Source organism: Mytilus edulis, chromosome 3 (assembly GCF_963676685.1).
Source record: "Mytilus edulis chromosome 3, xbMytEdul2.2, whole genome shotgun sequence".
In the NCBI taxonomy this organism is placed as follows: domain Eukaryota; kingdom Metazoa; phylum Mollusca; class Bivalvia; order Mytilida; family Mytilidae; genus Mytilus; species Mytilus edulis.
In genome coordinates this window covers 104,155,940-104,213,487 of record NC_092346.1, presented here as the reverse complement: position 1 = coordinate 104,213,487, position 57,548 = coordinate 104,155,940, and the positions used below count along the sequence as shown (strand labels likewise).

At 32.8% G+C, this 57,548-nt stretch overlaps 1 protein-coding gene across 1 annotated transcript; it reads right to left on the bottom strand.

The window, feature by feature from the left end:
* Window positions 1-16,625: 16,625 nt before the first annotated feature.
* On the bottom strand, window positions 16,626-57,033 carry LOC139518077 (solute carrier organic anion transporter family member 4A1-like). Its single transcript, XM_071309738.1, has 13 exons — window positions 56,910-57,033; window positions 55,372-55,451; window positions 54,071-54,396; window positions 53,171-53,389; window positions 52,335-52,437; window positions 51,224-51,345; window positions 48,163-48,284; window positions 28,818-28,956; window positions 28,110-28,302; window positions 27,746-27,896; window positions 24,327-24,493; window positions 19,816-19,880; window positions 16,626-17,099 (listed from the first exon to the last, which is right to left on the bottom strand). The coding sequence occupies exons 2-13, from the start codon at window positions 55,425-55,427 to the stop codon at window positions 16,810-16,812; spliced, it is 1,953 nt and encodes a 650-aa protein (XP_071165839.1). The 5' UTR covers window positions 55,428-55,451; window positions 56,910-57,033; the 3' UTR covers window positions 16,626-16,809.
* Between the last annotated feature and the right edge of the window lie 515 nt (window positions 57,034-57,548).

The window sequence follows — 57,548 nt, the reverse complement described above, 5'->3', positions numbered from 1 at the left end:
ATTTGTTTATTCGGGTCAACCTGAAACATATGTAATGTAAAATATGTTTTTTTTTCATTGACATTTCACTATTTAGATGTTTCAGAATTTTGATCCTGGCATCTATGATGAGTTTATTTAGATCAAACTATTTTATATTTCTTATTTCATATTTTTAATCCAAAGTCGTCGTTTTTAATAGATGAAATGGTCTACCAAATTACTAACCAATAGTTGAAAATTTAAAAAAGAAGATTTTATATAATTGCCATTGACTATAGGTCGCAGTACGGCCTTCTTTATTGAGTACAATCCATGGTGTAACATTAATACATAAGAACAAACTATCGAAATCAGTTGAAAAGGGTTTAAACTATCCGATCGATACAAAGCAGAAAAACTGCATACAAAATTCCATAGTGGACGTAGCAGAGTAATTATACATCCCCACTACAAACAAAAACACTGAGTACAGATATGAGAGCACTCCAAATTACTTTTTTTTAAATTAATTTTGAAAAAAGGCATAGTACAATCTTCACTTTGGCAAAGTATAAGAGAATTCTATCCAAAGAAATATATACATACCTATGTTCTACCTTAACTACTTGAAATAGTTATCAAAGGTACCAGGATTATAATTTAGTACGCCAGACGCGCGTTTCGTCTACATAAGACTCATCAGTGACGCTCATATCAAAACATTTATAAAGCCAAACAAGTACAAAGTTGAAGAGCATTGAGGATCTAAAATTCCAGAAAGTTGTGCCAAATACGGCTAAGGTAATCTATGCCTGGGATAAGAAAATCCTTAGTTTTTCGAAAAATTCAAAATTTGGTAAACATGAAATTTATAAAAATGACCACATTGTTGATATTCATGTCAACACCGGAGTGCTGACTACTGAGCTGGTGATACCCTCGGGGACGAAACGTCCACCAGCAGTGGCATCGACCCAGTGGTGTAAAGATAGATTCAACAGAAGATCTCAACATTGTTCCAGAATATAACATATTCAGCTTAATGAAATTGTATTCGTAAAGAAAAAGAACAAACTGTATTGTTTTGTTTATAAGGTTTTAGAAAAATACCAATTTACTGATATATACGTTAGCTTTATCGATGATCTCAGTCATTTTGTCAATAACTGACTGTATAGGCGACATTTACCTGCCGGAGAAAAGTCATGCCAATGTCATTTTAAATTATATTGGTTATGCACGAGACAAATCCTAATTCAATTATCTTTGGCATGACATTCTCCTTTTTACAAATAAACTCATCGATTTTCAGTAAATTGACGAAAAGTCTACCTACCCTGTGTTTATTTTGGATATTTTGAACCAGAAAAGCTCAAAAGGAAGTGCCAGAATACTTTTTTCCGTCTCAACCATTTGGTTGAGATTAGATGGTTAACCAGGCGTGTAGAGCAACGATTCTCGGAAATTTTAGTTTAACGCAATGAGAGTGTTGGCCGTATTAAGACAATTAGATTTAATAACTTGTGAGAATAGGATATCGCTTGAAATAAACTCTCGTTATTTAATTCAAATAGTAATAATAAACTCGCCAAAGGCACGTTTATTATTATGTTGAAATTGGATAACTCGAGTTGATAAAAAGCTATATCTATTCCCACTCGTTTTGACACCTATAAATAATTTCTCAATATCAAAAACTTAACTTAATCAAAAATCTTCTCTTCTGAAACTACTTGACCAAGTTCATTATACATAGAGATAACTATAAACACAAATAATGTTCAGTAAAATAAGATCTACAAACAAGTCATCATCACCAAAACAGATCATTTTTCCATGAATTCTATTCTTGTCTTTAATGTTGAAGAGTGTCCTTTTTTTGACATGCACTGCAGCAAATAGACTAAGGTGAGTAGCACAGGCTCTTTAGGCAGTATATAATGTATAATAAAATCCATAACTCGGAAACGTAAAATTCGAAAGTGATGATACCTCAATAGACAGTTCACCGAAGTTTCATGTAAATTGGTTACAGCGTTTTTGAGTTATTGTCAGACATGCTGACGATGGACGAATGGACAACGGGGTACCATTATACGTCCCGTATAAAAACTCCATGGTTCATCACGAAATTTTCATTTACTTTGACAACAAAAGTACCAAAGTGGAAAGGGATTAATATAAGTTGCAATCACTTGTTTCCAAATCAACTATTAATACATATGTTTAACCTAAAAAAAAGTACCATGCAATGAAGTTAAAAAGATTATGATTCTCCTGCACTTTGTTCTAAATACCTTTTGTAAAGGATCTAATAATTTCTAATGTAATACTGGAATGTTGTGGTAGAACGATTTCCTAACAGAAAACGTGCATTAAATTCAAAAAGGTTAGTTTTGATCAATGTAGTATTTCGTTATTATGATTTATTTAGAATAAGTAATATTTTCATTCATTAAATTACAGGTATAAACTGAAAAGTCATTTTTAGCTCACCTGGCCTAAAAGGCCATGTGAGCTTTTCTCATCACTTGGCGTCCGTCGTCGTCGTCGTCGACGTCGTCGTCGTCTGTCGTCGTTAACAATTTTTCAAACATCTTCTCCTCTGAAACTACTGAATAGATTTGAATGAAACTTAAAATGATTGTTCCTTAGATTATCCTGCACAAAGTGTGTGCTTCGATTTTTGATCCGTCAAAAAACATGGCCGCCGTTACTTAAAATAGAACATAGGGGTCAAATGCAGTTTTTGGCTTATATCTCAAAAACGGAAGCATTTAGAGCAAATCTGACTGGATAAAAATGTTCATTAGGTCAAGATCTATCAGCCCAGAAATTTTCAGATGAATCAAACAAACCATTGTTGGGTTGCTGCCACTTAATTGGTAATTTTAAGGAAATTTTGCAGTTTTTGGTCATTATCTTGAATATTATTATAGATGAAGATAAACTGTAAACAGCAAAAATGATCAGCAAAGTAAGATCTACAAATAGATTAATATGACCAAAATTGTCAATTGACCCCTTAAGGGGTAAATGTCCTTTAATCACAATTTTTCACAATTTGTTCATCATATTTGCTAACTTTAAAAAATCTTCTCCTCTGAAACAACTGAATGGATTTGGATGAAACTTAGCATGATAGTTCCTTAGATTATCCTGCACAAAGTGTGTGCTTCGATTTTTGATCCGTCAAAAAACATGGCCGCCCTTTCTTTAAATAGAACATAGTGGTCAAATGCAGTTTTTGGCTTATATCTCAAAAACGAAAGCATTTAGAGCAAATCTGACATGGGGTAAAAATGTTCATTAGGTCAAAATCTATCAGCCCTGAAATTTTCAGACGAATCAAACAAACCATTGTTGGGTTGCTGCCACTTAATTGGTAATTTTAAGGAAATTTTGCAGTTTTTGGTCATTATCTTGAATATCATTATAGATAAAGATAAACTGTAAACAGCAAAAATGATCAGCAAAGTAAGCTCTACAAATAATTTAAATATGACCAAAATTGTCAATTGACCCCTTAAGGGGTTATTGTCCTTTCATGACATTTTTTTCACAATTTGTTCATCATATTTGCTAACTTTAAAAAATCTTCTCCTCTAAAACTACTCAACCAAATTCAACCAAACTTCAACTGAATGATCAGTAGGGTGTATAAAATAAAGTTTGTGTTTTATTTTCTATTTTGGGTTATTTTTTTAATACTTTATGCATTAGGTCAACTATATTTGGTGTATGAAAATATTTTATGATCTATATGTCGGTTACGCAGGTTTTATTTGAACTTGACCTCATTTTCACAGTCCATTGCTAAGTTTTAAGTGTTTGTGTTTTGGTCTCATTTTCTTTATTTATAAACAGTAAGTCATATATATTTGTAATATTGAAGAATTGTTAGCTGTACATGTTTGCCTGGCATGGTTCAATATGTTCAATAAGGCATTGTTTACCAGGTGAGCGATTCAGGCTCTTGAGAGCCTCTTGTTTAAAGTCTAGAATACCTTTTTTCTTATTCAAATTTTCTGTAACAAAACCCGGACCATTTGTCTAAAAACCCGGACGATTTCACAGTTGCTCTCGAAAAAAAACCGGACAATAATAAACACTGAATTTTTGGTTTAAATACAAGGAAATTGTGTTCTTTGTTCTTCTTTAAAAAAATATTATTATTACGAAATAGCAGTTAATTGAACTTATCGCATGTGTTATCACTCGAAAAAGCCCGAACGACACTAAAAAAAATGGACCGAATCACTCGGAAAACCTCGATCCTAGCAGGACACTATACCTACCGTGAACTTATTCGTTAAATTCTTCATATTCTGGGATTTTCAATATTCTTATATTAGTAGATATAGGAAGATGTGGTGTGAGTGCCAATGAGACAACTCTCCATACAAATAACAATTTAAAAAGTAAACCATTATAGGTTAAAGTACGGTCTTCAACACAGAGCCTTGGCTCACACCGAACAACAAGCTATAAAGGGCCCCAAAATTACTAGTGTAAAACCATTCAAACGGGAAAACCAACGGTCTAATCTATATAAACAAAACGAGAAACGAGAAACACGTATATATTACATAAACAAACGACAACAGGTCATTTTATTCTTTCACTTCAAATTAACAAAAAAATAATAGTATAAAGAAAGGCATCAGTACTGTAGTATACCGCTGTTCGAAATTCATAAATCGATAGAGAAAAAAACAAATCCGGGTTACAAACTAATTAGTTATCAAAAGTACCAGGATTATAATTTTATACGCCAGACGCGCGTTTCGTCTACATAAGACTCATCAGTGACGCTCAGATCAAAACATTTATAAAGCCAAACAAGTACAAAGTTGAAGAGCATTGAGGATCTAAATTCCAGAAAGTTGTGCCAAATACGGCTAAGGTAATCTACTCCTGGGGTAAGAAAATCCTTAGTTTTTCGAAAAATTCAAAAGTTTTGTAAACAGAAAATTAAACTGAGGGAAACGTATTAAATAAAAGAGAACTACGACACAACAGAAACACCATATCAAAATGTAACACACACAGAAACGAACTATAATGTAACAATGGCCATTTTCCTGACTTGGTACAGGGCATTTTCTGAAACATTGGTGGGTTGAACCTGGTTTTGTGGCATGTCAAAACTCCCGCTTTAATGGTATGTCATTTTGATACTTTGTGAAAGGATTCAATTGTACTGAAAGGAGGTATAACTAAATTATGAAAGAGTAAAAGATAAGTTAATAAAACCACAATACTGTAGCGAAAACGATTTTTAATGTTACGAAAACGCTTAAAGAACGATACAGTAGAGTTTATTTCATCATACTCTTTATAACCTGCACTTATATCAGTTGTTATTAAAAATAATTTCACGTTTACATGTTTTTTAGCATTTTGAAGCGAGTTTGAACTGGATTTTTTAACATACATTGGTTATCGTTCAGTAAGTACCTACATACAGTTCAAGTTAAAGTTATGATTTTTTAATTAGAATAAACATTAAGTTGTAGTTTGGTGTCCAATAAAACAACTCTCCACAGGAGACCAAACTTACAAAGAAATTAACAATTATAGGTCACCATACGGCCTTCGACAATGAGTAAAGCCCATAACACATACTACAAGTCAGCTATAAAATGCCAAAAATGACAAATATAGAACTGTGTAACATAAATCACAGAAATGACTTTAAAATCACAATAAATAAATCTGACAAAGACCCAGGCAATTTAAAGCGTTTGAAACTGATGGTACATAAAGTATAGTAAAACATTAAGCATACTACTTTCTCATAAGGAAACAATTGTATTGCCCAGTTCATAAATTGAGAATCTAGAAATGCTATGAACTAAAATTAAAATTCTTTGTTGGCCTTACAGACAAAGTTGACCTTCGGTAAATTGAACTGTTCTGTTGTCTATTTTATAAAGAGGGCGTTTTTTTTTTATTTAAGCGGGAGGTTTTGTTAGCCATTTGAACAGGCTCAATCCACCATTTATTTTTAACATGTCCTGTACCAAAAACATTAAGCATACTGCTTTCTCATTAGGAAACAATTTTATTGCCCAGTTCATAAATTGAGAATCTAGAAATGCTATGAACTAAAATTAAAATTCTTTGTTGGCCTTGCAGACAAAATTGACCTTCGGTAAATTGAACTGTTCTGTTGTCTATTTTATAATGAGGTCGGGTTTTTTTTATTTAAGCGGAAGATTTTGCTAGCCATTTGAACAGGCTCAATCCACCATTTATTTTTAACACGTCCTGTACCAAAAAGTAAAATAACAAAAAATACTGAACTACGAGGAAAATTCAAAACGAAAAGTCCGTATTCAAATTACAATTTAAAAAGCTCAAACAAATCAAACGAATGTATAACGACTGTTATATTCCTGATTTGGTAAATGCATTTCCTATGTAGAATGCTGTACCAAGTAAGGAATATGGAAATTGCTATCAAATCGTTCGTTTTTATGTATGTCGGCGTTGATTTGTATTGCATGTCAATGTTCCCGTTGTACTGTTGTTTTCCTTTTATAGTTGACGTGATTATATAAATTAATTGCAAAAGTATGAATTATTCGAAATACTTTGTAACTAATTTGATCTGAACGTCAGTCAAAAGTCGTATGTAAACGAAACGCGCGTCTGATGTATGAAATTATAAGCCTGGTACCTTTGAAAAATATTTCACTCGGTTTTAGTTTGTAACCCGGATTTGTTTTCAATTAATCGATTTATGACTTTTTAACAGTTGTTTGCTATTGTTGCCTTTATGCATTTATATAGCTCTTGATTTTACAAAGTCATTTTACGTTATGAGATGTATACTTGGGGAAAAAAATAGAATACTTACCAAGGAAACTGACATAGGTTGCCGCAAAAATTATTAAGCAGAACACGTCCTTTAAATAGTGTGTGTCCATTATTTCTGTTTGAATATCACAAACTGTTCATACAAAAAGATGTATAATTATCTCAATGTTTTAATAACCATGTGTATGAATTGAATTGTTTAAAACCTATGAAAGCAATTTGCAAGTAAAATTTAACTTATCAAATATTAACAACAATTTGATGAACTTTTGTTTCAAATCAAATCAATATTTTGCAGTTTGATCATAACATAAAATAACAATTAAAAGTATTCCCTTACACCGGGTAATAACTCATGTACGCACATTATATATCCACAGCTAAACATAACAAATACTGAACACAGAAACATTAGAAAAAGAAACCAGTAATTGAACAATTACTGTTGAATGATAAACATGTTATTCTGAAGAACCAAATACGTAAGGTTCTTTTGAGTATTTCGACTATTCTAAGTCTGAATTGATTTAAATGGATCAACCGACCTTCATTTGTAACACAAAATATATTTTTTGTCAGCATACTTTGTTAAGCACTCAAGCACGTGCAAATCGATCACCAATAGTTATCAAAGGTACCAAGCTTAAAATTTGATACGCCAGACGCGCGATTCGTCGACACAAGACACATCAGTTACGCTCAGAGCAAAAATTAAGAAAGTCAAACAAATACAAAGTTTAGGAGCGTTGAGGATCCAAAATTCCAAAACGTTGTGCCAAAATACGTCTAAGGAAATTTATGCCTGGGATACAAAAAATACTTAGTATTTCGATTAATGGATACTTTTGCAAAATGCATACAATCAATATGCCATATGTTTACTGGAGTGTAATGAGATGATTAAATCTAACGATTAATTTTGAAGACTTCTTCATTTAAGGTATAGAACCACTAATTCAGGCCCGGTCAGAAAAAAACCTACAAGAAAGTATTACATATTTTAAACAAAATAGTTCCTACGCATAGCTGTATCTTTGTCAATAGCGGGTACATTTGTGTAGTTTTGATATCAAATGAAAGCTTGGGGACTTGGAAACACTGTAGATCTCTTGTTGAAAGATTTATTTGAATAATAAAGAAGTATATGAATTGTTTTGATAGGAGGGCCCATTTGGCCTGTTGTTCAGATCAGAAGTTCCTGTTTTTGTACTATTAAACTTCCGGGAACCAATACGCTCTAATATGCAATAGGTATGTTGATTTTTTTCAGCAAAAGTCAGGATAAGGTACAGCTTTGACATGAAACAACTGCCACTTTACTTGAACTTAAGAAAAAAAAGACATTTATGCTTGAAATTGCAGAATTTAACATAGAAAGCAATGGAGCTATACATTAGTGGTTTTAAACCTTAAGGGTTTTATTGACAGGATGTATGTATTTCTATAGAAACCAGATGTACCCCTTGAACAGCAGATTTGTTCCTGTATTATTATGAAGTAAACTTGAAATACCCGTCTTAATTTTATTTACTGTGACTTAACTGTAAGACTTCCTCGCCATATTTTACAGTTCATCGAAATTCTAACCAAAAAGTTATATAATTTCGGATATTACTATCATGATGCAAAAAATTATCAAAGGGTAAGATGAATTTGATTTACAAGATCCAAGTTATTTTTTTTTTATTATCAAACTTCACTTTCAAAAAGGAAACTTTTTCAAGATTTACGACGAATAAGGCAACAGTAGTACCTCGCTGTTCTGGTCAAACGAGACATTTCCTCCATTCCAATTTTTCTTCTCGTGCAGATGGTTATGTTTCTTCATATCTTAGACTACCAAGCTGGTTGCTATTGCAATATCTGACTTGACGTATTGAAATTCAACGATTGCTATCTATGTATCACCATAAGACAGGTATTGTGGTACAGAAATGTTTCCTAATTTTAAACGATACAATATTTTGTTTGCAAACTTTTCTGTAATTATTGAAATCCTACCACCTACATTTTTTTTTAAAGCGGTGACGTTGTTCCTCGTCTAAATGAAATATTTTATCCATACTTTCTGTCAATACTTATACTGTAATTCCATAAGTTAATGACTATCTAAGACTACTTATGACATATTTATGCTATATCAGCTAGATATTGTACTGAGTCGGTACATAGTAATTGTACAAGTTGAACGGATTATCTTCAGAAATGGCTACTCGTTTATCGGTACATAATTGATAACGTTTGGACACAACATGGGATTCTATTTTTGACATATGAGAAAGAAATTGTGATTAACTGTTAACAGAATATTTATATTGGATATTTCAATAAAGAGCAATACCTAATATACATTTTTTTTTATCCGGACGTGGATTTTTTATTCATAGCATAACGATTATTCGCTTCAGTAATTATTTCATAACATCCAGTAATAAAAAGTAATAGTCTAAATTATTGACATATGTATTTATAAAAATGATTGAGATTTTTAACAGATTTATTAGCATAACAAGCTTTGAATGGACCCGAATCGTGACTAGGCCATAAATAATGCAAATATAAATATGTTTTACGTTTGTAATAAGATTTGGAAAACATTTAATGATGTTATTGATTTTGCAATGGATACTGGAATACAAGGTCATTTTATAAAGGCAGCAGTATTATACCGCTGTTCAAAAGTCACAAATCGATTGAGAGACTACAAATCAGTAAAACAAACTAAAACAAAGAGACAAGTATTAACTATAAGATGAAAACATTGGAACAACGAAAGATATCAGAGGGATAGTCAAACTTATAAATCGAAAATAAACTGACAACGCCATGGCTAAAAATGAAAAAAGAACAAACAGACAAACAATATTACACATGACACAACATCGAAAACTAAAGAATAAACAACACGAACCCCACTAAAACCTAGGGGTGATCTCAGGTGCTCCGGAAGGGTTAACAGATCCTGCTCCACATGTGGCACTCGTCGTGTTGCTTATGTGATAACAAATCCTGTAAATATTCTAATTCAGTAGGTCACATTCATGAAAGGCAAGGGGATTGTAGTTACGACGTAAGGAACATATCCGATATCATATGTAAATATCGTATCATACTCGATGCAGTGAAAGAATCTATATATATCTGAACACTGTCAAATAATTAATTTGCTGAATTTGAAACACACTTTTGACTTTCTCCATTTCCAAGTAAACGTTTTTCACTTCCACTTTCACATTTCTCATCTCCAACTTGTTATTGATCAGTTCCAAGTTGACATTTCTCTTCTACAACTTGACATTTATCACTTACAAGGTGAAACTGAAAAAGTTTCAATTTTAGTTACAATTCAGGTAAATTTATCGATCTTTAAATGAACTGGTAATAGGTCTCATTGCAAATGTATCAATCAAAATTAACAAATTAAACATCGTATAAATTTTACACTTGATAATCTCCTATCTATATGTAAACCTCATGTCCAGACTTAAATCTATGTCCAGACTTAAATGAATGTGCTTTCCGAAAATGTATGTCCTTTTTAATATTGCGTCATAGACGTTCCAAATGGATGTCCTTTATTGTCTCAAAACTATGTCCTGTATCGTCTCAAATCAATGTTCTTTATAAACTCAAAATTATGACCATTTTTGTCTCAAATCTATGTCCTCTATTGAAATGTGGTGACGTAAGACATAGCAAGACGCCATCAAGTAAATGAAAGGAATGATTGCGGAGCAGGACACAATTCCAAAAGATGGATATATTTTATCAAGTAAGAAAAGAGGTGTATTTTAAAGGATCCAAATCCAGAAGCGTTTTGGGAGGATACGCCTCACATTATACAGATAGCTAAAGCCAAGGAAGAACATCAAAACATAAATGTTCAGGCATTTTATAAAAATATGTGTACTTTCATTCTTGAAGGCACATTAATACAGTAACATGTATGCTCGTTATGCCAATAATTTGTACACTGAATAATGTTGTGGCTGTTGAATGTTTATTTTATGGTACACAATGGATTTTACAAAACACATACGATTCGAAACTAAAATAGTTTCACAAGGGAAACAAACGGTTTTAATAAGACAGTGGCACAACATTTTCTTGTTAAACACAATAAATTTAACCCTATACTCAGATCTGAGGCCGTATCTTTTTTAACGGCCATAGATTTGAAAATGAAATCACGATTGAAAACATATTTGAAAATCGGACACAGATTTAAGGACGTATCTCTTTTAACGGACATAGATTTTTGCATGAGGTCACGATTGAAAACAAATTTAAAAATAAGACACATATTTGAGGACGTATCTTTTTCAACGGATAAAGATTAACGATTGACTTCACGACCGGGCACATATTTGAGGCTGTACACAGATCTGAGGCTTACATATATTTAAAAACAATGGCAGGCATCCATCATTATGTAAACTGGATCAAATATCAATCAGTAAATTAAATGACATAAAGCATGCACTTAATATAATTGAAACCTTTGGATCGCTCTCTGGACTCAAACTTAATAGAAATAAAACAGAAGGTATTTGGCTAGGTAAACTTAAACACTGCAAGGACAAATTCGAAAACATTAATTGGAAACATAACGTAAAAAGTCTTGGCATTTATTTTGGCTCTGACAAGAAAGAATGTCAAAAACTTAATACAGAAAAACAGTTGGAAAAATCAGAAAAAATAATTAATGATTGGAAAAAAAGGAAAATTAGCATGATTGGTAAAATCACTATCATCAAAACACTTGTCATACCTAATATAACATATATTGCATCACTAATAAATCTGTGCAAAGAAACTATATCTAAGTTTAAGAAGATGATATATAACTTTTTATGGGACGGTGGTAGTGAGAAAGTTAAACGCTCAGTGCTAAGAAAAAATTATTTAGAAGGGGGGTTAAAAATGACAGATCTAGATTCTTACATTGAAGCAATGAAAATAAACTGGGTTAAAAGGCTTACAGATGAAACTTGGGCAAACTGGAAAATTATTCCAACCTACTATTTCAGTGAGTTTGGGGGTAAGAACCTCATATTTAAAATGAATCTGGGTTCTCATAAATCATTAAAGAACATAAAAAACCTGCCTAATTTTTACTTAGAAATCTTAAAATGCTGGATTAAAAATGGTGGCGGGAAGACAAAAAACCCTGAGAACTTTTTAGATATAAGGAAACAAGTTATATGGGGAAATCAATATATTAAAAATCAAGGCAAAAGTTTGTATTTTAAACATTGGATAGAAGAAGATATAATTTTTATTAACGACATAATCGACGATAAAGGAGAAATTTCTCAAAATTTTTTAGACAAACTTAAAAGGAAACAAAATTGGATAGCAGAAACATGTATTTTACGTAAAGCTATACCCAAATCTTGGAAAGAAAAATTAAAGAGTAAAACATCTACAAATACTAAAATTCATTTTCAACAAGACATAAAAATGAATAGCCATGGATTGTATTACAATCTGGACAAAATTTCATTCAAAGAAATATATAATATTTTAATTAAATCTAATAATGAGCTCCCAGTAGGATTTTGTGTATGGAAAAATCATTTCACTTTTGATAATGTTACTTATTTTATAAAGAAGAACCTTACTTTTACATTCCATTTTTTAAAAGATAGTAGAATGAAAATGTTTAGATGGAAATTACTGCATAATATTATAGCAATTAATCATAATTTGTATCGTTGGAAAATATCTGATAATCCAAATTGTGTGATTTGTTCCAAATGTGATAACTATAATCATTTTTTCTTTGAATGTAAATGGGTAAAAAATTATTGGTCAATAATTTATGACATATTTATGTATTTTAATATAGATCAACATGTCTTCTGTCTTAAAAATCTTGTACTTGGATATAAAATTGAAGATATTGAATATAATCCAATTAATCATGTCATAACAATGATTTGTTTTGTGATTTATAAATGTTTTTATTTATCAGATATGAGAACTAATTTGTGAACATGTTGTCAGTTCTAAAAAATGAAATTGAAACACAAATGTTATATCATCCAGATAGTCTATTTTTGAGAAAATTACAGAGGAAAATATCAAAACTTTGATCATATTTTTTTTTAATGAGAATTAGACCTTATATAAATACTACAGTATTTAAATAACAAAGAATCAATCAATTAATAATTTACAAATCAATCAAGATCAGGGGTCAATAGCTCCTTCTTTGATCTCTTCAATATATTTCATTCTTACTTACCTGAAATATTCGATTATTATAAGTTTAAAAATTTACACATTTGATAAGTGACTTGATCACGGTAATAAATTACTCACCATTTCATGAAATTATTTGTCAAGCCATGAGGTCAACCATGCTTGATCATTCTTGATCATTCTACTTTCGGTTAAACTAGTTTTATATAATCAAAACAAATGACGGGCAAAAATCCGGTTATTTTGTGTTCTTTTTTTCTTATTACTTTCCTGAGTGTTTATATATACACATGTGTATATGTCTCTGTTTATATATAGGATCACTGAATAATATATATATGTATTGTGTGCTCGTATGAATACTTTGTAAAATGCAACTAACACAAGATATGTAACTATAAGATATTTTGCTAATCAAATCCCCTGGTTTCATTAGCAATTAACAACACAGGGAGGAACCTTAGCGTCATTGTTGTAGCGCTAAGGGACATTGTTCACAACCAGTAGTAAAATAAAATATTTAAAGTTGAAAAAAAAAAAAAAAAAAAAAAAATTAAATGACATTTTCAAGGAGTGTGACACAATATCCTTTTTCAGACCACTCTATGAATATTTGCGTATAATCACAGCTGTTTGGCACCAAAAGCTGTTCCTGCGTATCGATACACCTAAAGATCATGAACGGTACTTTCTGAAAATTAAATATATTAACAAAGGTACTGATTTTATAAATTCGTTGAGTTTATTTAATGACTCTACCATTCAAAACTGTAAACCTGTATTGTTATATCACATGTCCATCCATTATTTCGTACGCATACAAAAAAAAAACAGCAGAAGTTTATTTTTTTTATTATACTTCAGTATCATCAGACGTCAATGAAAAATTATTTCTCCGATAACTTGAAACTGTGAATCGTCGAAGTTAAGATATAATTCGTATGTCCATGTTATAAATTTTACGGACGCCATCAAGAGTTGGTTGACCGTTATGGAATAACCGTTTCACAAATGATATCGGATATGTTCCTTACGTCGTAACTACAATCCCCTTCCCTTTCATGAATGTGACCTCCCGAATTAGACTATTTACCGGATTTGTAATCACATAAGCAACACGACGGGTGCCACATGTGGAGCAGGAACTGCTTACCCTTCCGGAGCACCTGAGATCACCCCTAGTTTTTGGTGGGGTTCGTGTTGTTTATTCTTTAGTTTTATATGTTGTGTCATGTGTGCTGTTGTTTGTTTGTCTTTTTCGTTTTTAGCCATGGCGTTGTCAGTTTGTTTTAGATTTATGAGTTTGACTATCCCTTTGGTATCTTTCGTCCCTCTTCTATAATAGAAGACCTCAATATCGTCCAAGACAGACAGGTAAGACACAAATATCATCCTCCGCCTAAAATGAATTGTGAAAAGTGTCGTCAGGTCACAAAAGACGTACTTTCCTCGTATTATAAAAACTAGTGTAAACGGGAAAAATCTGATAAAAAAAAATCTCTTGATTCGTATTTAAATAAATATATAAATGTTGTGAATATTCGATTAATCACATTAAAAAATGAAAGTGTAAACAATATGTCTATATCCAGAATAAGAAATAAACCTCCAGAACTTTCAAAAGCGGTTTGTGGTTGTAACGGCCGACAAAGGAACCAATAATGTGGTTGTGGTATGCCGTAAATACTACACGGACATGAAATTTTAAAATCATCTTCTTTCAAGACCGTCCGCTTCACAGAGAGTCATATAGTAAAAAAACATATCATAGTTTCATCCTAGCTTAAGGTCTCATCTGAAGATTTTATAGTGCCTACTATGTTTTGGTTACCTAAACTACACATAAAATCAAAAAATATCGTTATGGAGTGTAAACCATTCTTTTGATGTTTTAGATTACGTACTTGTCTAAAATGCATTTAATTGATAAATTCAATAACACTTACCGTAATCTTGATGATAATTTTTGGTTAAATAATTAAGATTTTTTTTAATATACTACCGACATTTATCCGAAGGAAATTGTCATCTTAAATAAAAGATATAAAGGTAACAATTCTCCTTTCCTAGATTTAGATATTTCAGTTTACCCTAGCACAAGGTCATGTTTTTTGAAATATTTTATGACGTCTTTACACGAAATCCATTGGATGTTGGATGTGAACTGATTGATAATATAGTTTTTGATGCATGATTTTTTATATCAGTTATTAATGGCTTTGAACCAGCTGTCAGTAACTGCGAGTACTCTCAGATCTGTACTAAGTGTCTTTTTCTTTTGTTTGATTTTTTCAAGTACACGGTCACGTCCACATGTTTTTGTTATATGTATTTCTATTTGTATCCATCTGGTGAGTCAAGCCTTTTTAAACTGATTTTTATAGTTTGTTTTTATATTGAACTGTTACATATGGTCCCAGGTTTGGGCTCCCACTAACATTCTTAACCCCGCCACATTCTGTATGCATGTGTCTGTCGTAGTTTTGGAGCCTGCAATTTAGTGGTTATCGTTTGTTTATGTGTTACAGACTAGCGTTTGTTTTTTTTGGTACTTTTTCGTACATTAATTAGGCCGTTAGTTTTCTCGTTTGAATTGTTTTACATTTGTCATTTCAGGGCCCTTAGTAGCTGACTATGCGGTATGGGCTTTGTTCTTTGTTGAAGGTCATACGGTGACTTGTGACTGTTAATTGTTGTGTAATTTTGGTCATTTTTGAGAGTTGTCGCATTCGAAATCATACAACATCTGCTTTTTATATTATCAATAAAGGATATCTGTTTAACACTGTTATTAGATCTTTGAATATTGTTTTATTAGTATAAATATGGTGCGTTTATCATTAAATTAAAACCATACTATATATTATTGTCATAAAAATATGCATATAAAGTAAAATCATAAAGATACTGAACTCCGAGGAAAGGTTTAAACGGAAAGTCCCTAATCTTATGGCAAAATCAAAAGCTCAAACACATCAATTGAATAGATAACAACTGTCATATTCCTGACGTGGTACAGGAATTTTCCTATTGTTCTTCAATCTATCGATATCTATATTTTAACAATTTGTACAAGGTCATGCTTTTCTGTGACGTCTTTACACTTAATTTATTGCATGTTAAATTTATACAGATTGGTATTAAGTCTTAGGTACCTAACTTTTATGCCTTCAAAAAGCTGTCAGTGACTATTAGTAAATTCAGACCTGTACTTTCAGTTTTATTTTGGTTTCCCGTCCAATTTAACAGCATAGAAACTTTAAGCAACTGCCTGTATGGTGGTTTGTTAAGCTAGTTTTAAAACCAGGTTCAATACAATAATTATGTTTTTTAAATATTTGTACGAATTGAGTAAATATGATTGATATCGATTGATTTTTCAGTTTATACGGACTTCCCTTTTTGCATTTACCTTGGAGTTCAATATTTTTGTTATACTTTTCTGAAACTGAGAAATGTCAAGTTAAAATGTCAAAAGGAAATGAAAGTTTTATAATTAGAATGTTTCTATCGGCTTTACCGTAACAATGTAAACAGGACCAATTTTACTGCCCCAGATGCGCAGTTCGACAATCAGTGTCTCTCCAGTGATGATCGAGGCCAAAACATTTGGAAATCCAGACTTATCAAAAAAAGATGAAGAGCTATAAACCGAAAATGTACAAATAAGTATGAAACTTAGTATTGTCAAAAATATATGTAATATTGCATCAATCATCAAAGTCTATTCCGTAAGCGTCCTTACATAAGTCAGGAAAATGTATGTTTTATCATATATGATTGACAGTGCTTTGTATGAAATGCCTCAAATAGGAATCAAAGCTTTGTAAATTCTTTTTCTCTGTCAAATTTATTTTGCGCTTTGACACTTTCTGGTTGTGAGACCTTTACTTCTGTACTCTCTCTTCGAGGTTTATAAAATTTAGCTGCTAAGAATAAAAATATCAATCCCAACACTTTTAAGCATATCCACCAAACCATTATACGAAATCCTAAATCGGTTTTATTATAAATCCAGCAAGATCCCTGCTTTCCACATGTATCCTGCCATACATCACACGAACTGTCAATGATTGCGCCCAAAAATATAGGGCCAGGAGTTGTACCTGGAATGCATGAATCAATAAATTGACAGATGTTCTATCAAAATCAAATGTATTTCTATCATTATACAAACATGAGGGAGAGAAGTACCGATGTCTGTTCAGGTATATGGAAAAACAATTATTGCATGATTTTTTTAATTTAAGATTAGGTGTCACACATGCATCACAAAGTAAGCATATGATATATAAAAGTGATTTTAAAAGATCCCGTCATTATGTTATTGTTCAATTATATGTCATCATGTTATTATTCTATAACAAATTTGAAAATACTTTGAACGACAAAATTATTTTACTCGCGTAATTGTATTAACCATATGTGGATTCTTAAAAATTCTAAAGAACTTCTTGACAATTTTAAATCTCGGTTTATTTCTAAAATTAATTCTAACATAACTTTTGATTTTTTAACCCTGTATACCACCATTCCCAATGTGAAATTATAATTCTTTTGAATAAACGTTGAAAGACAATATTTCTTCTTGTGACGTTTACCCTTTATTTTTCTATGTTGTGTCATGAGGACTATTGTTTGTCTGTTTGTCTTTTTCTTTTTTAGCCATGACATTATCAGTTTATTTTCGATTTATGAGTATAACTGTCCCTCTGGTATCTTTCGTCCCTCTTTTACATTATCTGACGCCAGACACGCGAAGCAATGAGTGTAATTTTTTAACTTGATTGATGCTTTTGTGCTTTTTTGGCAAATGATTGTTTGTTTTGAGTTTGAAAAACAGTGATGCCTACTGTACCTATTTTTTTACTTTTATTTAGCATGTCTGTTTCGTTCACGCATCGTTGTAAATATAACGGAATTTGATGCGACCGTCATATAACCGAGAGGGTTAGTGCTATAAAACCATGTTCAATCCACCATTTTCTACATTTGAATATGCCTGTACCAAGTTAGGAATATGACAGTTGTTGTCCATGCGTTTGAAGTGTTTTGTCATTTGATTTTGCCATTTGAATATGGACTTTATGATTGAATTTTCCTCGGAGTTCAGTCTTTTTGTGATTTTACTTTTTAAGTGTATAAAATGAGACTAAGAGTTATCAAAAGTGATATTCAAGTAAATTGGTCTGTAAAAACAAAACAAAAACAAAAATGTGTCCGTAGAACACGGATGCTCCACTCGTACTATCATTTTACATGTTCAGTGCACCGTGAAATTGGGGTCAAAACTTTAATTTTGCAGTAAAATAAGAAAGATCATATTATGGGGAATATCTGTACTAAGTTTCAAGTTGGTTGGACTTCAATTTCGTCAAAAACAACCCTGACCAAAAACTTTAACCAAAACTTTAACCTGAGCTTCGCACTATCTTTTTCTTTGTTCAGTGGACCCCCGTGAAATTGGGATCACAACTTTAATTTGGCATTAAAATTAGAAAGATCATATCATGTAGAATATGTGTACTAATTTTCAAGTTGATTGGACTTCAACTTCATCAAAAACTACCTTAACCAAAAACTTTAACCTGTAGCGGGACGAACGGGCGCACGGATGAACGAACGGACGAACGGACGCACAGACCAGAAAAAAATGCCCCTCTAGTAGCGTTTTTTTAAAATAATTTATAACAGAGAATCGTGGCTCAGTTTGTCACGTTTCAAAGTCATTAATAACTGGCTGTGTCAAAGCGACACGAATGGCCTCGTCTCAAAAAGTTGAAAAATCTGCATGTGGACACAAACATGATGGTTGTCTCACATATAAAAAAACTTCGTTGCGGGGCCATAAACATTATAAATCTGTCTTCTATTCTACTTGTATCTAAATTGTTCTATGTTTTTCTCAACATTTGTTCACTGTTATTGATATTATAATAATTACCTAACTTTTGTATGTAAGTTGTTCTATGTTTTTCTCAACATTTGTTCACTGTTATTGATATTATAATAATTACCTAACTTTTGTATGTAAGTTGTTCTATGTTTTTTCTCAACATTTTTTCACTGTTATTGATATTATAATAATTACCTAACTTTTGTATGTAAATTGTTCTATGTTATTCTCAACATTTTTCCACTGTTATTGATATTATAATAAATACCTAACTTTTGTATGTAAATTGTTCTATGTTTTTCTCAACATTTGTCCACTGTTATTGATATTATAATAATTACCTAACTTTTGTATGTAAATTGTTCTATGTTTTTCTCAACATTTTTCCACTGTTATTGATATTATAATAAATACCTAACTTTTGTATGTAAGTTGTTCTATGTTTTTCTCAACATTTGTTCACTGTTATTGATATTATAATAATTACCTAACTTTTGTATGTAAGTTGTTCTATGTTTTTTCTCAACATTTGTTCACTGTTATTGATATTATAATAATTACCTAACTTTTGTATGTAAATTGTTCTATGTTATTCTCAACATTTGTCCACTGTTATTGATATTATAATAATTACCTAACTTTTGTATGTAAATTGTTCTATGTTTTTCTCAACATTTTTCCACTGTTATTGATATTATAATAAATACCTAACTTTTGTATGTAAATTGTTCTATGTTTTTCTCAACATTTGTCCACTGTTATTGATATTATAATAATTACCTAACTTTTGTATGTAAATTGTTCTATGTTTTTCTCAACATTTTTCCACTGTTATTGATATTATAATAAATACCTAACTTTTGTATGTAAATTGTTCTATGTTTTTCTCAACATTTGTCCACTGTTATTGATATTATAATAATCACCTAACAAACGAACAAGAAGCACCTGTAAACTAATGGCAAAAGATCTTTGATCATGAGGGACGCATCTGTAAAGATTAAACAAAAGAAAACATTACATTTTATATGTGTGATAACAACCTGGAAATATTGTTTCTTATCTCACACTATTAAACACAAACTGTATTAGTTTTAAAGAATTTTCCAAAAAATAGTTTAAGGAGACTCAAGGTTACAACAATTTCGTTTTGGCCCCAGATGACTTTTGGAATGATTTCATAATTGAAAAGCTCCCTTTGGTGGAAAAATGACATTTGTTTTATTTAAGAATTATATAATTTTTTTAACTCATCGGTGACCTATATTTTTTGTTATTTTTTTCTCAAATAAGTTGTACTTCAACTAAACAATTGTAAGATTTAAGCGATTTCTCTCTATAGTTATTTTTGTATTTCAATATAACCTCTATTTTTCCTATTAGTTCAATAGAAAAAAAAGTACCTAAACAAAAATGCATGCTACTTTCGAAGGCAGATTGCGAGCTTAAATGAACGGTGAACCCATATTTATTTTAATTATCTATTACATATATGATAAATTTATAGAAAAATATTTATATTTAAACGAATGGATTTATACCCTCGAGCCCCTTAATATGATATTCCAGCAGCACCTGCATACGGGGTATATATATGTAGGACTCGGAACCGCGATGGTCACGCTGACGTGCGATGGTCCTCGCTGTAGTGCGATGGTTTACAAGCTAAAGTGCGATGATGGCATTCTGAAGTTAGCTTTGCTGATACCTACTCTGGGGTGCAATGGTGGTTACGTTTGCGTGCGATGGTCTGTCTGTGACATTGATTATATAAGCAAAATAGACACGAGATGTTTAGATGAAACAGTATCATAAAAGGAGCAACCATTTAACTTCTAAAGGGGGTATGGTATTTGTCTTGGTCAGAGATTGTTTTTCACGCAATGCGCTCACTTTTGTTGTAGAGTTTTTCGAACTTTATTAAGAAATAACACAATTAAGGTATTCAAAATATAGTTTTTGTCAGTCGTTCCCTTAGATTTGACAACCGTAGTTTGCAATCCTCGTATTTGGTAAATCTTTTAAGCTCTGTTCAGGTCAAATAAAAAAAAATAATGTTTTTAACCTAATTTCAAATATGTTTTCCGATTAGCACGCATTAGTATGGGGATACTAAATTGCTAAACAGTATACATAGGAACCAGTCATGTTGTAGACAATTATCACAGTAGCCACAATAAAATAAGACTAGAGCGATCGACGGTGTTGTTACAAATCAGGATCCATCTCGAAAACAAAACAACATTATACCATCTTAATATATCAAAACATTGCTAATACTATTTTTTTAATTAAGATGTCCATGTGGCGCTTACTTAAAGATGAATCAAAATTAATATATAAAAGATAAATATACTTTATTTATAGTGCAAAAAGTTTGTGGCACAATTACAAACACTGGTTCGCCCATTTGCTGGTCAAGTTTATCTTTCATGCGCTTTGCTTCCAATAAATTGCCTCCACGTGTAATGCAACAAACTTTCCAGGACTTGAAATGTTCGTTACTCTCTTATTAACTCCCTTCCCTCATTTAGCATGAAAACTTTTATCTACAACCCTATCATCCTGCTTCGAATCTATGTTGTATTTGAAAACGTCAATATTTTAACGTCATGCTAAACCATCGCACCTCAGCGTAGGGACCATCGTACTTCGGCGTAGACCACCGCACTTCAGCGTGACCATCGCACTTCAGCGTCCCCATCGTACCTCGGAGTCCTACATATTTACAAATTGTTACGATTATCACGGTCTTGTATTTCCTATCATGATTTCCTTGATAGAGGGTTGCTGCTCAAAAAGAAGCTATTTATCCAAGAGTTCCAAATTGTGCAGTTGAAATCATCCTTTCGTAATTTTTACGAACCCCATCACAAGTCGGTTGAACGTTACGAAATATCCGTTTCACAGATAATATCGGATATGTTCCTAATGTCATAACTACAATCCTTTTCCTTTTCCACAAATGTGACCTACATAATAAGTACCGGGTTTGTAATAACATGAGCAATTACGACCGGTGCCACATGTGAAGCAAGATCTGCTTATCCATCCGGAGCACCTTTTTAATGCGACTGTCATACAAGTGAGAGGTTTAGCTAGCTATAAAACCAGGTTTATTCCACCATTTTTTACATAAGAAAATGCCAGTACCAGGTCAGGAATATGACAGTTGTTATCCATTCGTTTGATGTGTTTGAAGTTCTGATTTTGCCATTTGATTAGGGACTTTCCGTTTTGAATTTTCCTCAGAGTTCAGTATTTTTGCGATTTTACTTTTTTAGATCAGGCCCAGTTTTTGTTCGTGTTGTATAGTCTTTAGTTTCCCCCTCTTTTGAAACAAAATAAACTGAATTGCATTTTAGAAAAACAAAATTGTAATATAGCAGCAAATACAACAAAATTGTATTGTTGAAAAAGAACATGTAAATACTCATATGCTATCAAACTTGCAAGCAGAAATATTATTTAACTTAGCGGGAGTATGATTATATTGAAATGATTTCGTTCATATGGCGTGTTGCTTACATTGAAGTTATCGAACAAAGGAATAACATGTTAAAGTTTTGGTTTTGTTTTAAGTTTCGATCGAAAGAAAGCATATACATATATAAATGTTTGTATCGTACCTAACTAAATCCTTGTTTCGTTAGTTGAAGTCACAATAGCATCTGTTTGACTAGTACAATTTCCGGATGAGAAACTTAAAGAACAAAAACTTTTTACCCCTCCATTTATGTGTCAATCTCAGTTATGTTAGTAGGGTGAACTGATGCTATTTGTCAATTATTTTAATTAAAATTGTGTTGTTTACTTTCAATATGAACTAGGATAATGAAAATTGCTTACCAACAAACTAAAATATTCAGTGTTTGTCAGGTATCTCCACAAAGGAGCTTTGAATTATAAGTTCAATAGAACATGTTCTGGTTAATTGTAATGATGAAAAAAGTAAATGAAAAAAATACAAAAATTCTGAACTCCGAGTAAAATTAAAAACGGAAGTCCATATTCAAATGGCAAAATCATAAGATCAAACTACTGTCATATTCCTGACTTGGTACAGACATTTTCTAATGTAGAAAACGATGGCTTAAACCGGGCTTTATAGCTAGCTAAACCTTTCACTGGTATGACAGTCGTATCAAATTCCATTATATGGACAAGGATGTGTGAACTAAACAAACAGACATAGTAGGTAAAAATGTCAACAATAGGAATATAGCAGTCAAAATTGTGTTTTAACCTTAAATCACTATGAAAACAAACAAATATGTAACAAAGAAGCACAAAGAACACATTTAGAACAAAGCACCTTAGCAAAAATGAAAGACAAGCATACAAACATTTACAAAAGCACAATAACATAATGACGGGATGTGTAAATTCAGAGCCACGTCATATGAATTAAAGAAACACAAAAAGGCATGTAGTCATAGCATATTAGCAAAAATGAAAGACAAGAATACAAAATTTGTTAGAAGAATAACACAATGAGCAATACTTAATTACAACTCATGTCACAGAGTCACAATTAGGGATACATAAGTACAGAATCACGTTATCCACAATGCTTTTCAAGATACAAATGGAAGTATACGCTTTATTTTTTTACTTTTGGATGCTTAACGGCAAATTATGATAAAAGTTAACAAAACGGTAAAAAATACTACATAGAGGAACAAGTGATCAGTATGGCTTAGATTCTTATTGACAGTATACTTGTTGAATTTCAACTAATTGTAGGCATTCCTATTGAAACTTACTGTGCGCCGGTCATTGCCGACCTGTTGTTATTGTAATATGAGTCGGAGTAGCTTTGTCATCAACGAGATAGTGAAATTTATTTGTCTTTTTAGATTTTTTAACCTCGACTGCTTAGTTCATTTTCGGTAAAATCCGTATGGCATGGCTCGGTATTTATCATCCCGCCGTTGTGTGGTTATGCTAATGTAACTTTTGTATTATTGTTTTTATTCGTGCCTTGACCATTTGCTATTTTGTTTTTCTTTGAAGACATATTTGTTTGTTTTGTTAGTGATTAGAATAAAACAACAATGCTGCCTGCTGTTCCCTTATTTTTGATTTGTTACCTATTATGTCGGTTGCTTTTGTTCACATATTGTTGTCAATATAATGGAAGTGTATGAGTCATGCAAATGAAATGTTAACGAGGTATACAACCATGTTTGATTTTTCTACACAAGGAAATGCATATACCAAGTCAGGAACATGATAGTTGTTTTCCATTCGCTTGAGCTTTGGATTTTGTAATTCAAAAAGGATCTTTTCGTTTTGAATTTTCCTTGGAGTTTTGTTATTTTGTTTTTAATAATTATTTTAAAGAGGATCTGTAAATCCATTTGTATGTGTTTAAGGCAAACATTACCTTACTTGCTTTGATAATAAAAATACAAATGAAAATAATAAATAATACCTGAAAATTGCTGTAAGGATTGGTGACATAGTTGAAAATGTGAACCACATTATTAGGAAGAATAATACACAAAACACATAAAACCAGTTGCATTTGTCAGAACAGGCACCAGACACTGCCAACGCGGTGTTTTGAGCTGAGCTTATACAATCACAATTCATATACGACTGAAATAGATTAAAATATATAAAAAAGTATATTCATGTATTAATTTGATTGTAAAATTTAAAAGAACAGGACAGATACATTATTTCGTTTGGTTTAGGTTTATAACTTTTCTTCATTTAATGTGCTGTACTTTGTTACAGCCGAAATGTCAGAATTCACATACTAGTATGTTCCATAACAATGAGGATAACATATTAAGTTACCAGTTATAATTCAATTTGATCCTTTAAACAATTTAAAAAATTCTACAAAAAAAGTAGACAATAGATACCAGATGGACAGTCAAACTCATAAGTCGAAAATAAACAAACCAAGTAATAATTCTGAATGTCACATTCGAACTAGAGGCTCTAAAGAGCCTGTGTCGCTCACCTTGGTCTATGTGAATATTAAACAAAGGAAGCAGATGGATTCATGACAAAATTGTGTTTTGGTGATGGTGATGTCTTTGTACATCTTACTTTACTGAACATTCTTGCTGCTTACAATTATCTCTATCTATAATGAACTTGGCTCAGTAGTTTCAGTGGAAAAGGTTAGTAAAAATTAATAAATTTTATGCAAATTGTTAAAAATTTACTATAAAGGACAATAACTCCTTAGGGGGTCAATTGACCATTTTAGCCATGTTGTCTTAATTTTAGGTCTTACTTTGATGTACATTTTTGCTGTTTACAGTTTATCTCTATCTATAAAAATATTAAAGATAATAACAAAAGCAGCAAAATTTCCTTAAAATTATCAATTCAGGGGCAGCAACCCAACAACGGGTTGTCTGATTCATCAGAAAATTTCAGGGCAGATAGATCTTGACCTGATAAATAAAGGCAACAGTAGTATACCGTTGTTCAAACTCATAAATCCATGGACAAAAAACAAAATCGGGGTAACAAACTATAACTGAGGGAAACGCATTAAATATGAGGAGAACAACGACACAACACTACAATGTAACACACACAGAAACGGACCAAGCATCAGACAAAATCCCACGAGAATAACAAATATAACATCAAAACCAAATACATGTGAATTTGGGATAGACAAGTACCGTGACACGTCTTATCGCAATAAACAATTTTACCCCATGTCAGATTTGCTCTAAATGCTTTGGTTTTTCAGTTATAAGCCAAAAACTACATTTTACCCCCTATGTTCTTTTTTTAGCCATGGCGGCCGTCTTGGTTGGTTGGCCGGGTCACCGGACACAATTTTATAACTAGATACACCAAAGACGATTATGGCCACGTTTGGATTAATTTGGCCTCAGAGGAGAAGATTTTTGTAAAAGATTACTAAGATTTACGAAAAATGGTTAAAAATTGACTACAAAGGGCAATAACTCATAAAGGGGTCAACTGACCATTTCGATTATGTTGACTTGTTTGTAAATCTTACTTTGCTGAACATTATTGCAGTTTACAGTTTATCTCTATCTATAATAATATTCAAGATGATAACCAAAAACAGCAAAATTTCCTTAAAATTACCAATTCAGGAGCAGCAACCCAACAACAGGTTGTCCGATTCATCTGAAAATTTCAGGACAGATAAATCTTGACCTGATAAAATTTTTTACCCCCCATGTTAGATTTGCTCTAAATGCTTTGGGTTTTTAATTATAAGCCAAAAACAGCATTTTACCCCTATGTTCTATTTTTAGCCATGGCGGTCATCTTGTTTGGTTGGCCGGGTCACTGTACAATTTTTTTTAAACTAGATACCCCAATAATGATTGTGGCCAAGTTTGGTTTAATTTGGCCCAGTAGTTTCAGAGGAGAAGATTTTTGTAAAAGTTAACAGACGACGCCGGACGACGACGGACGACGGACGCAAAGTGATAAGAAAAGCTCACATGGCCCTTTGGGTCAGGAGAGCTAAAAAAAAAAGGGAACGGGATTGTAATAACAATATTAGGACCAAATACGTTATCTTTCAAACGAATATTAAATAACGGTCAACCAACTTGTGACGGCCTTCTAAAAAAATAACGAAGGATTGATTTCAACTTCACAAATTAGAACTCTTGTTTTCATAGCGTCTTTGTGAGAATCAAACCTCTATAAATGAAATCATGAAAGGAAATACAAGCCCTGGAATATTGAGATATATACTCCGTATGCAGGCGATGCAGGTATATTACTAAATAGAAATAGAAAGTCCATAATGGGAAAGCTGAAAATTGCTTTTTTGTCGTAAAGTTTTGTTTTCATCCGACCCTCATTAACTATATTTAGATACATTTCAAGATATGAGGCGGACTTAAATTTGTTTACATAAATAAGGCCGTTAGTTTTCTCGTTTGATTTGTTTTACATTGTCTTATCGGCGCTTATCATAGCTGACTATGCGGTATGGGCTTTGCTAATTGTTGAAGGCCGTACGGTGACCTATAGTTGTTAATGTCCGTGTCATTTTGGTCTTTTGTGGATAGTTCTCTCATTGGCAATCATATCACATCTTCTTTTTTATATTAAATGTATCTATTTTATCCTTTCACTCAACTTCGATGGGTAAATAAAAATCCCCAAAATACTGAAAGCCGAGGAAAATTCAAAACGGAAAGTCCCTCTTCAAATGACAAAATCAAAAGCTCAAACACATTAAACAAATGGATAACAACTGTCACATTCCTTGTCTTGGTACAGGCATTCTCTTACGTAGAATATTGTAGATAAAACCTAGTTTTAAAGCTTCTTAAACCTCTCATTTGGATTATTGATAATGATACTTTTAACATAATCAACAATTTTGAAACGTTTATTTAGAGAACATCATCTAGCAGAAAGAAAGAGCATACTGTTGACTTCTTTTCTTTCTTTCCAAATTAAACCTGTATATGAATAAAGAAATAAGTTGACTAGAAGAAAGGCACAGTTTGTGCACATGAAAATGCAAATTGTTGTTTAATAACACGTCCTATAAACGTAACAAATATGTTGTTAATCAAGAAATCAAGCATCTTAATAATAGCAGTTGTTTCAATCAAAATTTTTTTTTATGATAAAGAATATATCCTTCCGTAAGACAAGATACTTGTATCTATATTGGCCATCCTTTTTCATGAAAAAAATCGGACCAACTCTTTTAATTTTTCTTTTCCATTCATATTAAAGTAGGTGAAGATTGAAATATAATTGCATTATTTTTCTTCTGATACAATCGCTTGCAAAAATTATGTTGTTTACAGAATTCTAGGGGTGATTTCTTGATCGTAAAGTTATTGTTTAAGAAAATGAAAAATATCGTACTTTCGTTCCATTTGTAATGATAGCTTTTGTACATCCTGCATGACACGGTGAAAAGTAAACTGTTTTGTTCTGATCACAAATTGGTTCAAATCCTGCTGTTGTGCAACCACAGTCATTATTACAGCCAGCAATCAAAGAAGTTCCAATTTCTCTGAAAATAATATTGTCTTTTAAGTTTCCGAACTTAGTATGAAAGATAATCCTTATAATTTGACTTCAGGGAAATTATGTCTTAATACATTTACGTAATGTCTATCTTAATTGTTTCGTTTTGTTGACTTTTCAAAAAAAAATCCATGGTGTAATGTCCTTGACAATTAAAATAATCGTATTTATATGAGAAGTCGGAAAAATAAAAACTCACACTTTGTAGTATGTCGACACTCCAGCCAGTGGTTGACTTGGACAACTTGATAAGAATATTGGTCCAAGTAATGCTGCCAGGCCAATACTAATGCAACAAAAGTATATTATTCCACGAAGCTTCAGATTTAGTCTCTTTACCATATATCCACCAAATATCATTCCACCACCAGATCCAGGTATTGTTATTGCACCTGTCACAAAATAATGAAATGACAAAAAGATATACTTTTGTTTGAGATGATACACTAATTTCAACACGTGTTTTGTTTTGTTTTGTTTGATGTTGTTGGGTTTTTGCTTCATTGACGTAAATACCATGTTAATTTTTACATTAACATACAAATATCATGTAAGGCCACTCAAGCAGCCTGGTAATACATGTACTTATATCAGTATAAACCTTTGTTGCGATTATCAGTTGAACCATTCTAGTTTAAAAACACGCAATATTCAGACCTTGCAATTAACATTCGGATAGTTTCAGCTGTTAATGTTAACCAATCGTAATGTTACAATCGAATTGTAATGTCTTTTTCTAATAAATACACACACAGAACAAACTAATATTCACATAAATGATTGCCGTCCGAAAAAAAACTGATCTTTCTGTTATTACCTTTTTACCGGCCGGTTATTCACTAACTTACGCGATCGTTTCAAAGTATACATGTTTATCCCATAATTAGTTTTCTCATTTTGGAATTACCAATAATAGTTCCTGCAGTAGCTAGGTCAACATTGAAAAATTCTTGTATTATTTTTGATACAAACGTTGCAGTGCCACCAATAAGCAAAGTTTCACACACACTGCCCAAACAAAGGAAAACATATGTAGGGTTCTTTATCTGAAAGACAGTTTTAAAATCCTTGAAACATAAAATATATCTTTCGGTCATAGTATATATATTAAAAAAAGGCAACAGTAGTATGCCATTAAAAAATAAACAGTGGCAATATGCGTTACTTCAAAATCAAATCATTCTACAGGTTCGTAAAGGTTATAGTAGCTTACAAAAGGTGAATAGTTTATTGTTTGACTAACAAAAACCAAATCAACACGAATTACACAGTCAAATAGTGCAACTATAAAAGAAAATGTCGAACAATTTCGATGTATATTTGTGTTTGTTTGAATGAATGATTTAAACATCAGTTTGGTTGCAAAACCTTATCAAGCTCAAATATATCCAATCCAAAATAATAACTGAAACCACTTAAAAGACATTAAGCCAAAAGTTTAGCATTATGTTGGATATAACTATTTATTAAAGTCACGTGTTATATCAATGTGTAGCAGATCAAAATAAAGTATGACGCGGAATTAGGGTCATAAACATGGAATTTAGCATATGCTATATTATAATTTAGCATATGCTAAAATGATTTTAGCATAAGCTAAATTCATTTTAGCTTAAGCTGAATTCATTTTAGCATAAGCTGAATTCATTTTAGCATAACCTGAATTAATTTTTGCATAAGCTAAAATCATTTTAGCATATGCTTAATTGTTTAGCTTATACATAAATGTTGGCGCGGAATCAAGGTCATAAATATTAAAATTAAAGTTTATTTTAGCATATACTTAATGAATTTAGCGTATGGTAAAATGATTTTAGCTTATGCTAAAATGAACTCAGCTTATGCTAAAATGATTTTAGCTTATGCTAAAATGAACTCAGCTTATGCTTAATGAATTTTTTTATCCAATCAAAATCTCGCTTTCTTAACTACTTTTATACTTTGCTCTTGTATAAATAAATAACCACTTTTCTCAAATAAATAAAAGATTTTCTTAATGTAAAAATATGGCTCTCTGCCATCCCGCTAAATCCGCCTCTGCTACCAATTAAGCCGATTTGTATAACAATTAAGGTTTCCCATGTTGGAAAATTTATTTCAAATTCTTGACACGTTTTTGTTATTTAAATAAACTTCTTAGTGTAATTGTTTATACATTGTATTCGATCTTTCAACTTAAAAACGATGCTATAGATATACAATGTGTACATTTGTTGCCGATTGCATGAATGAAAATTTCACTACTGTGTGGGATTAAAAGGTTGAATACAATGTATACATTAAAATAGATGACAAGTTGGGATTGGAACAAATGATGTTTTCCAATCTTGTTCAATGATTTAGCACTATCAGAAATACAGATCAATTTCTATTTGCAGCACAATCCCATTTAAAGTTTTCGAGTAGTTCTGTTTCTGATCGGTCTTAAATTTTGCCAATCCTGGAGGTGTCATGCTGTGCCACACCACCGGGGACTTCGACCCATCCTATCGTGTTTTGACCATCTGTATATTAATTTCAGATTTGAAAGTCAAAGTAGGGGGAGCTATGATTTCAGCTTTTGGAAAAAAAAAAGTTTTTTAAGAGAGAAAAAATATTTGTTTCAGCCTCAGCTTATGTTAAAATTGAAAGAAAAATTGCTTTCGTCTTGTCGCAAAAAAAAATAAAAATAGATTGTTAAAAAAAACTCTGTCCGGAATAAAAATCCATACAGTTTACCGCCCCCCCCCCCCCCCCCCCCCACCAAATCAAATGGTGGCTGCCTTAGTCGCAAAATCACTCGAGAAGAATAAATGCATCCAAGCAAGCGGTGCATGAGAGAATAGCAAAATTGACTTTTCGGCCATTCACGAAAAACTTTGGATCCCGTTGTTTAACTGGGTAAATGGCCAAAAACGTTCCTATTACATTGAGCGTAGCAAGAATTTTCCCCTTTCAATCAAACACTGATCAATTGATTGGTTTAAAAACTGTGCACAATGTTGTATTGCTTAAAAAAAGATCAAGCACAGTTACTTTTTTTTCAGAAAAATGTATAACTGATACCTTATTTTTTTCTAACACGAGTGCCTGCGAGGACAAGTAAGTTTACAGCTCAATTGCAATTGTAGTTTTAGATTGAGTGCTGTTTTCAATTTATGCATTCCCCTTTTTTAGCGATATAAAAGGGGGATAAATCGAGTCGAATTCAATTAAATGTACATTTTTTTTGTATGTGTGAACGAGGCATTAGACAGTGAATCCTATTTAGAGCTTACCTATTACCTTCAACATGAAAAAACTTAAAAACAAACCATATGCAATATAAAATATGGTGAGCTTCCTGTCATTTTATGGCTTTCATCTAGACTATTGGGATGTTAACAATTATAGGCAACCATACGGCCTTCAATAATGACAAAATCACATACTGTATACTAAATACAAAAAATCAAAAATAAGTCGACAGACATGAACCATCGACAACCACGGAACTATAGGCATCTAACTTGGAACAGGCACATACAAAATATGCATGCAAAAAGAGTTAAACATCTTTGTGAGCGTTCAATCCATCCTTGAAGTTGGACAGTGGTGTAACAGTACAAAATTGGAACAAACTGTAAAATCAATTGAAAATAAATTAACCTAAAAGATCGGTACGAAACCACTAAAGAAAGCCACACTAGCATTAGTTTAAGCCAATAGCTATAGATACAAAGCATCGAAATAAGAATATGTGCAATTACTGAAAGTTTGTCCAAAGCATTTCACTGAGACTGAAATAAAACTCAAGTATCAATCACTACATAACCAACATATTTAGTCATTAACAGTCTGAAGGACGCCTTCGGTGTGGGAATTATTCGCTCTGTGTTGAAGACCTTTTGGTGACCTGCTATTGTCTGTTCTCTGGTCGAGTTGTTTTCTCTTTGACACATTCCCAATTTCCATTCTCATTTTTATGAGAAACGCAATGGCCTTATATTCTACAATTCAGGTTTTTGAAAAGTTGAGATCCAAAGGTTTTTGACCATCGGAAATTTGCAACAAAAATAAAAGTAAGGACTAGCAGAGTTTGTTTAAGGTTCACCATCATCTACATATCATATACAAGACAAACATCGACAAAATTATTGTATAGTTTAAGACTACTAGAACGCACCCTCGAAATCACGGGCATTCAGAGCGTGATTGAAAGTGTGTAAAGTGTTGTAGGAAGATTTAATGACTTGGAAATTTCAGGAAAAGATATTTGGGGACAGGAAAATGTCTATTTTATTCCTTCTTCTTTATTAAAAAAAATCCCATTTTTTTTCTCTATTAATTACAGTATGAACATATATTTAGTATATTATGAACATGCAAGTCAGGAGCCTGTAAATAGTGGTTGTCGTTTGTTAACGTGTTACATATTTGTTTTTCGTTCATATTTTGAACATAAATAAGGCCGTTAGTTTTCTTGTTTGAATTGTTTTACAATGTAATTTCGGGGCCTTTTATAGCTGATAATGTGATATTGGCTTTACTCATTGTTGAAGGCCATTCAGTGACCTATAGTTGTTAATTTCTGTGACATTTTTGTCTCTTGTGGAGAACTGTCTTTTTGGCAATCCTACCACATCTTCTTTTTTTTGTAATCAATGAAATTTTGTAAAAGATTTAATGACTGGAAAATTTCAGAAAAGGTATCAAAAGTCAAAGGTACCTTGGAACAGGACACTTGTTTTCTAGCCCGGCTCATCCTTTTTTCCCCAAAATTCCCCCTTTTTCATTTTCTGTTAATTTTAACAACACATGGATAATTTTAGTGCTTAAATGTACATTATGTACATTCATTACTATAAATTGCATATTTGTTTTTCGTTTATATTTTGTACATATAGATAAGGTTGTTAGTTTTCTCGTTTTAATTGTTTTAAATGGTCATTTCGGGGCCTTTTATAGCTGACTATGGGGTATGGGCTTTGCTCATTGTTGAGGGCCGTACGGTGACCTATAGTTGTTAATTTCCCCAAAAATTCCCCTTTGGTTTCTATTAATTCTAATAACACATGGATAATTTTAGCGCTTATCTGTAAAGTATGTACATTGGCCTTTTTAACTTTTTTGGATTCGAGCGTCACTGATTAGTCTTTTGTAGACGAAACGCTGGCGTATAAACAAAGTTTTGTCCTGGTGTCTATGATGAGTTTATTTACAACCACTGGGTCGATGCCACTGCTGGTGGAGATTTATTTCCCCGAGGGTATCACCAGCCCAGTAGTCAGCACTTTTTTGTGCTGACATGAATTATCATTGATATGGTTATATTTATAAATTACCTGCCTACAAAATTTTAAAATTTTTGAAACACTAAGGCTTTTCTACCTCAGGCATAGATTACCTTAGCTGTATTTGGCAAAACTTTTAGTAATTTTGGTCCTCAATGCTCTTCAACTTCGTACTTTATTTGGCCTTTTTAACTTTTTTGGATTGACTCACTGATGAGTCTTTTGTAGACGAAACGCGCGTCTGACGTATATACAAAATTTTATCCTGGTATCTATGATGAGTTTATTCATTATCCTACTATAAATAAAGTGTATTTGTTTTTTACTTTCAATTTTCACTTTACTAATCGGGTCAGCGGTCATTTATATATTATACAGACTCTATCAATTAATCAACTCTGTGACCGCCGTGGATAGTTAATTTGAAAATGATATCAGATAGAAAATACTCTTTATTCGTAGTAAATGTATGTTCAAAGTATAAAGAAAAGGCAAACCGGAAGTCTAATCTGACTTACAATTTCGTCCAATGTCGGAATAATATCCGGACGCTTTTTTTTCTCGTTTTTCTCCCAAAATAACTCAATCTGAATAATCATATGAATGGATGACAAATGCGACTATGCCATGTACCTATAGAATCATAGAGGCATGATGATTAATTTATTGTGGAAAGAAGAGAAGCGACACACAAAATGAGGTCTTCTCGTTTAATAGTATAGATAACTAAAACTATAGTGCACACGCTGCAATGTCTCGCCTTCTTTACTAATCATTGATATTATGGTGATAGTCCTAAGTAAAAAGCTTTATTAAAAACTGTCACATAAACTTAACATTTATTAATTTAACCAAGATAACTAAACAAAGACCAATGAACCATGAAAATGAGGTCAAAGTCAGATGAACCATGCCAGGCAGACATGTACAGCTAACAATGCTTTCAGACAACAAATATAGTTGACCTATTACTTATAGTTTAAGAAAAATAGACCAAAACACAAAAACTTAACACTGAGCAATGAACCGTGAAAATAAGGTCTAGGTCAAATAAAACCTGCGCGACTGACATATAGATCATAAAAATATTTCCATACACCAAATATAGTTGACCTATGGCATATAGTATTAGATAAAAAGACCAAAACTCAAAAAATTAACTTTGACCACTCAACCATGAAAATGAAGTCATGGTCAGATGACACCCGCCCGCTAGACATGTACACCTTACAATCATTCCATACAACAAATATAGTAGATCTATTGAATAAAGTATGAGAAAAACAGACCACAACACAAAAACTTAACTTTAACCACTGAACCATGAAAATGAGGTCAAGGTCAGATGACACCTGCTAGTTGGACATGTATACCTTACAGTCCTTCCATACACCGAATATACTAACCCTATTGCTTATAGTATCTGAGGTATGGCCTTGACCACCAAAACTTAACCTTGTTCACTGATACATGAAATGAGGTCGAGGTCAACTGAAAACTGTCTCACGAGCATGAGGACCTTGCAAGGTACGCACATACCAAATATAATTATCCTATTACTTATAATAAGAGAGAATTCAACATTACAAAAAATCTGAACTTTTTTTTCAAGTGGTCACTGAACCATGAAAATGAGGTCAAGGACATTGGACATGTGACTGACGGAAACTTCGTAACATGAGGCATCTATATACAAAGTATGAAGCATCCAGATCTTCTACCTTTTAAAATATAAAGCTTTAAAGAAGTTAGCTAACGCCGCCGCCGCCGCCGCCGGATCACTATCCCTATGTCGAGCTTTCTGCAACAAAAGTTGCAGGCTCGACAAAAATCAAAATGTCCAGGCTTTAAGTCCGATTGCTTAAGCAAAATTGAGTTAGGAAAGCAGAAAGAAAAATTGTCACGAACACAGCGATTTTTTCCTACCAATTGACTTTTTTTTTACACTCATTGTATAATTACACCAAATGCAAAAAACCAGAGCACAGTTCCAATGGTCATAAAGGCCCAGGTGGTGCAACACATATTTTGTCCTCACCATATGTCCAAACTTATGTCTACAGGGTCTAACATGCCTACCTCTAATTTTTGAAAAAAAACTGACAAACATTCCCCTAGGTAAATCATGTTTACCCACTAGGGACAAATGATAGGTAATGGTCTAAGGTTCAATGGGCCTAAAGGCCATGGTGGGATATTTCATCGTTTGTCTTCACTATAGCTCCAAAGATAGATATTCTATTGTTTGTCTTCAAAAGGTCCGAACTTGGGTCTAAATGGTCTAACATGCCTAACCCACATTTTTTAAAGAGTGTCAAAACTTCCCTTCGTCAATACTTTTTTACCTACTAGGTGCATTTTATTGGCAATGGTCAAATGTCTTAATGGGCCAAAAGGCCCAGGTTGGACAACTTATGATCTGTTTTCACTAAAGGTCAGAGTTTAGGTCTAAAGAGTCTAACATTCCTGCCCCTAATTTTTATAAGTCTGTTAAATACGTTTGAATCTTATTCAACCTTTGGGTTTATAGACACATCTGAAAATAGGTTCCTTTAACAGTTGGAACTGGCGTGTCTTAATTTTCTAATAATCATCGTAAACTTCATTAATGTTTAGAAGAACCCAGGAGTCGCATGGATATAGCCGGGAACCAATCATTATACATGTATTGTTATCCGAGAAACGCAAACACTAAACATATTTTTTCTGAAACATCCCAAAACATTCTGGTGACATGTTTTATTGTTAACGAATGTAATATGCTTTAGTAGTATACAGTAGAGATAACTTCTAACCTCTCTTTAAATCAGTAGGTCAAGAGAACAAGAGTAAGTCAAATGTGCACAGTCCGGACAATTGGGTTTCGTGGGAACAGGAGAATACTAAACCAGACTCGAGCTGGCAGCCACTTTTATCGACCAATCAAGATAGCAGCCACTTTTTTCCAGCAGCCAATTTTGATGATATGTCTAGAAACCCCAAAACCTCATGAGACCCAATCGTTCCGAAAATCGTTCAATCTTAGTTAAATGCAATTTATCAGTGGAAATCGACAATTTCACGGCTTGTATTTTTTTTAAAGCATTTCATTCCGTTTTAAATAAATATGTGTAGCTAGAGGTCTGTTCGTTATTAGATATTCTAAAATTGATATTCAATATACAACAGGCTGTTAGCAGTCGATTCAATATTCAAATTTAGTTGAAAATCATTAAAAAGCATGCAGGGAAAGATACGTCGTTTTATAACCCTTTCAAGCTGTCGTAAATTCTTATATAACGTGCATATTTGTCTTTATGTATGTAATAAAGATTTTTATCAATAAAACGGCACGAAAGATTCAAAAAGATGTAATACAATATATAATATATCAAACAAAACCAAAAACCATCACTCCAGAAACATTTAAAAATATAGATAGAAAAATATTTATGGAAAGCCAGAAAAAAAACCCAGATGATTGTATACTGAAAACCTACCGGAGACTGCTTAAATGACGTTGTGACGGGTCACCCACTGGCGAATTTAAACCTCTGTGGTGGCCAGACGGGCCCGGATCCCAGAAAATATTTGAGTGGGGAATAGCCTGGGTCAATACTTTTGAAATAAGCTAGGTCCGGTTCGGAACTTTGCCGTGTGGATATGCCGAAAAGTACCGAATGTGTGCACGTGGTTGGCATGGAAAATACGTAAATGGGCGACTTTAAACCTCTTTGGTGGCCAGACGGGCCGGGATCCCAGAAAAATATTTAAGTCCCGAATAGCCTGTGTCAAACCGTTTGAAATGAGCTAGGTCCTGTTCGGAACTTTGCCGTAGAGATATGCCGAGGAGTATCGAATGTGTGGAAAATATAAACAAAAATCGCTATAAGGGCAAATTTGAACCTCTGTAGTGGCCTGACAGGCCCGGATCCTGTTCTGGAACATTAAGTAGTTCTCAAGACACCTTTGTGGCACCGTTAAAGTTCACAATAATAAGTTCTGCTTAAGTCGACAAAAAACGCCGTTCAAGTCCACACATTTTTTTTTTCATTAAAAAAAATCCACGTTTTTTGTACCTATACTGGTCACATTTCAATTTATCATGATATTTAAGAAGCGCTTTATTCTGAAAATGTGCGTACGTTCAACGCTTTTACAACCCTATGAAGTTACTAAAAGAAGCATTCAATACTTATAATTACATGTTTTTAGCAATGATCATGAAAACACGAATTTTATTATTGTTTTATTTTTAATTTACCTGTGCACTTTATTGTGGGACCTCTTGTTATCATGAAGGATAAGTTTTATTGATTAATGCAATTGCTTAAGGAACAACACGTGATGTACAGTTAGTCAATCAGAATACCGCTTTTTGAAGACCATTTTTCGAACATCGTGAAAGATCTGATGATACGAAGACTTAAAATCATTCTTCAATTATATGTCGATTATTTATATTTGTTATAGGTAATGAAAAAATAAATTTTCATGTCTAAGCCGGGTCTCTTTAGTTGGTGAATAGGGATAAAATCGTGCAATGGCATTGAATCTAAATATCTTATAATACCACGTACACAGACTAGGTGAATTATAGCAATATCAGTCCATTTATCTCACCTTTATAACTTTTATTTCTATAAATACAAATGTAAGATTGTTTTATTTTGTATCAATAATTTTCATTTTTCATTTTTATGCCCAGTATATTTTTAAAACGAACGCTACGTTGCTTTTTGTCCGACACTTTTGTTTTTTGTCTATAATTTTTTTTTCGACACTTTTGCTTTTTGTCCGTTGCTTTTTGTCTGTTTTGCTTTATGTCCGCTGATTTTCTCAACTTTCTCATCCAAGTCAAAGTTTGTTAAAGTAAACCATTATGGGCAGCCTATATATTCCGACACCCTTTTGGTCCGACACCCAAGTAGTCCGACACCCAAATAGTCCGACGTCCAATAATTCGACATCTTATAAGTCTGAAATCGAAATCGAAATGTAGCAAAAAGTGTACTTTTTTATAAAAGAAATCTAAATAAACTTTTTAAGGCTCTCCCTTGACACCATCTGCGAGTATGGTCTTGAGGAAACGATGAAAGTCCATCGGAAGGGGACGATAAATGGCTGACCCGTGTTCAGAGAGAGCCATATCTCTTGCACGTTAAAGACACCCTTGTAGATTTCGAAAAAGGGTAGGCTAATGCCGCTACAAGGCAGCACTCGCACCCGCAAAGTGGAAAGAGATTAATATATGTTGCAAAACTTGCTTCCCAATCCACTATAAATAAATATGTTTAAACTAAGGATCGTTCAATATTAAGAATAGGACAATTGGGTTTCGTGGGAACAGGAGAATACTAAACCAGACTCGAGCTGGCAGCCACTTTTATCGGCCAATCAAGATAGCAGCCACTTTTTTTCCAGCAGCCAATTTTGATGATATGTCTAGAAACCCCAAAACTGCATGAGACCTAATCGTTCCGAAAATCGTTCAATCTTAGTTAAATGCAATTTATCAGTGGAAATCGACAATGTCACGGCTTGAATTTTTTTTAAAAGCATTTCATTCTGTTTTAGATATGTATGTGCAGCTAGAGGTCTGTTCGTCATTCGATATTCTAAAATTGATATTCAATATACAACAGGCTGTTAGCAGTCGATTCAATATTCAAATTTAGTTGAAAATCATTAAAAAGCATGCAGGGAAAGATACGTCGTTTTATAACCCTTTCAAGCTGTCGTAAATTCTTATATAACGTGCATATTTGTCTTTATGTATGTAATAAAGATTTTTATCAATAAAACGGCACGAAAGATTCAAAAAGATGTAATACAATATATAATATATCAAACAAATTTAACCAAAAACCATCACTCCAGAAACATTTAAAAATATAGATAGAAAAATATTTATGGAAAGCCAGAAAAAAAAACCAGATGATTGTATACTGAAAACCTACCGGAGACTGCTTAAATGACGTTGTGACGGGTCACCCACTGGCGAATTTAAACCTCTGTGGTGGCCAGACGGGCCCGGATCCCAGAAAAATATTTGAGTGGGGAATAGCCTGGGTCAATACCTTTGAAATAAGCTAGGTCCGGTTCGGAACTTTGCCGTGTGGATATGCCGAAAAGTACCGAATGTGTGCACGTGGTTGGCATGGAAAATACGTAAATGGGCGACTTTAAACCTCTTTGGTGGCCAGACAGGCCGGGATCCCAGAAAAATATTTAAGTCCCGAATAGCCTGTGTCAATACGTTTGAAATGAGCTAGATCCTGTTCGGAACTTTGCCGTAGAGATATGCCGAGGAGTACCGAATGTGTGGTAAATATAAAAAAAAAATCGCTATAAGGGCAACTTTGAACCTCTGTAGTGGCCAGACAGGCCCGGATCCCAGAAAAATATTTGAACGGGGAATAGCCTAGGCAAATACCTTTGAAATGAGCTTGGTCCGGTTTGGAACCTTGTCGTAGAGATATTCTGAAGAGTACCGAATGTGTGGTAAATATGTAAAATTCGCTATAATGGGCAACTTTGAATCTCTGTAGTGGCCAGACGGGCCCGGATCCCAGAAAAATATTTAAGTGCCGAATAGCATAGGCCAATACCTTTCAAATGAGCTAGGTCCGGTTCGGAACTTATATTTGAGTGGGAAATAGCTTACGTCAATACCTTTGAAATGAGCTAGGTGCGGTTCGGAACTTTGCCGTAGGATATGCCGAAGAGTACCGAATGTGTGGTAAATATGTAAAATTCGCTATAATGGGCAACTTTGAATCTCTGTAGTGGCCAGACGGACCCGGATCCCAGAAAAATATTTAAGTGCCGAATAGCATAGGCCAATACCTTTCAAATGAGCTAGGTCCGGTTCGGAACTTATATTTGAATGGGAAATAGCTTGCGTCAATACCTTTGAAATGAGCTAGGTGCGGTTCGGAACTTTGCCGTAGAGATATGCCGAAGAGTACCGAATGTGTAGTAGGTACGCCAAAACCGTCTTGTTATGACAATGTTTTATTATATGATGTGCATTTACCTTTATATGATGTGCACTTGTCATTATATGATATGCACTTACCTTTATATGATGTGCACTTGTCATTATATGATGTGCAAACACCTTTATAAGACGTGCAAATATGCTTATATTATGTGCAAGTATCACTATATGATGTCCAAACATCTTTATATGATGTGCAACTACACTTATATGATGTTCATACATACTTATATGATGTGCATACATACTAATACGATGTGCAAACGTACTTATATGATGTGCAAATGTACTTATATGATGTGCAAAAGTCCTTATTTGATGTGTAAATATACTTATATGATGTGCAAATATACTTATATGATGTGCATTTTCCCTTATATTATGTGCAAACATCTTTATATGATGTGGTTGTGTCATTATATTATGTGCTTGTAATCTTATATCATGTGGTTCGGTTAACTTCATTATACAGTGGCGGATCCAGCCATTTTAAAAGGGGGGGGGGGGGGGGGGGGGGTTCCAACACAGAGTAAAGGGGGGTTCCAACTATATGCTCCCATTCAAATGCATTGATCGACCAAAATATGGGGGTTCCAACCCCCTTCCCCCCTCCTCCCCCCCTGGATCCGCCACTGTTATATGATGTCGAAACGTCATTATATGATGTGCTTTCATCGTCGTTATGGTAAATGAACATGATTACGATTAGAATGATTACTGTCTATGTCATAACTGATTCCGATCTGTTTCTGCACAATTGATATAAACCCGGATCAAATCTTAAGTTATTTCAAAAGAGAAAAACCTTGACATGTTTGTTTCTCGATTTAAGATTAAAAAAAATCAAATCACACCAAATATTGATGGAAAATTGTCAAATTATGAATTTTAATCGATGGTCCTACAAAAATGAATTTACGGGATCTACAATAATGAGCATACAGTTAACTTATTACGTTTTAGAAATAGATCTTTAATCTTTTTAGCGAAAGTGCATTTTTAAGATAAAGTAAGAAAATGCATTTTAACAAAAATTAACGTTTCAAACATTTCGGCGGAAGATTAGGATCAAATAATGTAGGAACTAATTGAAGAATTTCCCGGCAGTGGCGAAAATATGATAAAACAAATTATGTGGCTCTTATTTATAGCTTGCTGTTCGGTTTGAGTAAAAGCTCCGTGTTGAAGGCCGTAATTTAACCTATGATTATTTACTTTTTACAAATTATAACTTAGATGTAGAGTTGTATCATTGGCACTCATATCATATCTTCTTATTTCTTTTCATTGCAAAAGACACCAATGAACTCAAATTCAATTTCAAAAATATTTTATAACAATAGCTACAAAATTATCCGAGCCCCTCCCCTCCACCCCCCCCCCCCCCCACACCGCAATAATTGATTGAGGACGCAAAAATTCAGATTGTTATGGCATTATTGATTTTTTTTACTTATTCTAAATGACCAAAACGACTTGACCATTGAAAACAAACGGGATGTATTTATTTTGTTTAGGGGGGGGGGGGGGGGTATATATATATAAGTTTGATATTGACCAGTCATTTGGTCAAGTTAGCATACTTTCATGAAAGTAATCTCATCTTACCCTTTTATCCATTAATGGGTTATGTGTATATGCGGACTGCAGTCCGTAATTGAATGGTATATCTGTTTGATATATTCTCTCGATTAATTGTTACTATATATATAGATGTACATGTGTTGTGAAAAATAGAACCAGGGGCGGATCCAGGATTTTGGAAAGGCGGCTAAGTTTTTAAAGATCGGCAAGCGAAGCGAGAAACAACATATTGGGACCCTATTGGGGCTAAAAAAAACATAAAAATAAGTGTAACATGCAATTTTTAAACGGTTTCTGTCGTGGGGCATGTTTATTTTGTAGTTGCTGTAAAGCGTAAGGGTTGAACATTTTCGATCATGTATTCTCCCTATTAATTGTCTTTCATAAAATGATAGCATGGATCCAAAGCTATGTACTTATAAATTTAATGTGGGACTTTTCAGTAAAACATAGATAAGTAGAATTTTCGCCGGTTTGTACGTGTTGTAAGTTAATTTTACAATTCAATTTATGAATGACGGTCGACAAATGGAGACAGAAAGTCCACACCCAGCAGGCAGGTTGCAGTCTGCATGGTCTTGGAAAAGTATTCAACATATCAGTTCGGCGAAACAGTCATTCCGGTCATACATGCAAACCCCGGCCACAAAATAAAATACGCCCGTATTTATACATCATGCATGTTCATTTGATGCTAAATAATTCTGTTAGAAATTTTTGTTTCTAATAGCATAAAAAGTGGACAAAACTATCGTTTTCAGTCAACTTTCGGACCGAACTTGTTTAAGGCAAAAATCAAAGTCATTTGTTTTCTCTCAAATATCTAAGACTGCCTCCTCAAATCGTACCTTAGACTTTAAATCTATCTAGAGCTTATACATACTTTGGCTCATTATTCGGCTATATTATTTTAAAAAAAAATAACTACTGGAGTACACGGGAAATGGCAAAATTCACGAAGTATAGTCTGATTTATCATTTAATAATATAAAAAAGTCCAAACAAAGGGAAGAGGGCGTACTCCCTCTACGCCCATCTCTGGATCAGCAACGGAGAATTTTATTAATTTGAGAAAAGTGGTTATTTGTTTATACCGGAGATAAGTATAAAAGTGGTTAAGAAAGATTTTGATTGGATAACATAAATAATTAAGCCTAAGCTGAATTCACAGGAAATACAGTCATTGTCTAAGGCCTCATTCACACGTACAAAAATGTACATTTAATTGAATTCGACTCGATTTAGCCCCTCCCCTAATATATCGCTAAAAAGGGGAATGCATAAATTAAAAATAGAATAACTCGACCTAAAACTACAAATGCAATTTAGCTGAAAATTTACTTGGCCTGTCAGGCACTTGTGTTAGAAAAAAATATCTCTATACGTTAGATTAAAGTATCAGTTATATTTTTTTCTGAAAAAAGGGGGGGGGGGGGCTATGGATTTTGTTTCCGAACTACAAGTCGAAAGCAATTTTTATCTTTCAATTTTAGCATTACATATAGTGGCAGCTGAGGGTGAAAACATCCATAGCTCCCCCTCAGAAAATCATATGGTTGCTGTCTAATTTCAATTTTGCATAATTTTTTTAATGTTCTTTTTTGGAGATTTTCTTTTGTCACTATGTTTTACTTGATTTTGGTACATTGTTATTTTGAAATCTGAAATTAATATATAGATGGTCGAAACCCGGTGGGGTGGGTTGAGTACCCGGAGGTTTTGCACTGACCCCTTCTGTTACAGGTAAAAAGGATTGGCAAAAGTTAAGAAAGTTCTATCAAAAACAGAACTACTCAAAAGCTACAAATGGAATTGTGCTGCAAATAAAAATAGACCTGTATTTCTGATAGTGCTAAATCATTGAACAAGATTGAAAAACATCATTTGTTCTAATCTCAACTTGTCATCGATTTTAATATTGTATTCGACCTTTTAACACCACACCGTAGTGAAGTTTTCATTCATGCAATCGGCAACAAATGTACACATTGTATATCTATAGCACCGTTAAGGGTTAAAAGGTCGAATACAATGTGATACACAATTACACATAGAATTTTATTTAAACAACAAACACGTGTCAAGAATTTGAAAGTTTTCCAACATGTGAGACCTAAATTTTCATACAAAATCGGCTTAATTGGTAGCAGAGACTGATTAAGTGGGATGACAGAGGGGCCATAGTCCCCACTGTTTATATATATATTAACATTAAGAAAAAACATAAAATTTTATTAATTTAAGAAAGTGGTTATTTCACGGCCGACACTCGGCTAACCGAGAGATTGGTCGGTTAATCTATATTGAGTATGCGGCTATATCGGCAGTGGGTCTGTTAATCGGGTTGGCTAAAGTCTGTTAATCAGGTGTTATCGAGAAAATCATTGAAAACTCAGAATGTTTCATTGTATAACCTTTTAAATATATGTTTATCATAAAAAATATTTGTGTCTGACAAAACTATTCAATGTACTGAATCCAGTGGTGTAATTATTATTTTTCTAGCTTCTATTTACGATCTATAAAATGAAAAGGCAAATTACTCATCAGTAAATTTATACACATTTTACACACACAAAATGTACACAAAATGACACTTGGGTTGAATTTACTTGCATGCACTATTTTGAACATCGAAAAAAGACGGGCATTATGAGTGTTAACCAAATTGATATCATTTTGTGAAAAATCTACACGAAAATCTGTATTTTGGTGACATAAATCAAGCTTTATTAAAAACCTGGTCTGTTAATGGGTCGGATGTATAAAACCCGGTCTGTTAATTAGTCTGTTAAGAGTTATGAATGACAATAAAAGTATAATTTTATTACTTTATGGTGTGTTCATTTGGTAGGCTCAAGACGAGCGGCTAAATATACGGAAACAACACTTGAGCAATGGAACATAAAATATTATACGGAAACAAAACATGAGCAATGGAATATAAAATATACGGAACAAAACACATGAACAATAACAATGTAGGCAATGGATATTGAAAATTGATAAAAATGGTTTCAAAAAGTTTTAAATTAAAGTAAAATTGATTTTATCCGAGAATGGTCGCATATATCATGTGGATTCTGTTTAATTGTCATGAATGACACCAATTTGTCATCTACATTGGTAACCAGTATATAAATCAGAGATTAACGTCGTAATGTAACTAAACATCAGTATATTGGGATGCCTAAATATAAAGAATAGAGAAAGAATAATGGGTAAGATAAATAAAATGTAGAGAAAAGTAACATAACCATTTAAAGAATACAGAAATAAACAACACCCCCCCCCCCCCCCCCCCCCCCCCCCGCCCCCACCACCACCAATCCGTACCCTCATGGTATACACGAGAATCTGGATGGAGATACAGAATACAGAATAAAAGATAAGTAGAGAGTGATGCATTGCTAAAAAAGAGAAGAAAACAAATTGTTTAAGAATAAAGACATGAAACCCCCCTGGGTGTTGAAACAGTAACGGATTGCGATGTACTCATATATGTGGATACCTGCAGTTCTTCTCTGCACATATGTAGAAAAGGAACTAAACGGAATAAAATGAATTAAATTTAAATACAACCAAATGTAGCTGCATTCGCTCCTTTCCATTTACTTCTTTAGAATGATTTGTAAACAACAGATGATTAAGTAATACAAGAAAAAGAAAAAACAATTGGATGATGCTGAGGAATTAGGATTAAGGTGGTACCGAAAACTTTCACTAAAATCAATGTGGTTCGTTTAATTTGGATAAAATCTTGACAAAGTATTTAATTTGAACCTTTAACAGAAATATAAAAATTTCAAAAAATTTGAACCAACCGTTTTGTCAGAAAAATTAACTGGTTATATAGCAGTTTGACGAACACCAATTTTGATCTTCGAGAAGCTTATTATTCCCTTTACTTGTAACACAACGTAATTAAAACGTATCACTGACTTTACAGAGTTATCTCCCTGTAGTGTTGGGTACCACCTAAACGTCCAGTGACAAATGTCATGTGCATATGAAAACGACAACACGTTATATATGTACCCTGCGTAGTATTAGAAAGACACGTTCAATCGGATTTGAGAACATGCTACAGACACAAAAATTAAGGCTGATTGAAATCGTTAATAATAAATTCATGCATATTCCAGCGACCAACCCAGATCACGCTATATTGAAGTGACACACTCTTGAGTAAAATGCAAAGAAAGTCAAAATAAAAATGCTTTTACTGGAAGGATAGTGTTGCATCGTATTATTATTTTTTGTCGAGCCTTCGACTTTAGTCGAAAAAGCGAGACTAAGCGATCCTACATTCAGTCGTCGTCGGTGTGGCGGCGTCCACAAATATTCACTCTGTGGTTAAAGTTTTTGAAATTTTAATACTTTTCTTGAACTATACTGGATTTCTAACAACCTTGGACAGAAGCTTGTTCATGATCATATTAAGATAGTATCCAGAAGTAAATTTTGTAAAAATAAAATTCCATTTTTTCCGTATTTTACTTATAAATAATGGACTTAGTTTGTTCTGCGGGGAAACATTACATTCACTCTGTGGTTAAAGTTTTTAAAGTTTTAATAACTTTTCTTAAACTATCCTTAGTTTGTACCAAACATGGACAGAAGTTTGTTTATGATCATAAGATAGTATCGAGAAGTAAATTTTGTAATTAAATAGATCCATTTTTTTCCGTATTTTACTTTTGAATGGACTTAGTTTTTCTGCGGGGAAACATTACATTCACTCTGTGGTTAAAGTTTTTAAAAAATTAATAACTTTCTTAAACTATCCTGGGTTTGTACCAAACTTGGACAGAAGCTTATTTATGATCATAAGATAGTATCCAGAAGTAAATATTGTAAAAAGATAACTCCATTTATTCTGTATTTTACTTTTAAATGGACTTAGATTTTCTTCCAGTTAACATTACATACAGTCTGCAGTTAAAGTTTTCAAAACATTTATTAGATTCATTCACTATCCTAAATTTTTACTAAACTTGGACAGAAGCTTCTTACAATCATAAGATAGTATCAAGAGGAATATTTTTATTGATTTTTTTCCTCATTTTTGTTGAGCCTGCGATTTACAGCAAAAGTAGGCGAGACACTGGGTTCCGCGGAACCCTTACAATATTTTTTTTTACTCAAGAACATCTCATTTTTAACATTTTCAATGGGAAAATATAAAGGTAGCACAACTATTTTCGTGGCTAAATAACTCTTAACTGACACAATTTCAATTGTCCAACCCATTAACAGACTTTATTCACACAATTTTCACTAAAACGTGGTATTACTCACGTTATATTACAATTATGAAATATTTACTAATGTCAATTTATATTTAAGAACCAAAGTAGTATTTTGTGTCTTTTAAATGATATCTAAAATTGTTTGTTTCGCCTTTTATTAAAAAATTGCTATGCGTGTAATCATAAATACTACATACTTGCGCGACGCCTTTTACTTTTACTGAAAACTGCGCAGACTATGAAATATTTTTAAAGGTGGAAAATGTTCTTTGATAGATATCATTTTGTCAGACACTTTTCTTTTTTTGATTTAATTCTTATAATATGCCAAAAATCTGTATATTTGATCGAGTTTAACATTAAATTGTTCGTTTTACTCTTAACAGACGTATAGCCAACCCGATTAACAGACCCACTGCCGATATAGCCGCATACTCAATATAGATTAACCGACCAATCTCTCGGTTAGCCGAGTGTCGGCCGTGTATTTATTGATACCAGAGAAAAGTATAAAAGTAGTTAAGAAAGCGAGATTTCGATTGGATAAAACAATTAATTAAGCATAAGCTGAATTCATTTTAGCATAAGCTTAAATCATTTTAGCATAAGCTTAAATCATTTTAGCATAAGCTTCAATCATTTTAGCATAAGCTTCAATCATTTTAGCATAAGCTAAATTCATTTAAGCATAAGCTAAAATCATTTTAGCATAAGCTAAATTCATTAAGTATATGCTAAAATAAACTTCGATTTTAATATTTATGACCTTGATTCCGCGCCAACATTTATGTATAAGCTAAACAATTCAGCATATGCTAAATTGATTTTAGCTTATGCAAAAATGAATTCAGCTTATGCTAAAATGAATTTAGCTTAAGCTAAAATGAATTTAGCTTATGCTAAAATCATTTTAGCATATGCTAAATTATAATATAGCATATGCTAAAATGATTTAAGCTTATGCTAAATTCGATGTTTATGACCCTTATTCCGCGTCATAATAAAAACCTATTTCACATTAAGATTTTAAAATCAAACACATGGACGGGATTGGGTACCATGTTTGCATTTGGTTATCACCACAACAAGGACTGAATATGAAACACAAACAACTTACCTTCGTGTGTACCCCTCATAGATATTCTCAAGATTAATCAATAATATTATGAATTCAAATCTTACCAAAAGCAGGAACGAACGCGGAAAATCTTTCAAGTTTTTACCAAATGATGCTTGTGCGGTGATTTCGTCTGCATCATTATCGTACGCTTCTGACTTTCTTTGGTTTTGGAGCTCTTCATAACCTTGTCAATGTTAAAAACAAAATCTGACATAGGAAAGTTTGAATATCATCTTATTTACTCATGTACTGGTTTTTCAGTAGCCATATTGTATTTCAAAATAACTATGTCAGTCGTTGATGAAAAGAAATTATGATTCATAACTTCTTGTCATACCAAAGACGGTTACGTCGTAACTACAATTCCCTTTCCTTTCATGAATGTGACCTACCGAATTAGACTATTTACAGGATTTGTTATAACATGAGCAACAGGACGGGTGCCACATATGGAGCAAGATCTGGTTACCCTTCCGGAGCACCTGAGATCACCCCCAGTTTTTGATGTCGTGTTTGTTATTCTCTACTTTTATATGTTGTGTCATGTGTACAATTGTTTGTCTGGTTGTCCTTGTTTATATTTTTAGCCATGGCGTTGTCAGTTTGTTTTCGATTTATGTGTTTGACTGTCCCTCTGGTATCTTTTGTCCCTCTTTTATCATAGTTGACTTCGCGTAGCTGCTCTTCATAATGCTAATGAACAATTGTTTTAAGCTTATGATTCAATGTTCAGAAAAACAATTAAAAGGTATAAGAAGATGTGGTATTAGTGCCTATGAGACAACTCTCCATCAAAGTCCCAATTTGATATATTAACCATTATAGGTCAAAATACGGTCTTCATCACGGAGCCTTGACTCACACCAAACAACAAGCTATGAAGGTCCCAAAAATGACTAGTGCAAAACCACTCAAACGGATTCACCAACGTTCTTATCTATATAAAAAACGAGACACAAGAAACACTTATCAGCCACACCAACAAACGACAACTTAGGATCAGTGGAATCAAATGTAGTGGGTTTAAGCGTTTAAATAGGTACCACCCTTCACCTTTATCTGGAACAATAGCGTAACACCACAACATAGAAAAAAGTAAAATCTCCAATAAATTGTCCATATAACGAAGAAGTGAAAAATTAAAGTAATATCAAACACTTATTTACTAGAATATACTAGAAGACGAGATATAACCCTGAATAAGTAAACATTAAATAAACAAAAAAGCATTACAAATAGTATTAGCAGGTCAAATTAACAAGAAAGTACGATTTGAGAGTACTCGTAGTTACTGAAATCTATTTAAATGCCAAAAAATATTAATAATACAAAATAATGCATTATAGACTAAAATCAAATAAAACACATCCCATGGATTATGTATTTTATGGACAGTCAAAGAAGACATGATCCACCATAAAATGTCCTGTATCAAGTCAGGAAAACTGCCATGGTTATATAATAGTTTGATTCTGTTTGTGTTACATTTTAGTGGTGTGTTTCTGTTGTGGCGTAGTTCTCCTCTTATATTTGATGTGTTTCCCTCAGTTTTAGTTTGTAACCCGGATTTGCTTTGTTTTTTTTTCAATCGATTTATGAATTTCGAACAGCGGTATACTACTGTTGCCTTTATTTGTGCAATGCAAACAATAAATGTATCGACAGGCAGTAGGATAGTTATGAGTTAACTTCTTTATAGTTGAAAATGAACGCGGATCTAATGAAACCATTGGTAATATAACCTTTACTAATAAGTGTGGGTAACGGTTCTATGAGTTTACTCGGAGCATATAGTGTTTTCTTCCCTTTTAGTACAATATTTCCGTACAATTTAGGATGTGAAATATCGTTTTTAATCAGCAGGTAAAACCAAATTTACTGATTAAATATTTGTATCTATGAAAGAATATAGTAAAAGTTTTAATTTATTTCTGGTATCGAAATCCCTGACGAGTTAGGATGTAGACACACCGTTTGATGGAGCCAAAGTAACATCGCCGTCTTAAAAAGGAAATTAAAAATTGGGAATGAAAATCGTCACTTTTGTCGTAAATTTTTATAAAAGTAAGGAGTTTCTCTTTAGAAATTGAAATGTCTAAATCTACAACTACTGCTGGTAATGTTAGATTTAGATTTCCTTTGGGGTATATTTCGTTAGTATATTGAGAGATCTCTAAATTATTAAACGAATCAATATCATCAAGATTACGTATACAGTAGGTATTGTTGAATGTATCAGTCAAATGTAACCATGACGTGTCTTTACTGAGTTTGGTGATAAACTGAGATTCATAGCAATATAGATCTACCTACTACCTGTCGATACACTTTATCACCTAAACGTACTTATATGTTGTCCAGGCAAAAAAGATAAAGCTTTAATCATACCTTCACATTTCAAGTAATTGTGTCTAGCAGACTTTCCTTTTTCGATACAGAAAAAGGCTTTAAATAAAGGCATTAGTAGTATACCGCTGTTCGGAAGTCATACATCGATTGAAAGAAATCAAACCCGGATTACAAACTAAAACTGTAGGAAACACATAAATTATAGAGGAAAACGATGAAACAACAGAAACACTGAAGTGCAGCAAAAAACCAAATTACAATAAAACACACACAGGAACGATTTATAAAATAACAACTGCAATTTTCCTGACTTGGTACAGGACATTTTTAAGAAAAATGGTGGATTTAACCTGGTTTTGTGGCTAGCCGAACGAGTAACGGCACACAACTTTACAATAAGATTTTTCAAAACACCAATTAATTAAATATGAAAACGTTTCCTTGGCAAGATTGTGTGGAAGTGTAGTGTAGAGAGTAGAAAAATCATAACTGTCAACAGAATTGAAAGGACCATCACGTTTTTGGTGGGATTACAATCAATATATGAACTCTTTTGAAATAAAGTTTAGAAAACCAAGATTATGAATTAGGAGTATAAAGCCAATTTTTTACTGAAAATAACAGACAGAGGTGTGCAAAAGAATTTTTACTGATGGAGTTGTAACCTTAGTTTAAGAAAAAATCTATTATATGTTGATCATTGAATTGACAGGAGAGTTTTATTTTAATCATACTTTCGATATATCTGAAGCTATAAAAAAGAAAAGCATTTACCTGGAAGACGTCGAGGATACCCAAGTATTGGAAAAGCAACTAGAATAAATGCTGGAACAGCTATTATGAATCCAATCCACCATGCTCCTACCCATTGCGGATCTGATGATGTCAGTGGTAAGCTGAAGCAATAGAACGTTAATACTGCTCTCCTTTTATTAATGATCAACTTGGTTAGATAATCATGATAAACAGGAATTAGTAAGGTTAAAACACATACAAAGCACATGGGTCAAAATATGTCATAGAGACCGAGAAGAAATTAAAAATATATTTAGAAGGCACGTTAATCAAAATATTTCAAAAATTCCGCAAAGGCACGAATCAATTTATTTTGAAAACACCGTGAAGAACGAGTATCAACATAAGTTAGAGACCATAGAAAAAAGTAAAATCACAAAAAAAACTGAACTCAGAGGAAAATCTAATCGGAAAGTCCATAATTACATAGCAAAATCAAATGACAAAACACATCAATAACGAATGGACAAGAACTGTCATATTCCTGACTTGGTACAGGCTTTTTCAAATGTAGAAAATGGTGGATTAAACCTGGTTTTATACCGCTAAACCTCTCACTTTGGTGACAGTCTCATCAAATTCCGTTATATTTACAATGATGCGTGAACTAAACAGACATTAGAAATAAAATAGTCAATATATGGGTACAGCAGTTATCATCGTGTAACAATTTTAAAAGGAACAATTTAACAGAACACAAAAATATCTTTCTAGAAAGAACATGTATAGTCAAACTTTGAAGGTACTAAACAGGAACATGTACCGAAAAAAATTGAAAATACTTTAGGAAGAACATAGATTCATTCTAGGATAGTTTGACAAACATAAATGCTAAAAGATGGAAGGTAATTAATCGGAACATAAATTAAAAAAAAAAGGGAGAACATTAATAAAACAAAGACTGGAGATGCGTAGGAACAACTTAAAGGGAAAATGGTTTCTTCGTCGGTTGAAATATGATTATTAACTAGCTCTTATTAAACGCAAATACTCTTAAACTGGTTTCTGTGTTTTTTATCGTTCTTAATCCTTTGTCGACCATTTTCATTAGTCTACTGGAAAAGTTTGTGTGCATAACAATTGTACTTACTTAGCCACGTCAAGTTTGTCTACGTCAACAAAGACATTCAGAAAACTACCTCCTACGATATAACCTGTGGCAACCCCAACTGCATCTGAGCATAGAGTTAAACCTGTAATAAAAACGTTGAGAATATCGAATAATTATGAACCTTGCATTGTATCTCGCTACCTTTTTAAATTGTATGTGTAAGACAACGCTCTGGTTTAAGTCACTTTCAAATTATTTCATATCATCATTTCTAACGTCCAATTTTACATAACTTAAACAAAAGGAAGCAATTTCAAGAACTTTGAATTAGTAATCTGTTTTTTGTCTATAGGTGTCAGACCACCAATCACTCCCTCCAATTTAGAACGTATGTGAAAGTAGGCCTACTCGGACAAAAAAAAGTGCATTTGATGTCATTGTTTACTTAAACTAACCAACAAATTGGTAGAAATGAAACTTTTGGTGAAAGAAAAATATATTAAGACGATTTTGAGCCCAAATTTACTTGTCTATGAGTTTGCATTCAAAATTGATGATTAATGCACTCCATAGTATACTAATTTAAGGTTTCCAGAAAACCAGGGGTTATTTTTAGTGGTACTTTTTTTCGGGAGACCTCTTCTTTCTTATGTGATTTTTAAACGTATGTTAAAAATTTGCATGTAGAAAGCTGATACATGTACAATTCAGGATATACATGGTTTCTATGAAGTTAAACTTAACGTAAAATATTTAGAAAGCTGTGAAAATTGCAAAATTTGGTTGAACAGATAGGGACTTTTAATTGATGGTCTGACACCGTAAAACGCTGAGATTTATAAAAGGAAACTTCATAGCAACACTATTTATCTCACCTATATAAAATGATGTTAATTTCTGTTTACAGTTTTCGTCTATATAACTAAGCCCAATAGTAAACATGGGTACAGCACCTATTCCTAATAACATCTGTCCAACAATAAACAAAGCATAATAAACTTTGTAGTATTCTTTGATGTCACCAACGTCCGAGGAACATGAAGACGTTGTATTTCTTGTGCTGCAAAGGTTGTCACTTCCATTCTTAGAGGAATCTAGTAAAATATGGAAAAGTAAATACCGCAACTCCCTTATTTCAATATTAATTCCCTTATCATGGCGAAGTCGTAGAAATGAAACATATCTTAAATTTTCAGATATTTATTTAGTATTGACTACATGTATTCAAAAAGAGGGACGAAAGATACCAGAGGGACAGTCAAACTCATAAAGCGAAAATAAACTGACAACGCCATGGCTAAAAATGGAAAAGACAAACAGACAAACAATAGTACACATGACACAACATAGAAAACTAAAGAATAAGCAACACGAACCCCACCAAAAACTAGGGATAAACTCAGGTGTTCCGGTAGGGTAAGCAGATCTGCTCCACATGTGGCACCCGCCGTCTTGGTTATGTTTAAATAATCAACTGCTTAACTTCTGTTTTCAGAGAACCTTTGGGTATATGTGCTACCATTTCATCTGTTTGATTTTTAAACAGACCTCATGATTTTAACCCCCCCCCCCCCCCAAAAAAAACCAGTTTGTTTTGTTTTGCCAATTTATAACAATGAAAATCATTCCTTGGTATTTAAATTTATTCAAGTTCCTATTCGTGACTATACGTGAAGATGTCTTTAAAATTGTGTAATTGATCGAGGTATGTTTTACATACGCTCTGTATATAAACAAATAAAATAACCCAGGTTCGATCTAATGAAAACTCATACCTGATATTGTGTAAGCATACTTTTCTCCTATAAACTGAGGAAGAGAAAATACAAGACAACCAAACGCCATTAATAAGATTCCAGCCCCCATCAGTTTAGGTTTATGGCGTCTTTCCCCAAAGTAACCGAGAAAGATTAATAGAACGAAAGCTCCAAAATCATTGGCACTGACAATGATGGCCGATTTTGAACTGGATAGTTCATAACGTTTTTCTAGAGCTGGAATGATTACATTCACCACGCCACTTACAATGAATCCATCGAAAAAAGTGAAAATGCATTGCCAGAAAACGTGCCATCGGATTGAATTCAGTCTCTGTGTACAACTGAATATAAAAAAAAAACATAGTCATATATAATTTGTAAAAATCCAGAGGATACCTTAATGAAAAATAAAAATAAAAATAAAAATACAATTACAGTAAAAACAAACAACATCGTAGCCTAAAAGAAAACATCGAAAAGACAAACAACGATTTACAACGCTACATAGAACAATACGATGCCCAACATCCATTGGTAGACAGACTTATTATTATTACAATGTGAAAGAACATCAAGTCAGGAACCTGTAGTTTCATTCTTTCATCACAAATAGGACCTTTGTTTTTCGCTTGAAATATATTTTGTCATTTAGAAGCCGTTTGTAGCTTATTATATGATAAGGGTTTTGCTTTTTATCGAAAGCCGCATTGTAGCCTGTCTACGCCGTTTCTTTTTTTTATAACAATTAATATTTTGAATTATTTAACATACCCAAAAAACTATGATTAGTTATCATTATACCAAGTCAGGAATATGGCAGTTGTTCTCAGATGGTCCGCTTGTACTTGTAGTTCTGTGTTTCTGTTGTTCCCGTGTTTTATGCCTGTTTGTTTTGTTCACACATAGTTGTCCTTATAATGGTATTGATATACAAGTGATGGGTTTAGCTAGCTACAAAACCAGGTTTAATCCACCAGTTTTTACATAAGAATATGCCTGTACCAAGTCAGGAATATGTTAGTTGTTATCTCTTCGTTTGATGTGTTTGAACATTTTAATTCTGCCATTTCATTTGGGACTTTCCTTTCTGAATTTTCTTCGGAGTTCAATATTTTTGTGATTTTACGTTTTCCTCGGAGTTCAGTACTTTTGTGATTTTACCTTTTCCTCCTATAATTAATTTGTTTCCATCTGTTAGTAACCGGATTTAATTTGTTATTCAGATTATTTTTTGTTTGAACAAATTATGACTATTATACTGCGGTATATTACTGTTGCCTTTATTTAATGAAAACTATATATAAAAAAAAGATTACCTAAATTTTATTGGCCCACACCCATAGCGGCGATCTTCATTTTGATTGGCGACCATTCTCGATTACACAGAAAAAAGAACCTGTAACAAATAGCTAGTATGTACAACAAGTCCTTTTTATCTATAAGCTAATTTAACATTATGAACAATTTCAATACAAGAACATCGAGTTTAAAAATTCATGAATTTTCCTACCGATATGGTATTTAGAAAGTGACAACCCTATTATCACACTATACATACTATATTCAGAAAGTTAAAAACTTGTTTTATTATCCTTTAAATAGGGCATAAAGAAAGTGATAACTGTATCATAACCCCATAAAACAATTATCAAAGAGCTGGTATCTGATAATTCTATATTACATGTATACAATTTAAGGAACTGTTTAAACCACCGTCAAAGATTGTTATTTATTACAATTGTTTAACAGTAAATGTAAACAAAATATAATGACACAATTCCGACTTTCGCTGTTTTGTTTAGTGATAAACCAATCGTGGAAATGCCATCCTCGGATAAACCATTCCTACTGTCTTAACTTTACAATGTACGACTTATTGCCAATTTTATACGAAATACTGGGGTTATTTCTGGCATCTCTTCCATTGCGTATAAAATTATTTGTATCAAAAAAGTTTGGATTGACCCTGCAATACAAGTCTAACAAAACCTCGGTAAAGTTAAGTATGTTATTAGATTGAGAATGGACATGGGGAATGTGTCAAAGAGACAACAACCCGACCATAAAACAGACAACAGCAGAAGGTCACCAATAAATATTCAATGCAGCGAGAAATTCCCGCACCCGGAGGCGTCCTTCAGCTGGCCTCTGAACAAATATATATACTAGTTCAGTGAAAATGAACGCCATACTAAACTCCAAATTATACACAAGAAACTAAAATTAAAAATAATACAAGACTAACGAAGGCCAGAGGCTCCTGACTTGGGACAGGTGCAAAAATGTGGCGGGGTTAAATTTGTTTATGAGATCTCAACTCTCCCCCTATACCTCTAGCAAAATGTAGAAAAGTAAACGCATAACAATAAGGACATTGAAATTCAGTTCAAGAGAAGTCCGAGTCTGATGTCAGAAGATGTAACAAAAGAAAATAAACAAAATGACAATAATACATAAATAACAAAAGACTACTAGCAGTTAACTGACATGCCAGCTCCAGACTTTAATTTAACTGATTGAAAGATTATGTCTTCATCATATGAATGTCAGGCATAATCCCGCCCGTTAGCGGTTTAGTATCATACTATCATAACATATATGAGAAGAACATAACCCGTGACATGCCCAACAACTGGTTTTTAGATAAATGTGTTTAGTTCCTATCAAAGACAATTCAATCCCGCTTATGCACATTTTAATTTTTGGACATAGACAGTGATGAGGTACATATAAAAACAATTCTGTCACATAAACATTTATATGAGGTTATGATAGATATAAAATGGAAAATAATGAATAACATTTGGGAATATCTAATTTTAATGTTTTTTTATAATTATGTTTCTAAGCCTACCTCTTTCTATTCTGTCTTATCCTTGTTTTTACATCTTTATTGTTTCTTATTACATAAAGATCAAACATAACTTAGATAAACATTCGGTTTACATATAAATGTGTAATAGTCTTTGTCGCTTCATATCTCAAATCTTTTAGATAACTGTTTATCAGAATGGACCCTACATATCACTGAAAATGTCATTTATTTTTCACTATTATCTATGCATGTTATTGTTCATAAAATTCTGGTAAAACACAAGACTAAGTGGTGCATTTATGATTTTTTAAATTCTTTTAAAACTTTTTTCTTTTTTTTTTCATATTATTTTATGTTTCATGAAACATATGTTCGTCTTATTTACATGTTAGGGGAAGATGCATTAAAAACAAAGTTGTATTTTATTTTGGCAATGTTGATTGAGCTATTGTTATACGGTCAACATTTTATTAATGTCCTTCTATTGGCTCGGGTGTAGAGTTGTCTGATTCACATTTATACTACACATTCTTACTCTTATTAAGTTGAAGGCTTTGTTGTTCGTACTGTGAAGATGCAGTAGAATGCGCCCCGTACTTGTTGTATATGTACTTATATTTTACAGTTGTTTATTATTGAGATAGTTTTCTATGTCTTCTACTATATTCAATTTCAACT

Bases quoted from the DNA above. Each gene is read 5' to 3' on its own strand.
- LOC139518077 (XM_071309738.1), bottom strand. From the start codon at position 55,427: ATGGTCGCCAATCAAAATGAAGATCGCCGCTATGGGTGTGGGCCAATA. The intron at 27,897-28,109 runs GTGAGTTTTTAT...TATTATTTTCAG, and splicing joins GTGTCGACATACTACAAAGT to AGAAATTGGAACTTCTTTGA. The intron at 24,494-27,745 runs GTACGATATTTT...AATCTATTTCAG, and splicing joins TCATTACAAATGGAACGAAA to TCGTATATGAATTGTGATTG.